The sequence below is a fragment of the Drosophila pseudoobscura genome, chromosome X, assembly GCF_009870125.1.
Source record: "Drosophila pseudoobscura strain MV-25-SWS-2005 chromosome X, UCI_Dpse_MV25, whole genome shotgun sequence".
NCBI classification, from domain to species: Eukaryota; Metazoa; Arthropoda; class Insecta; order Diptera; family Drosophilidae; genus Drosophila; species Drosophila pseudoobscura.
Genome location: NC_046683.1, coordinates 28,410,633 through 28,482,721, shown reverse-complemented (window position 1 = coordinate 28,482,721; position 72,089 = coordinate 28,410,633). Strand labels below are relative to the sequence as shown.

General features: G+C 42.9%; 2 protein-coding genes and 3 long non-coding RNA genes across 6 annotated transcripts in view; 1 reads left to right on the top strand and 4 right to left on the bottom strand.

Annotated features, from left to right (window-relative positions):
* Positions 1-32,049: 32,049 nt before the first annotated feature.
* On the bottom strand, positions 32,050-33,361 carry LOC26532888 (probable arginine--tRNA ligase, cytoplasmic). The gene has a single exon (XM_015188871.2). The coding sequence runs from the start codon at positions 33,140-33,142 to the stop codon at positions 32,180-32,182; it is 963 nt and encodes a 320-aa protein (XP_015044357.2). The 5' UTR covers positions 33,143-33,361; the 3' UTR covers positions 32,050-32,179.
* Positions 33,362-36,418: 3,057 nt separating this feature from the next.
* Positions 36,419-57,373, bottom strand: LOC6899195 (probable arginine--tRNA ligase, cytoplasmic). The gene is made up of 5 exons (XM_033381880.1): positions 57,218-57,373; positions 57,026-57,163; positions 56,632-56,966; positions 56,232-56,561; positions 36,419-37,590 (listed from the first exon to the last, which is right to left on the bottom strand). Exons 1-5 carry the CDS (start codon positions 57,257-57,259, stop codon positions 36,441-36,443), a joined length of 1,995 nt encoding a protein of 664 aa, XP_033237771.1. The 5' UTR covers positions 57,260-57,373; the 3' UTR covers positions 36,419-36,440.
* Positions 57,374-58,430: 1,057 nt separating this feature from the next.
* LOC26532781 (uncharacterized) lies at positions 58,431-59,565 on the top strand. The gene is made up of 4 exons (XR_001450610.2): positions 58,431-58,568; positions 58,631-58,961; positions 59,033-59,135; positions 59,211-59,565. It is a non-coding gene; the product is annotated as an uncharacterized lncRNA (long non-coding RNA).
* A 667-nt stretch (positions 59,566-60,232) lies between these two features.
* Positions 60,233-61,333, bottom strand: LOC26532258 (uncharacterized). The gene is made up of 2 exons (XR_001450608.2): positions 61,018-61,333; positions 60,233-60,950 (listed from the first exon to the last, which is right to left on the bottom strand). It is a non-coding gene; the product is annotated as an uncharacterized lncRNA (long non-coding RNA).
* Positions 61,334-69,017: 7,684 nt separating this feature from the next.
* The window catches only part of LOC117185019 (uncharacterized), a 7,267-nt gene continuing 4,195 nt past the window's right edge, over positions 69,018-72,089 (bottom strand). Inside the window, exons 1-2 of one of the 2 annotated variants that reach the window (XR_004470513.1) lie at positions 69,295-69,636; positions 69,018-69,229 (exon numbers count right to left, since the gene is read on the bottom strand). This is a non-coding gene — a long non-coding RNA (uncharacterized lncRNA). Of the gene's footprint in view, positions 69,230-69,294; positions 69,637-72,089 lie in introns of those variants that run through there. The other variant, XR_004470512.1, reaches the window with a different exon arrangement.

The following is a 72,089-nucleotide window of genomic DNA, read 5'->3' as shown; positions in this document are numbered from 1 at the left end:
TTTTGCTGGGCTCGAAGACACAATCCTGGCCACGTAGCGCGGGTCCCTCATCCCTTTAAGGAGAAGAAGAAAAAAAATCATATTAACTTATTTACTCCCATTATTTATTTTTGGTAAACGTCTCCATTTATATTTATCTGTTAATCCCCTAATTGAGGTCCGTCTATATCTATTTATATATGTAACTTATTTATATTTATTATATTAATTATTTCTATTTAGCTATTGTTTATTAACCGCCCGTAATGATAAGATGAAGGGGGAATGAATAGGCAGGCTAAGTTTAGCAATGATACCATGTAAAAGTATGAAATTAACGTGCAAATTATAAGAAAGAAAATGAATTGCCACAGCAACGGGGGGTAAGGCTGCTGCACATGGCAGGGAGGTCCATAACGTCGTGATTCGGATCTCAGGTAGGGTGGGTACGTCAGAGGTAAAAACATCGACACCTCGTCCTGGTTCACGTCTGTGTTGAAGGAAGTTACTGTAATATTGTTTGTCGAGTAGAGTCCGTTTGCAGTTTTTTTTTTTGTCGGTTACTTTTGTTGTTTTAATTTGTTCGATGTCCAATTAGTTGGTATATTGTGCGACCTGAGGACTTGGGAAGTACTCAGCCCTGGGATGACTGGCTAGCCGGCCTTGCCCCGAAGAAAACAATGGTTCGTAACAAAATTAAAAAAAGATGCCTTACAATTATATTAAAGTCATATAAAAAGAACAAAAGAAATGTAATGAAGTTTTTAGAGCAAGAGTGGAAACCGTTGAAAAAAGTAGTGCAATATGGCAGAATAAAAGAAAATGTTCCGCTATGTAAAATGGCAGGACATACCATAATTCACTGCTATAAGTTTAAGGGAATGAGTCCGATAGGTAGAGACCAGTTTATTAAAAAACCGCGCCTTTGCAAAAAATGCTGTAGGCATAGAGATAATGGTTTTTATCTTCGATCGGCCGACTAATTATTTCGAATTAAGTAAAACTTTATTGTGCGAGCTCCAAATTGCAAGTATAACTTGCTTGCCCTTTACATTGCCGCTCCGATCGTTTAGCGCAGTTTCGCTCGGCAGACGTCGGTAGGCAGACGCAAAGCGGGGATAGCGAAGAGCGAGCTGGCAGAGAGCGTTTAGCAGGGCAAGCGAGCGCAAAGCTTTAACAAACATACTAGTGACATAGCCATTAGTAACAGCTAATCGGCTGGGTTCTGATCCCAACATTCACCCACCGTTGGAAGGCAACGGCTTTCAACAGATCCATCCTGAAGGGGCAGAACCGATATCTTTCCACCGGCCCTCTTGAAGACGCTTGCTTGGGCGCGGCTAGCGGCTACCCTGGGGTGATCGTTGAATTCAGCAATCGGCGATTCTTTACGAAGGTGGCTTGTGATTGCATAGAATGGCAGAATTAAAATAAGCAATGTTGAAATTTGAATTTTATTCAGCGTGGATATGTCTTCCGCAATGTCTGCAATTGGTCTGACAGTCGAATCTGTTCGACGTCTGCCCTCACTGCCAAAGACCTCAGTAATGATGTTGTTTTACTTGCCACTGCCACGGTCTTAGTCAAAAATCGTTTCGAAGTTTTAGTTCCCTGCCGAGCGTTACGAAACTTCTCGTTTCGCGAATCAGCTTCAGCTTCGAAAAATGAAATCATCGACTGCAGTCTCGGGAATAGGCGACTCTAGCTTCGTCACGGATGGATTTTCGGTCAACGTTAGCCTGCACTCTCGCTCATCGCTATACTCAACTCTCATCACTGCTATTGTAGCCTCTAGCATAATCAGCCAAGCTTTGGAATTGACACTCAAAACTGAAACATTCCATCGAACAAACCACTAGCAGATCCGGAGTTTCATAAGCCGCAGCGCGCCGATTTGCTAATTGGCGCAAGTCTGTTTTTCGAACTCCTGTGTGTTGGTCAAGTCAAGCTACTGCCAGGATTTCCTTCAATTCAGAAAACGCGCTTGGAATGGGAGGTTGTCTGGAGGTTGTTCCCGTTTAAAAGGTTCCTCTTTGATGGTCAGAAGATCGGCTTGAGGTGCTTCTTCGGAGGTTTTGGGAGGTAGAAAATTGCATCGAACCAATAGTAAAGTCTACCAAAGAAGAGCTAGATTGTAAAGCACATTTTGTCCAGCATTTCCGTCGATTACATAAAAGCGATTATTGTGTTCTTCTGCCAGCTAAATATAATTTGGATCTCCTGAGAGAATCATACAATCAAGCGCTTCGTAGATTCCAAAGTTAATACCTTGATTTGGGTCATATGTCTCAGGTTCCTGCCCAGTCAATCATCAACTGCCGTTATTTTTTGCCTCACCATTGCGTCGTTTTTGATGGATCCGCTTCATCTTCATCTGGATATTCCCTGAACGACGTTATAATGGCCGGTCCTGTAATCCAACCCAAACTGTTTCATATTCTTGCTCCATTTTGGTCATACGCCGTTGCGATTACGGGAGATATAGAAACTTGCAGTGTATTCTGTGGAGAAATTCCATGGAAGAGGACTTGCGAAGCCTGCCTCCTATTTTTCTGTGCGAGCGATGCATTAGTTGGCAATGGACGAGCAGAGGGCGTTTCCAGTTGGAGCTGAAATCCTTCGCCGTGACTTCTACGTGGATGACTTGATATCTGGAGCCAGCTGTCAGGAAAAGGCTGTCCGAATTCTGGAAAAAACTGCTGGAATTTTGTCTAATCTGGTCAGTTCAGATTGAGGAAATGGTGTTCGAACGTGCCTGCTGTGCTGGATGGGGCTCCGGAAGAGGGCAAGGAAAAATTTTTGAATTTCGACGATGGCAGCCATGTGACTAAAACTTTAGGACTTGCTTGGGATCCAGTTTCTGATCAACTGTTATTTTCGTTTTCGGCCATACAATCTTCTTCGAATTCCTGCAGGCAATCTGTTTTGTCATCCATAGCGCGATTCAACGATCCTCTCGGACTAGCTGAATGAAAGCCTTCCAGCCGCACTGAACACCGATTGGCAGGAAATATGCACCAGTTTCGGCCAGATTCTTCAAATTGAATTTTCTCGGCTTGTACTCCTTCCAGACTCAACGCTGGAAATTCACGGATTTTGCGATGCCAGCATCGAGGCTTATGATGCATGCATTTACGTCGTGTCAAAGGGTCAGCATTCTAGCAGTCACTTACTTTGTGCTAAATCTCGTGTGGCTCCTTTGAACACACTCATGGTACCAAAGTTGCTGGCTAGGTTCATATCTGAGTAAGCTGGAATGAATGTCTTCAAGTGAAAGTGTTACTGTATTCGGGTCGAGCCGTCAAGATTTAATATATTTGTTGCAAATAGAGTGGCAACAATTCAGGAAATAACAAAAAAAAATGAAATGGCGCTATGTCCCCACAGATTTAAACCCGTCCGACATTCTGTCTCGACGGGCTCTTGCTTTTCTTCATGGACTAAAGAATGAGCTGATGGAGTTAAAGCGCCTGGTCCTCAGCGATGACCATCAGAAGGCGATTCTGGATTTTTGCTTGGTCGAGGCTATGGACTGGCATTTCCTTCCTCCGCGCTCCCCGCATTTTGGTGGTCTATGGGAGGCTGCAACGAAGACAGCCAAGTACCACTTCTACCGTGCGATAGGCAGCTCGGTTCTTGGATTTGACGAGCTGCGGACGCTGTTGTGCCATATCACGACAGTGATTAATTCAAGACCTTTAGTTTCAATTTCAGAGCCCTGCCAGGAGGCCCTCCTGCTTCGTTTGCTGAGCCTGACGTCACTCAGCTAAACTTCGATCGCCTGGACGGCTGGCAGCGCGTTTCGTACCTGCAGCAGCGCTTTTGGTCCCGGTGGAAGAAGGAGTACCTTACGTCACTGCAGCAGCGATCAATGTGGCGCACTGCGAAGCCAAGTTTAGCAGTCGGAGATTTGATTCTTGTCAAGGCGAGAATGGTCGAGCTTTTTCCTGGAAGAAGACGTCATCTGGAGTCACCAAGCGCGCCGTCAACAAGATGTGCCTGCTGCCCCTTTAATATGCTTTTGAAAGTCAGGCTTCCAACGGGGGGAGTATGTCGGGTCAAGCAGCTTAAATATTGTAAATTATTGCAAGTGGTGTGACCCAGAGGAAATGTATTTTTTTGTCATTTCCAACGCCCACTGTAAAGATCATTTGTTACCGCATATGCATTTGCAGCAGAATTCTTTCGTCTCCTTATATCTCGATCTCTTGTACTCGGTCTAGCAACGGCACCGAGCAGCTCTAACGCTCTCGGGCTATCCTACTCTCTTGCTCGCGTCTAAGCTTGCTGCATAAGGCCCGGCAATTTAGCCCGTCAGCCCTTGCATTTTTAGTCTTGAGCTAATCTTCGCAGCTATTAGATTAACATCCTCGCATCTTTCGTTCGCCCAATCACCCCCATATGTACATCGCAATAAGTTGGTTTACATATGCAAATAAATTGTGAATTATATATAACCTCTCCACTTTTAAATTCAAAGTTGCAACAGTTATTAAAAACGCTTAATAGCTTAACAGGTACCTTAGAGCTATCTTACGCTACTTTGCCTTCTGGACTGGTTCGACTATTGGGTTCACCTCTTCTCCGTGCTTGGATAGCGCGACCTACTTTGGACCCCCCCAAGGCGTCTCCATGCGTGGCTCCGCCGGCTCTAACGACTGGGGCTAGAGATTCTTAACGCGTAGCCCAAGTTCGCCACTCAGTCGGCGCCTGACGCGTTCGCTCTCACTCGAACTTGGCTTTTCGACCCGCTCGTAGTTCGCCCCCCGTGGGATGCACTCCAAGCGTTGCACCGTTGGTTCAAGGGATTGGGGCCTTTGGCTCTTTGCTTTGGGCTCGAGTCCGCCTCTCAATCCTCACACAACGTGTTCGCTTTCCAAAGTTCTTCCCTTCGTGCTGGGTCTCACTGCTTGTTTTTCACTTTTCACTTCACACTTGATATCTCCTCTCTTGCTGACTGTCCCTCCTCATCGTCGCGGCCTTCCTCTTATTGGCTTATATAAGTACAACGGCACTTTCCGCCATGCGCTGCCCGTATTTTTTCATCGGCGTTCCTTCATTCTTTACTCGCTTCATAACGGGACCTGGCTGGTGACCTGATCTCATGACCATATTTGGTCATGCGCTGGACCACTGCCGGCCCAATCGCGCCATTCCGAGGCCCTCTACCCGTGGGTCCTCTCCTCTTGTGTTGGTTTTTTTCCGAGAGAGCTACCCGCATAACAGCCTCTAGCCCTTAACCCTGTATCGCCCCCTGCTTGTAGGAATACATTTCCTCACAATATGCCGAGCGAAGCTGCGCTTAGCGATCGGAGCTGCAATGTAATGGGCAGGCAAGCGACACTTGCAATTTGGATGTCACGCATTAAAATACATATCGCAATTTTATTTTGCGCCAAGTTTTCTTTAATTCGAAATAATTAGTGGACCGATCGGGGATACAAATCATTAGGTTAAGTTAGGTTGACCCGAACGACCCACAGCCCCACATAGGCCAATACGGCCCTTAGTTGTCCGGATAGGGGATTTTAAAGTCCTCGAGAATCAAGGTAATTTTCGCTTAGGCCAGTTGCTGTGGCTTCCTCTTGGAGGCATCTTCCAGTGATGCCAGCACCGGTTCGCCCAGGAATTTCCTCCTTGCCCTTAAGAGAGCAGGACAGTTGCCGATAAGATGTTCCAGGGCTCATCACATTTCCTACAACTGTCTCCTACAACAGATAAAAATCATTATCTGCACATAAAATTTGGTGACACCGACGTGATCTCTAAATTTAAGTGCCAATTAAAAATCGTTTGCGATCAACATTTGATAGCCTTAGAAAATATTCGGCATTTAGGAACAATTTAATGTTAGGTTAGGTTGAGGCGGCTGCCTGACAGCAACTGAGGGTGTATAGTTGTCCTCAGTTGCAGCCCGACGAGTCTCTCAAAGGTTTTGAGGAGGAAGGACGATAGGCTGATTGGTCTAAAGTCTTTTGCAGCTGAGTGCGAGGCTTTCCCAGCTTTGGGAATGAAGACTATCTTTGCCTTAAGCCATGTTCGCGGGATTGTACCCACAGCCAGTATCTTCCTGAAGATACCTTGTAGCCAGTTTATGGCCGTATCCCCGGCCTTCTGAAGTTGGGCCGGGATTACCTGGTCTGGGCCTGGCGATTTGAACGGGTTGAAGCTGTTTATTGCCCAGCTTATGTTACGTTTTGTGAGGATGTGATCCATCGAGGTTACCGGTCCCTCTCCTGGAAGATGTGCCGTCTCGATGGTTGTGCACCCTGGGAAATGCGTGCCTAGTAGAATGTGCAGGGACTCCTCACTGGAGTTGGTCCACGTGCCGTCATTCCTTTTAAGATACCCTACCGAGGGGTTAGTTTTTGAGAGAATCTTGCGAAGCGTTGCGGCCTCTGACGTTTCCTCAATTTCCGAGCAAAATTTTTGCCAAGAGGCCCTTTTTGCTTTCCTTGTTTCCTTTTTATATAGTGAAAGACAGATTTTGTAGTCTGCCCAGTGGCTCTCCTCGTTCGCGCTTTTGGCCCTGTTGAAGAGGGTCCTGCAGCTTTTACGAAGGATGTCTATTTGTTTTGACCACCAGGGGGGTTTCTTTTTCCGCCTAGGTTTGCTAGAGGGGCATGCTGCCGCGAAGGCTTTGTTGCATGCTTCTGTGAACCTGTTCACTAGGCGATCTTGGTCGTCTTTTGTGTCCGGGCATGATGTTGCTTTGGAAGGGAGTAAGTCCTCCAGGGCTGAGCTATATTTTTCCCAGTTGGCTTTCCTGGGATTAATATAGTCCTTAGGTTTCGGAAATTCGAGGGATAGTGTGGTCTCGATGTATCTGTGGTCAGAGAAAGATTGGTCATCAAGGACTTGCCAACTCTTGACTATGTCAAACAGGTTGGGAGACACTAAGGTGAGGTCAATAACCTCCTGTCGATTTTTAATTATAAAAGTGGGGTCGTTGCCCCGATTACAAATAAATAGATTTGAGTTAAGGATGAAGCTGAAAAGTGACTCACCCCTTACATTTGTGTTCGAGCTCCCCCATTGAGTGTGGTGAGCGTTGGCATCGCAACCTATTAATAGGTCTATGTCCGACCTCTCGCTGTCGCTGGCTAGTTTGCGAACAAGGTCGTTGGGAGGATCGTTTCCCTCATGGGCCAGGTAGGACGACATCAGCCTTAGATGTGTCCCTTTCAGCTCTATGCTTGCCGCCGTGTTGTCGCTATCGCTATAATTATGGAGCAGAAAGATATTAAGGTGCTTAAGGCGAGAATGCAGGTGCGGGTTTTACCTTCATGTTGAGCTACAATTATCTTGTACTCCTTCGACCCTAGTCCACAAACCTTGTCTCCCACTATCCAAGGTTCCTGGATCAGGGCTACGTCTGCTCCGCTCTCTTCGAGGCGGAGTATAAGAGCAGCGGATGCTGCTTTACAGTGGTGGAGATTGATCTGAAGGAGCCTCAGGGACATCCTTAGTGTTCTCCACCACTGTAATGTCGGCATCCGGATCGTCCTCGACTTCCTCGTGGCAACACATCGCCTCGAAGTCGCATCTCAGCGTGCCATCGGTGGAGTAGCCCTCGGGGTCTGTCTCTGTATGATCGTCGGGTGCTTCGATCTCCGAGGCAGCGTCCTGCTCGACTGGCTTGTCGACAGGACGTGCCCCGGCCGCTGCATCCGACTTGTAGACCTTTACGGTCACAGAGCTGAACGCAAAATTGAGCTCGCCTCTGGCAGACTCAATCGGGGCCAGCGACTCTTCCACTGGTTCTTAGGTATTCGGGAGTCCGTGCTGCCTTTGTCCAGGACGCCAATCAGCGTCCTTTCTCTGTTAATCTGCGCGAACGATGTGTTAGGCAGTACTCTGGAGCGCTTCGGTGTTGGCCCAGGAGTCTCTTGCGAGCGCTGCCTTTTTGGCTGAGGGGCTTCCTTCTTCGGTGCTTCCTTGCCAAAGTTCGGCAGCACCTTCGAGGCCCACTCAACCTTCTTAATCCATTTGTCCGTCGGGCTGGACATCTGGCTTGCGTTCTGCCGACGGAGTATGTTGCCAGCACTCCTTCTATCGGCATATGTAAAGGATTTGGCTCTGACACTAGTAGATGGTGACTCATCCCCCTCCACTTTACCAGCAGGCAGAGCAGCCGCAGGATTGCATAGCCACTCTGCCAAGGTATCGGTTTTGGGAGCCAATTCACCACCCACCCCGACACCGGGATGGGACCCCTTTGGGCTCTCCCAAGCATCTTCCGCCGAGCAGGTTTTCCCTGCTGTTTTGCGGGTCGGGCCAGGCCTTTGGGCCGCTGCCTTCCCCTGTTTGGGATTGCTCCCTGTTGGCATTTGGGGAGTGCCAGACTCATTTTGTTTGTTTTTAAATTCTTCCATTCTTTTCCCACGAGCTGCAGAGAACGGGTACGGTCCGTCCGGGCAGAGATCCACGTAGCCCGGATAAGGCATACTTAGAACAGGGGGCTGCCAAGTCCCTGAGCTCACCGTTAACGACGACCTCGAAACCTTCTGAAGTCTTCCTACGGATATAGACGCAGGCTCCATAAGCTCTCATGGATGCGTCGGCAAAGGCATGTACTTGAATCGGTGACATGAGATCAGTATGCACAAATCGAGGTATGGTAATCTTCTCCAACTGACCCAAGGATTCTTTTAATAAGTTCCATGCTGTTTCCAAGTTCATTGGAATTGACTCATCCCAATCTAGCTTGCTAAGCCAAAGCTCCTGCAGGAGGATCTTTCCCTTAATTATTAAAGGACTTTACAAGCCAAGGGGGTCAAACAGCTTTGATGTGACCGATAATATGTTCCGTTTTGTCGCTCATAGACCCATAACTGACGTGTCAATTTGGAACTTAAAGACGTCTTCGTGTGGCAGCCACGATATTCCTAACGCCTTAGGTGACTCTGAGTCCGAGATCGTTATCGGTTTAACTGTGCTCTCGGATGCGGTAACCTCAGGTGAGTTCGAAAACCATTTAGTCAATTCAAACCCAGCGGTTTGAAGAACCTGAGTCACATCAGACTTAATTGTCTTTAACTCCTCTACGCAACCAGCACCAGTCAACATGTCATCGACATAGAAGTCGGATTCAATAACTTCAGCAGCTTTACGGAATGAGAGTTTTGCAGACTCACTCAACCTCTTCAAACATCGAATAGCCAAAAATGGGGCTGGTCCAGTCGCATATGTTACGGTGTTGAGCTGGTATATTCTCAAGGACTCAGACGGGTCTCTTCTATAACACTATGAGCTGGAATTGTCTATCCGAATCAGCGACCCAGACTTGGCGATACATCTTCTTGACATCGGCTGTCAAGGCGTACCTGTGGAGTCTGAATCGGAGCAATGTCGAATACAGCTCATCCTGTATCGTAGGACCGACCATCAATATGTCGTTCAAGGCCACCTGAGAGGACGTTTAACAAGACAATGTGGAGTTTTGGGGATTGTCTTGTCTGTGGTAGACATGTGACCCAAGGAGAGGTACTCTTCCATGAACTCCAAGTACATTTTCTGTAACTCGGGGTCACGAGATAATCTTTTTTCAAGCGATAAAAACCGCCGTTTAGCCACTTCAAAGGAGTTGCCTAAGATACTGGGATCTGATTTGAACGGCAGTTTTACTTCAAACCAACCTGAAGGCACGACCTGAGTAGTCCTTCTAGAGATAGAGACTTTTTAGAAGACGGCAATTCTTCCAGTGACCAAAACTTTTGTAATGTGTTGTCGATGTGTATCACTGACTCTTCTCGACAACTCAAACAATTCCTCGCTTCTTGGGTGGAAGTCACCTTTGAAGTGTATCTGCCCGACACAATCCAGCCGAGAAGCGTTTTCTGCAGTGTTGGATAGTCAGGACCTTGTCTAATTTGACCAACAGATAAAAGTTCGAAAAATGTTTCTGCACCTATCAACATATCTATCTTCTGTGGCTTGATGAAATATGGGTCTGCAAGTGGTAAGTTCTTCGGGATTTTCCAGTCACTCACGTTAATTGTTTGATCAGGGTGATACCCCGAAATGGAACTTAAAATCCAGAAATCAACCGAAAACTCAATACCAGTAATTCGCGACTTCACCACCGTGTGTATCTTTTTCTTGACTTGTGAAGTGGATTCACCAATACCAAGCAAGTTGATACAGGACTCCTCCCTACGGATCTGTAAGCTGTGCTAAGTCCTCAGTTATAAAATTGGTTTGCGACCCCGAGTCAAGCAGAGCTGGGGCCAAAACATGTTCACCACTATTTGTTCGGACGCTTACGATCGACGTAGCCAGAATAACTCTATCCATAGCTGTCGTATGGAGAGCATGCGAAGTGGAAGGTTGATTCTGATTGGGAGGAGGAGAAGAGTTCTCTGGGGGTGATGGTAACGCCAGACTTTTATTCGCCACTGTGTACCTATGCAATAAGGTATGGTGTGAGCAGCCACACACTCGACACTTCTTAGCTTTGCATCGTACTACAGAGTGGCCTTGTTGCAGGCAATTGATGCACAGGGATGCAGTTTTTGCGAATTCGAACATTTGCATTACTGCCAGCCGACCAAATGGACTGCAATTTGTCAACAAATGGTCTTCCGCATTGCCGTAGCTGCATTGTTGGTTTTTGGTATTCGCAATAGAACACGCGAATTGGTGCTCAATTATGCGGTTTGCGTGGCACAGCTTTCTTCTCCTGCTTTGATTTGTCCGAATTTTCCGCGGAAAGATGCTGATGTCTGCGATTAAGCAACTTTTCACAGTCAGCCCAAAGTGGCAGTTTCTCATAATCGAGCTGTTCTTCCCATTTCTCTTTGGTCACCGGATCGACTCTGCTCAAGACGAGATGAATAATCATCGCATTCGAGATCTTTTTATCATCGCCTATCGACAACAACGAACCATATATGGATGAGGCGGTATCGATAAGGTTCCTTAAGGACGATGCTGATTGCTGGGTCATTTTGGGAAGACTAAATAGGGCATCAATGTGATTTTTAAAGATCAGACAATCATTATCGTAGACCGTTTTAAGCTAGCCATTGATTTCTCGTAGTTGGTCTCGGTTACTTGAAAAGCCCAAACGGTTCCCAACGCTTCACCGGAGAGACACGAAAGCAAATTGTTGAACTTTTCGATAATTGGAATGCTTTCGTCATTGTGAACCAGAGTTTCAAATAAACCTATGAAGCTTTTAAAGTCCGAAAAGTTGCCACGGAACTGCGGCAGTGCTAACTTCGGAAGGCGAGCACGAGTTGGGCCACCATAAGCTGGTACTGCCTGTATTGTCTCATCAGCTGTCTTTAATGCGCAAATGAGAGACATTAGGTTTGCCTTTGTGACAATTGAGACTTCTTCCAACTCGGCTCCAAATTCATCGTCAATGTCTACATCTTCAATCTTCTCTTGAAGTTTGCGTGCCGTGTCAATGCTACTCATCAGCGTTTCGAGTCTGCACTCGTCTGCTCCGTCAATACCAGCGGAATATCCCCCCGCTTCTAAACGGTCCGCTAATAAACGAATGCCTTTGACTGCAACTGCGCTTTTTCTTCAGATCTTCAAGGACGATATTGTTGACTATGGAGGTCATATTGATTCTCAATACAAGCAACTAAAGGCGAAAAGTCGTTTCTAATAATCGTATTCAATGCCGAGGCATTCAATGAAATAATGGGTAATTGTACCCAAACTAGGTAAAAACCCAACATACCCGACAAATTTAGGGTATTGCGTCACGTAGCTCAAGTACTGGCGTATCTAGCTCGTGGTTGTACCCAAAGAGGTGAAAATCAATGTACCCGACCAATTTAGGGTAGAGCGTCGCTTGGCTGGCGCGTACACGAAAACCACACAAGAATAGCAACGAACAGCAATGGTGACAAGCGACAACGAAAAATTTCACCGCTGTAGTTCTGAAGAATGGATGTTGTGTATACGTATGCACCAATGACTATCGACGCTAAATTGATTTGCGAAGCACGACTTTGTCTTAATTGATAGTATACTGTCACCAAACGAATATACCCGACGAAAACAGGGTAGCGCGTCACTTGGTGTTTGGTTTGGATCAAGCGCGCCAAACAAAGCGATAAGCAACGGTGAGGAACGAAACGAAAAAATTCACCGCTGCAACTGCGTATTGGAGAAAGGGAGAGGGTTAGATGTTTGGATATATGTATTAATATATATGCTCAACTCTAACTACAGCATGCAAATCTAGCTCTACTATGTCATACGTATGTGCCAAGAATTGGGAGCGAGGTGCAATTGTTTCAGCGCAAGACAATTATTGCGAGTTTTTTAATCATTTCGTCTTCACTCGAGCTTTCAATTTTTTGCACAAATACCTCTTTATCTACTCTCCTCTTCTGATGCTGGACGCTCCACTTGGATCTCCTTTGGTAGATGGTTTATACATATACCTCCTTTGGTATATAGCTGCAGACAGGGTATTGCACGACCGACGCGGTGATTTTCAGTTTGTTTGCTGTATTCTTTGCACACACGTCGCGGTCAATTTGGCAATTTAGCTGTAGCACATATGCATGTACATAGGTATGATAGATCTTGGCTATTGATCTATTCTACACTCGTGTCACTGTCACTTTTGCCTTTCACTTTTTATTAATACGTTTAATTTGCAAGTCCACCCGGGGGCGCCATGAAAATTTAGAATAGTTTTTCTAAATAAAAGAGACCGAAAAACTTGGGTGACTGCAAATTATTGTATTTTACGACGACGAAAAAAAAGGAGTGCGTGCGTTCGTTTCAATAGATTTTTCTCGACTTTTTCATATATTCAAAACAATTTCTTCTTCGCCTATCTTACCTACGCAAAGCAAAGCGGGGCGAATTCGCCAAGAGCGAGAGAGCGAGCTTTTATTGCGCTCCCGCTTTGCCCTAGTCTAACTTACACTAGACTTCATAAAATTCGATCCTAATAGAAATTATTATACGCCAAATGGCGCTACACCGGTTCTCGGTCCTCGTAACTCTCGCCGGGGAAGAAAAGGGAGGGTGTAACGAACCTAAAAGGGTTCGATACAATCCTTCCCCCGACATATTATAAGCATAAAACCCTGATAAATTACAACATCCTACACAACTCCCCGCATACATTATTTACCAATACCCCCTCTCCACACATAGCCACCGATCGACACGCGCCGACTCCATAAAGCTGACCAAAGACATCAGGTCACACAGGCTAGAGTTGGGAAGGGTGTGAGATAGCGTGGATACCCTAAGGCGCAATTATGCTTATCTTCTCGACGGAATGTGAGTAATGTTCATCTCCTCTCACCATTCCGTTTTATTAAGCGCTCGGTGGTTCTGCCGGCTCTGTACTAGCGAGGCCGGTAGCTTTTTCCCTCTCGCTCCGGCACACGAAAACCCCTCCCCCTCGCTCAAGCCAACATTTACAGCAAGATCAAATTTATTAAATTCCAACATACATGCTCTTCGTGGTCTGGGTCCAACTCCGAAAGATCTTTCGCTGGGGACTCAGGCTCAACCTGCCGCTGCAAAAGAAGAAAGAAAGCACACAAAAACCGAGAGAGAACGAGCTGTTTGCCAGCTTTCGGGTCGAGCCCTCTTCTGCTTTGGACCACACTGCACTTGGTGGCTAAGAGGGAATTTGATTTCCCTAACTTTTTTTCTTTATTCTTTTCTCTTCTTTTTATTTATCACTTTTATCGTCGCACTTATTTTCCCTGTCTTCGTCTGCAGCCTTTCCAACCCTTCACAGGAATCAAGGGGGGGTCTTCTCTGTCCGACGGAAAACTTACTCACAAGCACACAAAAAAAAAAATGTTTCCTTTTAACTATTATGTTGCACTATTTTTGACGGCGCGACCCCTTTCTCACTGGGATCCAGCAGCATCCACACTCGCAGGGAGTCCACACACCGCGGTGAGAGAAGCTGCGTCCGCGGGGACGATCCGGCCTCTTTGCGGACCACCTGGACGCTGATGAGCGATGTTCGCCGTCACTTTCCCAGCGGCAATCAGCCAAAAAGTGTGGGCGGGGGAACATACCACCAATTCAAAAATTATTTCTCTGAGAATGTAGAGAGTGCCGGACCAACTTAATGCCTTGCTGGACACCAAAAGACAAGAACAACCCATAACCGGGAACACTCGGAAGCTGAGGTATCAACTGCCTCTCCTCTTTGCTTCTCGGCAACCTGTCATTCGCCCTTGATCGCTTTCCGCCCCGCTATTTAGGGCCGCTTGAGGGCACCATACGTGTTCGAGGGTTTTCCATTTCTTTTTTTTTTCCACGGATCGGACCATTTCGGCCCATTGTCGGTCATTGCTCCCGCCACCCCAGCTGGACCGATCGGCAAGACATATAACCCCTCTAAACAGCTGTATATCTATCTATCTAAGCCTGAAGGCAGGCTTTCCCCTACGACGTCCAACCGTTCTCAGGATAGTTCCCGCTCTCCCCTATACCACTAAACTACTCTACGTTTCTTTTGTACGGCCTATCTTGGAATATGGTTCCTGTATCTGGTCTCCCCATTACCAAAAATATCAAGATATGCTTGAGTCCGTTCCGTCCCCTCTCGTCATCTTCCTTCTTATGAGAGTCGGCTGCGTCTCATTAACTTGCAGTCGCTTGAAAGCCGTAGGACTTGTCATTTTTATTTATTTATTTATTAACAAATTATCTGTTAATAACGGTACTTAGTTACTAAAGGCTGAAAAAGATAAGTTAAAAGTTAGCTAAATTTAAATGATTATAAATATTGCATGCAATTAGTTTAAGAGACAGTTCAGGGGATAGGGTTTGTCAGAGGGAGCTATAATTATGGCATTAAACCCTAAAAGGTTCATGATCAGCATAATTAGACCTACATATGGGTAGACGGATAGGCCTAAAAGTACGGGTAGGTCTAAATGGAACGGCCAAGTCAATCTGACCCAAGAGAGCTTGGGAGTCAGCAGTCCCGAGAAGGAGCTTGTGCACGAACATTACGCCATTGCATATTCTGCGATGCGATACCACGATAGTTTTCAATGTTTGATCTTGAACCTTTTTTGTGAAGCGGAATGATGTAGGACTCACTCCAAATTACTGGGAGACAAGACTGTTCCAAGCAGACGTTGAAGAGAAAGGTCAAGGGTTTTAAAATGCAACTTGGTACATTATCTGGACACGCAGAAAACGATATGTCCATAGATGACAAACCTTCCAGAACAACGCTTTCCTCGAAAAAGGGCAGCAAAATGCTTCCTTTTAACTATTATGTTGCACTATTTTTGACGGCGCGACCCCTTTCTCACTGGGATCCAGCAGCATCCACACTCGCAGGGAGTCCACACACCGCGGTGAGAGAAGCTGCGTCCGCGGGGACGATCCGGCCTCTTTGCGGACCACCTGGACGCTGATGAGCGATGTTCGCCGTCACTTTCCCAGCGGCAATCAGCCAAAAAGTGTGGGCGGGGGAACATACCACCAATTCAACAATTATTTCTCTGAGAATGTAGAGAGTGCCGGACCAACTTAATGCCTTGCTGGACACCAAAAGACAAGAACAACCCATAACCGGGAACACTCGGAAGCTGAGGTATCAACTGCCTCTCCTCTTTGCTTCTCGGCAACCTGTCATTCGCCCTTGATCGCTTTCCGCCCCGCTATTTAGGGCCGCTTGAGGGCACCATACGTGTTCGAGGGTTTTCCATTTCTTTTTTTTTTCCACGGATCGGACCATTTCGGCCCATTGTCGGTCATTGCTCCCGCCACCCCAGCTGGACCGATCGGCAAGACATATAACCCCTCTAAACAGCTGTATATCTATCTATCTAAGCCTGAAGGCAGGCTTTCCCCTACGACGTCCAACCGTTCTCAGGATAGTTCCCGCTCTCCCCTATACCACTAAACTACTCTACGTTTCTTTTGTACGGCCTATCTTGGAATATGGTTCCTGTATCTGGTCTCCCCATTACCAAAAATATCAAGATATGCTTGAGTCCGTTCCGTCCCCTCTCGTCATCTTCCTTCTTATGAGAGTCGGCTGCGTCTCATTAACTTGCAGTCGCTTGAAAGCCGTAGGACTTGTCATTTTTATTTATTTATTTATTAACAAATTATCTGTTAATAACGGTACTTAGTTACTAAAGGCTGAAAAAGATAAGTTAAAAGTTAGCTAAATTTAAATGATTATAAATATTGCATGCAATTAGTTTAAGAGACAGTTCAGGGGATAGGGTTTGTCAGAGGGAGCTATAATTATGGCATTAAACCCTAAAAGGTTCATGATCAGCATAATTAGACCTACATATGGGTAGACGGATAGGCCTAAAAGTACGGGTAGGTCTAAATGGAACGGCCAAGTCAATCTGACCCAAGAGAGCTTGGGAGTCAGCAGTCCCGAGAAGGAGCTTGTGCACGAACATTACGCCATTGCATATTCTGCGATGCGATACCACGATAGTTTTCAATGTTTGATCTTGAACCTTTTTTGTGAAGCGGAATGATGTAGGACTCACTCCAAATTACTGGGAGACAAGACTGTTCCAAGCAGACGTTGAAGAGAAAGGTCAAGGGTTTTAAAATGCAACTTGGTACATTATCTGGACACGCAGAAAACGATATGTCCATAGATGACAAACCTTCCAGAACAACGCTTTCCTCGAAAAAGGGCAGCAAAATGCTGTTAGCTTGAGGCAGCTGGTACGGATACGGAGTGGATGCGTTGTAAATATGAGACGAGTACGTCATAGGATTCTCTTTCTCCATAAACTTCTCCTAGGCGAGGTTGACTTCTCGGCCCTCATTAGCCTTATCAGTATTGCTGTCCTATCCCGCCCGACTAGGCATTACTTTTCTCTCCGTCTTCCTCTCTGTCCTTCAAACTGCTCTGACCATGAATATTTCCGTAGCCTTTGCCGCGATTACAATAAATTTGTCCATCTTTTCTCCTTTGATACTTGCGCTTCCAAAGTAAAATCTTCTTTAAAGAATACTTTAAGTTAACTTTCTTCTACCTTGTATTGCGTCAGCAAACTTTCCAGTAGCAGATAATTTTATGATTTGTACATTCCTATTTTAACATAGTTTAACTGTCCATAGTTGAACTATAAACATTAAACATTAATCTATTCGATAAAAAATAAATCAATAACCTTATTCATATTTTTGAAGTCTCATTATTTGCCTCAACATATGCAAACTTTAAGCCTGCTTTATGATTTGGAATATGATTCTAAATAGTATTGTTCGGAGCAGAACCCAGCCGATTAGCTGCTTGCCAAATAGCACCTAATTCTTGGCCCTCAGCCGCTTATTTTGTTTGTTACTTATGTCTATGTCACTCATTTGTTTGTTAAAGCTTTGCGCATGCTTGCCCTGCTAAACGCTCTCTGCCAGCTCGCTCTTCGCTATCTCCGCTTTGCGTCTGCCTACCGACGTCAGCCGAGCGAAGCTGCGCTCAGCGATCGGAGCGGCAATGTAAAGGGCAGGCAAGCCACACTTGCAATTTGGATGTCACGCATTAAAGAACATATCGTAATTTTATTTCTGCGCCGAGTTTTAGTTAATTCGAAATAATTAGTCGGCCAATTGGGGATAATAAACATTATCTCCACATAAAATTTGGTGACCCCGACGTGATCTCTGAGTTGGAGTGTCAATTAATAATCATTCGCGGTCGACATTCGTTAGCCTTAACAAATTTTCGGCGGTTAAGCACAATTCGGTGCTAAAACATACTTACATACACCTACATACACGCATTGCTGGCTATTAATTTCTCTGTCGCGACAATTCGGTCAGTGCAGTGCAGCGAACTCACTAATACACACAAGCTCGCACAGCCGCACAGCTAAAGGCATTAGCTGTAATCCCTTTGCTCTCGGTTTCCACGTTTATACGTATACAGGGTGTCTTTTTCGGTCGTGCTGAGTGATTCTTTTAAAACCTCAACATGGCAGCACCTGAGCCTACCAATGTCGCGAACGCAGCAATGCCGAGTGATGTAGATTTCTACAAGCACAAGGCCGAGTCCATCGCGCGCCAACTAAAGGCCATGGATCGCTTTCTCACCAAGGAAGAGCTTGCCGAGTTAGATGAGGCAGAACTTAGAGCAAATCGAGCGAATGAATGCCGATTTCGATGCCGCTCAAACGAGCCTTGAAAGGCTGGATTTCCTGCAGTTAGCCCATGATGCCCGGCTGGACTTTTCGAATGTTTATGTCAAGGTTAGATCCAGGCTGTCGCGGGAGTTGATGGCTGCTCGCACGGTAAATGTTGCCAATTCAACAGCTCGGCATACTCTCGAGGGGAATTCGTCGTTGTTCGCCTATAATAGTATAGGCCGTTCTCGAATGCCCGAGTTGCAGCTTCCGCGATTCGGTGGGAACTACATGGATTGGCCAGAATTCCACTCGATGTTCTCGACAATGGTGCACAAAGACCATCGTATCCCAATCATCGATTCCAATTCCAATATCTGCGTGGATGTCTAGATGGTGCTGCGCTGGATACGATTCGTTCCTTGGAACTTTCTGAGGAGAATTACGACAAGGCGTTGAATTTACTAATGTTGCGATTCGATAATAAACTGTTACATTTTCAGGCACACGTCAAGGCTATTTTCGGGCTGCAAGGGGTGGAGAAGGGCTCGGCTATCGGCTTGCGCGCGCTCAGCGACAAAATCAATTCGCACTTGCGTGCACTTCAGACCTTGGCGATCCCGCAGGAGATTTCGGATGGGTTGCTGATCTTCATCATAGGCACGAAATTGGACCACAAGACCAAGGAGAAATGGGAAGAGAACTTGCCGACGTCAGGATTGCCTCGGTGGTCAAGCATGGCCTCATTCTTGGAAGCAAGATGTCGGATGCTGGAAAATTTGGGATCGGCTATGGTAACAATTCCTAGCTAGCAGGTGGGAGAAGCTAGCACCCTAATCACCTCCATTAACGATCATAATAGCTCAACATGCAAGTATTGCAAATCTTCCGATCACTACATATCCCGATGCCAGGCATTTCTAGATCTCCCTGTTTTTTCTCGATACAAGGAGGTGAAGAAGCGCCATTTGTGTCTAAACTGCCTCAACAAAGGCCATTCATTGCAACGCTGCAAGTCAGGGGCATGTAGAAATTGCCAAGCCAAGCATCACACACTGCTCCACATGCAGTCGGGCGCTGACGCTGAGTTGCCGTCGCTGAGCACGGAATCGACCCACCATGATCCTGCAAGTGCCCTAGTAGCAAGCAAATATACCAGCCCTCCCCCCTCGAGTCAGAAATCTCTGCCTAGCCAAAACGTGCTGCTAGCTACCGCAATCGTATATGTCAGGGGCCGTTTTGGATCGCTTATTCCATGTCGTGCCATTTTAGATTCCGCTTCTCAGGTTAACTTTATAACATCGAGACTCGCCAATCAGCTGCAGTTAGATCCTCACCCGTCTCACGTTCAAATCGCCGGTATTGGAGAGTCAATTCTACCATCCAGCAAGGCTGTAGACATCGTCCTGCAATCTCAAGACGAAAGCTATCACGGTTTTCTCTCTGCAATTATCACTGCCTCAATCACAGGAATGCAGCCTAACTTCGGCCAAGCCGCAAAGGATTGGCCAATGCCAAATAATCTAAAGCTGGCTGATCCTAATTTCGCCAAGCCCCAGCGTGTCGTTCTGTTTATAGGTGCTGGTTTGTTCTTCGAATTAATGTGCGTTCGACAGATTCGACTGTCAGACCAATTGCCAACATTGCAGATGACGAAACTTGGCTGGATAGTGTCAGGAAGTATTAAAAACTCTGAGAAAGCCCGTGCGGCGCTAGCAGCCGTTGAAGATCCCCCTGTCATCTCCGCTTGCAAGACTAATTTGTGCGTAATTGTAAGGCGGTTTTGGGAAGTCGATGGAGATTATTCGCCCTCATCAATTTCGGAGGAAGATGTTCATTGCGAACAGCATTTCGTCACAAACTGCATTCGCCTAGATTCCGGAGCTTACTCCGTGTGTTTGCCAACCAAATTCAGTCTAGAGGAATTAGGAGAATCATATCAGCAGGCGCTACGTAGATTTCTCAATTTGGAGAGGAAGCTAGCAAAGAATGCATAGCTTAAGGCAAAATATATGGAGTTTCTCCAGGAGTATCGTGATTTAGGACACATGTGGACACAGGCTTCGCGGCAGTCAGACCTCCCGCAGTACTTCTTGCCTCACCATTGCGTCCACAAGCAGGATAGTACAACCACCAAATTACGCGTAGTGTTCGATGGATCTGCCAAAACAGCGTCTGGAGTATCACTGAATGATACGCTAATGGCTGGACCCACCATCCAACCTAAAATTCTGATAACTCTGCTTCGTTTCCGTTTTTTTAAGGTCGCCTTGTGTGGCGATATCTGCAAAATGTACCGCTGTGTACGCGTTTCCCATCCCGATGCGCACGTGCAGTGCATCCTATGGCGCAATGACCCGAAGGAGGAGATTCAGGTGTTCAAGTTGGAGACCGTTACTTACGGAACCAAACCTGCCGCTTTCTTAGCAATTCGTGCTATGCATCAATTGGCGAATGATGAAGAGTTGCATTTTCCGCTTGGCGCTGATGTTGTTCGAAGGGATTTCTATGTCGATGATCTCATATCTGGAGGGGACAGCATTAATTCTGTCATCAAGATTCGTCAGCAGGTAAAGGAGCTACTTTCGAAAGGATGTTTTCCCATACGTAAATGGTGTTCCAATGAACCCGCTGCTTTGGAAGGCGTATCGGAGGCGGATCGCGAAAAGTTCCTTACCTTTCATGACGGGACTGAAGTAACCAAGGCGCTTGGTCTAGTTTGGGATCCCACCACGGACAATCTTCTGTTTAGCTTCGCTCACGTCGGGACCGCTGCAGGCCCAATATCGAAGCGTTCGGCCCTGTCTACACTAGCTAGGTTCTACGATCCTCTAGGGCTCATCTCTCCCATCATCACAAAAGCTAAAATATTTATGCAGTCGCTATGGAACGAAAGCCTAAAGATGAATTGGGACGAAAGCCTGCCCCAGGATCTACATACGACTTGGATTGAGCTGACTTCGCAGTTGTCGATGGTTGAAAACTTTAAGTTTCCACGTTACGTGCTTCGGCAGCAAGCCAGATTAGAAATGCACGCGTTTTGTGATGCGAGCCAAGCAGCATATGGCGCCTGTGTATACATGCGTTCGGAAGCTCTTGGCATTGTGCAAAGTCATCTCTTATGCTCTAAATTCAGAGTCGCGCCCTTGAAAAGTATGACTATCCCCAAGCTTGAGCTATCCGCTGCCCTCGTATTAGCCGAACTAGTGTCCACCACAGTTAAGGGATTATCAGCTCCATGCCAAATACATTGCTGGTCGGATTCGTCCATAGCCCTTGCCTGGATTCGAGAATCACCATTGAATTTTAATATATTTGTTTCTATTCGAGTTCAGCGGATTCAGGAGCTCACCGCTGGAATGACTTGGCATCACGTGCCCACAAAGTTGATTTCTGCCGACATCATATCACGTGGATCCCCGCCCGCTGAACTAATGGATAGCAGTCTATGGATCTCTAGACCACCATTCTTGCGTCTTGAGAGCTCAGAGTGGCCTGCAGGCTTGCAATTGCCGACCGATGTACCAGAACGTCGTCATGCAGCATTGGCTGTTTCAAACGAAAGGGATGTATCGTACGATTGCAAATTTCAAAACTCATTCGGATCCATGCAGCGCGTCTTTGCTTACATATATCGATTCTACATTCTCAAGGACAAAGGCATAGCGCGGTCGAAGGGTCAACTTACCGTAATCGACATCAAAAATGGTACGCATTTGCTCATAAGGGCAATACAGCAGCAACAATTTTCGCCAGCAAACAGGCCCTACCGCCAAAAAGCACGATGGCCTCACTGAATCCATTTCTGGATAGCTTTGGATTGCTGCGGGTTGGAGGCCGCCTCCAAAATGCCGAATTGGACTACGACGCGAAGCACCCGATCCTGCTTTCTAAGGGACATCCTGTCACTGTCTCTATTATTATCTTCTTTCACGAAAGGTTTCTCCACGCAGGAGCTCAGGGATTGCTCGGACTGCTTCGGCAAAAATTCTGGCCTATTGGTGGACGCAAATATGTTGCGGGAATCATTCGCAAATGTGTTAGATGCTTTCGTTTGAAGCCAGTGCTGAGGGAACATATCATGTGAAACTTGCCAGCGGATCGCGTAAGGACTAATCCGGCATTCCAAACATCGGTGTTGATTTTTGCGGACCGTCGTATTACAAGTCGGAGGTCAGAAGCAGGCCTCCTATCAAATGTTACATCTCTGTCTTCGTATGCTTTAGCACCAAGCAACTCATGTGGAAGTCGTTCGGGATTAGTCTACAGAATCCTTTCTGGCAGCATTAAGGCGTTTTATAAGCCTGCGTCTCAAACCTCGAATCATCTCGTCAGACAACGCCACAAATTTTGTAGGAGCAAAAAATTAGCTTTCGGAACTTCGGCAAAGGCTCCTCCTCACTGTTAAAGCAGCAAAATATCATTTTCATCGCATCGTCGTTACCTACAGTTTTACTCTTAATGAAATTCAGACCTTGGCTTTGTTAAATTGCCGACCGCTTTATGCATTTACAGAAAGTCTCGATGATCTGGATGTGCTCACGCCAAACCACTGTCTCAATGGAGCCCCGAAAGCTGCTTTCGACGATTCAGACGTGACGCATCTCCGGGTGAACCTACTTAATCGATGGCAGCGGCTGTGTCAAATGAAGCAATCGTGCTGGAGAAAATGGAGTACGGCGTACCTCTCGATTCTTCAGGAGCGGAACAAGTGGCGGTCATCATCTCCAAACAACAAACATCGGAGCAGAGCCCAGCCGATTAGCTTCTTGCCAAAAAGCACTAAGTATCGGGTATAATAATATTAATAATCTATGCCATGCGAATTAAAATAGCACGAAGACTGCAAACGATAGAACTTCCGTACCCAAATCCCTACCAATTGACTGTAAATGATTATCCGTAATTGTAATTATAGCTATAAAGAACATTTTCACAAAAAGGTTCACAAGAATCAAAATACAAAACGAGGGGGAACATTGTGATTTGCTGCGGACACCGCAACTCTACATTTATACCCGATACTTAATCAGTATGGCTCTCCTCCGGCAGACGCCGCTAATATTAAACGACACGACAAAGAGTGCGTGCGAGAGAGACAGAAAATCAGTCTGAGCGTTACGTCGGGCGCTAAAAAGCCACTGCAAATTGATTTGTTCCTTTTGGCTATAAAAATAATCTGATCTGATCCAGATTCAGCAGTCTGATAGATATGGTCATTATCTATGATTGTGCGATTTAGTTTTCTCAAATCTGCAATATTGTCGATGCAACAGATTTTCGCGCTTTGTGGAGGCGGAAGTGGGCGGTGCAAAGTTTTGAAATATACTTGTAGCAGTGACATATTACAGAAGTCCGGATATAAAACGTCGTTGCTCTAGCTCTTATAGTCTTTGAGCACTAGGCGCTGAAGGGGACGGACAGACGGACAGACAGACATGGCTCAATCGACTCGGCTATTGATGCTGATCAAGAATATATATACTTTATGGGGTCGGAAACGATTCCTTCTGGACGTTACACACATCCACTTTTACCACAAATCTAATATACCCCAATACTCATTTTGAGTATCGGGTATAACAAGTGAACATGTTCACCAAAATGAGCAATGTTTACCCAACACTAATGCTGATCAAGAATATATATACTTTATGGGGTCGGAAACGATTCCTTCTGGACGTTACACACATCCACTTTTACCACAAATCTAATATACCCCAATACTCATTTTGAGTATCGGGTATAAAAAGGAAAAATGGAAACAGATATTATAATATACAGTAGGGTCCGGTTATAACGACACTCAAGGGACCGACGATTTTACGTCGTTATACCCGGAAGACGCTGTAACCGAAAGGATAAAAAAAAATTTGTTTTTCTTTATTTTATGGTTGCCATAAGTTTTTAAATAGAACAAATTCATTTTTCAATAAAAAACGAGGGGTAACGTTGTGAGTTGCTGCGGACAGTATGGCTCTAAGACTAAGTCAGTATGGCTCTCCTCCGGCAGACGCCGCTAATATTAAACGACACGACAAAGAGTACGTGCGAGAGAGACAGAAAATCAGTCTGAGCGTGACGTCACGCGCTGCGTAGCCACTGCAAATTGATTTGTTTCCTTTGGCTATAAAAATGATCTGATCTGATCCAGATTCAGCAATCTGATAGATATGGTCGGTATCTATGATTCTGCGTTTTTAGTTTTCTCAAATCTGCAATATTGTGGATGCAACAGATTTTCGTCCTTTGTGTGGGCGGAAGGGGGTTGGGCGAAATTTTGAGATATACGTTTTATAGTAAGATCTAACAGGATTGCGGATACCAAATTTGGTTACTCTAGCTTTGATAGTCTCTGAGATTTGTGAATATCCCCAGATTTGCATCCTTTGCGGGGGCGGAAGGGGGTGTGGCGAAATTTTGAAACAAACTCGTCTCGGTCCGATATATTAGGAGTGTGGATACCAAATTTGGTTGCTCTAGCTTTTATAGTCTCTGAGATCTAGGCGCTAATGTTTTACTCTAAGCAAAGCCGCCTATGCTACGTGTGTGTTAGAGAGAGACAGGGCGAGAAAAAATGAAATTGTTTTCTTGATGCTGGCTATAATAATAATACGATCCAGTTCAGTCTAAAAGATATGGTCATTCTCTACGATTCTGCCTTTTTAGTTTTCTCGTATCTTTAAAAAAGTAGATGCCACAGATTTTCGTCCTTTGTGGGGGCGGAAGTGGGCGGGGCAAAGTTTTAAAATATTTTTGTAGCAGTGACATATCACAGAAGTCTGGATCCAAAACATCGTTGCTCTAGCTCTTATAGTCTTTGAGCACTAGGCGCTGATAGGGACGGACAGACAGGGCTCAATCGACTCGGCTATTGATGCTGATCAAGAATATATATACTTTATGGGGTCGGAAAAGATTCATTCTGGACGTTACACACATCCACTTTCACCACAGATCTAATATACCCCAATACTCTGTGAGGAACCATGGTTCCCACAGGCCGAGTGCGACCAAAAGCACAGTCGGATAAAAGCTGACGGCCGGCCGGATAAGGCGAAGGTCAGGCCAGATGCCCCCGGTTATCCGGACGCGGCGAAGAGGCCAAGGGCCTCGAGAGGGGAAGTGCCCTGCTCTCGGAGAGAGAGACACAAGAGAGGCAAAGGAAACGGCGGGATCGGGCCAGCAGTAATTTGGCGCATGACCAAATAAGGGCACGGGATCACGCCGCCGGCCAGGCCCCGTTACGAAGGCCGTGGAAACCAGGAGACGGCGATGGAAAACTACCGACGCCGAGCCGGGGCCTGGCAAGGGGTTATAAAAGGAGGCGGCGGCGTCAAAGCGGCTCTTTTTTTTCACGCAGATAAGTAAGCGCGCGCGCACGTTGAGACCCGGTCGAAACGCAAGAGTGATATTCGGTCCGAAACAAAGAAGTGTAGTGAAGTGTAGTAGCAGGCAGACAGGCCCCGCCTGCCCCCCCAGAGTAAGTCTAAGTTAAGGGAAGATCCCCGTAAGCCGGCGGAAGCTAGGAGGGGAGTGCGAGACGTGGAGTGCGGATTCGAGTGGCGGGCCAAAGCAATAGCGGAGGTCAACTTGCCCCAATCAATAGCCTCGACGCTGCCACACCCGACGAGAGCCCCCGCGTGGTGGAGATTGATAATTAAGAGAAACTGTAATACCTAGCCCTAAGTCCTAATAGAATTGCAAATAAAGCGAAAATCAAACTAAAAGGAAAGTCTTATCATTTGTCGTTGGGGGCAACAATAAAAATACGTTGCTGCGAATCTGCCGACCGCTGAGCGAGCCCAGCAAACTCAAGCGAGCCCAAAAAGCAGGTTCGTTACAACTGGCGCCCAACGTGGGGCCTACAACGACAAATAATAGGACAAAGGGAGGGAGAGTATAGACGAGAGAATGGGGAAGGGACAATGGATCCATCGGTTGAGAAAGGAGGAGCTTGTCCAATGCGGCCACGCCTTCGGCGTGCGGTTGGAGGGTACCGTGGACGACATGAGAAGAACCTTTAAGGAATGGATGAGGGAACACGAGGATGAGGCAGAGTGGGCCGATCTGATAGAGGTGTGGGAGTGTCGGATGCAACTGGATATTCACCGGCGTTCGTGGTGCAAGGAAGGGAACCCCGGCTGCCAAAGGCCCTATATGACGAGGAGACGGTAGGCACGGGGCAGGGCACAGAGACGCCGGATGAAAATGCGAAGAAGTTAAAAGAGCTATTTCAGTTGGTACGACGGAACTTGGAAAGGGCAGCCCAGGATCAGGCCAGGCACTACAACCTGAGAAGAAGACCGTGGAGACCCAAAGTGGGAGAAATCGTATGGGCCAAACAGCACCACCTGTCCAATGCGGCGGAGGGATTCGCCGCGAAGCTGGCACCAAGGTACGATGGGCCATACCAGATAGAGGACTTTATATCCCCCGTTATCTGCCACCTAAGAAAGGAGGGCGACAGGAAGAAGAGAACGGCCCACATACGGGACCTGAAACCCCAGCCCGAGGAGCGAGAGACGCAGGGGTGATGGGGGAATGGATAGAAGGGGTCACCCTAAAAGTGCCACGCAGGACACGGGGAGGAGTGCCACGCAGGACACGGGGAAGTGTGCCGCGCAGGACACGCACGAGACTCGTCAGCACGCAGGGTGACGGACTGGTGCACTTAGAGACGGGGGAAGGGTGCCGCGCAGGACACGCACAAGACTCGTCAGCACGCAGGGTGACGGAATGGCGCACTTAGATTTAATAAAAAAAAAAAAAGAGAAGGAGCAGGAAAGCTGTGGTTGGAACGATCTGGAAAATAAAGAGTGAGAATTAGTAGGAGTAAAGAAAATTAATGCGAGAAAGGAAAAACTCAGCAAACCTGAACAGGAAACGCGTCCCCAAAGCTGGGAGGCGAATCCGGGGTCGGGGAGGGTGATCACAGGCAGCGGATGACCAAGGGAAACCCAGGGGCCAGGCTCACGCCTCAACGCGGCCTCACAGGGCAACTACGAGCGTCGGGCCGGAACGACGGGTGCCGCTCATGCGTGGTCTACCGGGCGAGGAGTCGGATGACCCTCGGGTCCGAGCCACTGTGTGAGGGAGACGCCGGTCAAAAGAGTCCGGCCGGGGGCGCGTAGTAGTTGCCCTGGGATGTGAGCCAAAGATTCCAGCCCGGGCGGAGGGTCGAAGGACCCGTTGTTCACGAGCGGAATCGCGGCAAGCGACCCGCAGTGAGGGCAGAGGGCGAGCTGGAAAGGGGAGAAAGGGTTAAGTAAAAGTCATCCGGGTCGGGAGAACTCACCCAGGCCAAGGAGGGTCCAATCAGCACGGGATGAAGAACAGGTCGACGGTAGCAGGGAAGCAAAGTGTAATTAAAATAAAAAGAAAAATACACGTAAACACAAATGGGAAGGGGGTGGGTCCATCAAAGATGGAAAAATATTATCCGTCAGCCAACACAGAGCGCGGCGAGAACAAAACAGTATCCAAAAAAAAAAAAAAAAAGAGACAAGGCGAAGTCGGATAGAGAGCGGAGAGCGCGTCGGTACTCACCCAACCAGGGGAAAGATGCCGTTAGAGAGCGCGGCCTGTAGAGAGAGGCCATGAGCACACGCGTAACAACCGTTAGAACCAGGCATGAGAGACCGAACCCGACGCACCGGCACCGTTAGAGGGAACGACTGGTAATGCAACGCGGGTATATATGCGGGTGGAAGACGGAACGGCGGACACTTGAAGGTAATTATCAACAAGGAGAAAACACAGCAAAAAAAAAAAGGAGGAAAAAAAAATGGAGACGAAACGGCTCAACCACGAGGATGGAAAGAAGAAGATGGAAGACCTCAGGGCGTTCTTGGAGGAGCAGCAGGCGATAATGGGGGAGGGGGGCTACCGCGCCGAGGCTTCTCGTCAGCGACGGGCGTCCGTGCTCTCGCGTGGCGACGAGGAGGATTGGTGCGATGGCTCCCAGTTCCTCCAACTGTTGGCCTCGCCATTAGTATCTCCGGCGCCGTCGGGCCACGACTCCGTGTCGCCGACGGTATCCTCAGACGAGGGGGCCGGGGAGATCGAGGACGACGTGATTTGCGTCGACGGTCCACACGCCCCAACCGCCCAAGAGAGGGCCGGCGTGAGAAGGCCGCGGACCATGCGCGACCGGGGCGAGGCGTTGAAGCGGAGGTTCCAGGAGGCAACGGCGGAGGAGAAGCGCCGGATCCGCCGGGTGCTGGAGGCGGCGCGGACGATCCGACGGCGGAGGGACGAGCGGCTGGAGGCGCGGCGGCGACAGGAAAGAAAGGCCACCAGGAAGGAGGAGCCCGGCCACGAGAGCGACGAGGCGCCGCCACCCCCGCCATTCCGAGTGGTGCAGCCGCCGATGCAGTCCCCGGCCAGGGGCGAGCGGGCCTCGAATCCCGAGGCCGAATGGCAGCGGCGACTGCAACAGGCCGAGGAGGAGGAAGACGAATTGTGGCAGCCTACGCCACCGGCCGAGGAGGAAGAGGGCTCCGAGAAGCAGCAGCAGCAGAAGCAGCAGCAGCAGCAGCAGCAGCAGCAGCAGCAGCAGCACCAACATCAGCAGCCGCAGCAGCAGCAGCAGCAGCAGCACCAACATCAGCAGCCGCAGCAGCAACAGCAGCAGCAGCACCAACATCAGCAGCCGCAGCAGCAGCAGCAGCAGCAGCACCAACATCAGCAGCGCCAGCAGCAGCAGCAGCAGCAGCAGCAAGAGAACGGGCAGTGGCAGCAGCAGCCACAATGGAGGGGACCGGAGGCGGCCGTAATAGGGCCATACGTGTCCCAGGAGGTGAGGACAGCCGTGCGCCAGGGGATGGTGTGGCACCACCAGACCCTACACATCACGTGGGCCTCGGGGCCCGCCCCGTGCGAGACGCAGCCAGAGACCGGCGCCCGGGTGTGGGAGGAGAGCCCCCTCGGCAGCAACGACAGGGATCCGCGGAGGAGAAACCACAAATCGGATCCCGCGCCGGCGACGGCGGAGGCGGCGACGGCGGAGACGGCAACGGCGGAGACGGCAACGGCAGAGGCGGCGACGGCAGAGGCGGCAACGGCAGAGGCGGCGACGGCAGAGTCGGCGGAGACGGCAACGGCAGAGGCGGCGACGGCAGAGGCGGCGACGGCGGAGGCGGCGACGGCAGAGGCGGCGACGGCAGAGTCGGCAACGGCAGAGTCGGCGACGGCGGAGACGGCGACGGCAGAGGCGGCGACGGCAGAGGCGGCGACGGCGGAGGCGGCGACGGCGGAGGCGACGGAACGCGCGGAGGTCGAGACATGGGAACGCGGTCCGTGGGTGTGGCCCGCGCCGGAGAGGTCGGGGGCGGTCGAGCGCCCAACACTGAAGAGGCAGGCCTCCTGCCCGGAGCCCCAGGAAAGACCCAAGCGGCCGGCCCTGCATCGGCAGAGCTCAGCACCGGCAGCCACGGGCCACTGGAAGGCGATCCCGCGGGAGGAGTGGCCGGCGGCAGTGAGCCGCGCACAGGCCCAGATACGTCTCGTGGGTAGACGTGTGAAGAAGCTGGTAAGCGAGCGAGGTACGCGTTACCGCATCGCCATGTCGGCCACGCGCACCGAAGTATTCAGAGAGCAGAAATGAAGGAAGACGGAGAAGAGAAGAAAAAGGGGGGGGGCAGCAGAAACACAAAAAAAAAAGGGCAGAACACGCGGGAGAAAATGAATAAAGAAAAAAAAAAACAAAGAAAAGAAGAAAACGGAATATCGACTAAGGGGGGAAGTATCGAGTGGATCGCAGAAGCGCCCCTACACCTTATCGATAGGCGGGAGTCGGCGCCAGCCAAAAAAAGGGCAAGGGCTGACAGCGCCCCCGAGCCAAGGCGCCAGAGGGCGCCAGAACGCCGGCGATCCCAAGTACAACAAAGGGCGCGCGCAACTTCGGGCCGTTTGAATGAGGAAAGCCCACCCTATCCCGAGATCGCGGAAAACGGAAGTATTCCGCTACGGGAAGAAAGAGGGGGGTGTGAGGAACCATGGTTCCCACAGGCCGAGTGCGACCAAAAGCACAGTCGGATAAAAGCTGACGGCCGGCCGGATAAGGCGAAGGTCAGGCCAGATGCCCCCGGTTATCCGGACGCGGCGAAGAGGCCAAGGGCCTCGAGAGGGGAAGTGCCCTGCTCTCGGAGAGAGAGACACAAGAGAGGCAAAGGAAACGGCGGGATCGGGCCAGCAGTAATTTGGCGCATGACCAAATAAGGGCACGGGATCACGCCGCCGGCCAGGCCCCGTTACGAAGGCCGTGGAAACCAGGAGACGGCGATGGAAAACTACCGACGCCGAGCCGGGGCCTGGCAAGGGGTTATAAAAGGAGGCGGCGGCGTCAAAGCGGCTCTTTTTTTTCACGCAGATAAGTAAGCGCGCGCGCACGTTGAGACCCGGTCGAAACGCAAGAGTGATATTCGGTCCGAAACAAAGAAGTGTAGTGAAGTGTAGTAGCAGGCAGACAGGCCCCGCCTGCCCCCCCAGAGTAAGTCTAAGTTAAGGGAAGATCCCCGTAAGCCGGCGGAAGCTAGGAGGGGAGTGCGAGACGTGGAGTGCGGATTCGAGTGGCGGGCCAAAGCAATAGCGGAGGTCAACTTGCCCCAATCAATAGCCTCGACGCTGCCACACCCGACGAGAGCCCCCGCGTGGTGGAGATTGATAATTAAGAGAAACTGTAATACCTAGCCCTAAGTCCTAATAGAATTGCAAATAAAGCGAAAATCAAACTAAAAGGAAAGTCTTATCATTTGTCGTTGGGGGCAACAATAAAAATACGTTGCTGCGAATCTGCCGACCGCTGAGCGAGCCCAGCAAACTCAAGCGAGCCCAAAAAGCAGGTTCGTTACAACTCATTTTGAGTATCGGGTATAAAAAACATGCCACTTTCGGCCCCTTGTAGAATGTTTAAAAATAAACATATAGTACACATTCACTCATGTACCAAAAAAACCGATCTCTTAATACATCACATAAAGTAGATAAGTTATGACTGTTCGGGTGTGAACAAAGATCTGTAACCCATTAAAAGATACTACATCAAAACACAAGTGGAGGAAACATTTAACCATGCAGTCCTAAAATTACACTAAAGTAAGCATGCACTCAAATAAATAACCGCAGTAAAATGTATCCTTTGCGTTAGACTAACGATAATTATAGAATACAAAATTTTAACTTATGCCTTATTGTCAAATCACACACAAGGATCTGATTTTAAGAATAAAATTTAGTATGAATTTACAACTCAACTCGCATGTCTAGAATTTTCTTTTAAGGTCTTAACACTCGGTCTGTGGCTGGGGGTATTTAATGCACTCAAACCCCTCGTAAAAGTCTACCTGAAGTCCCTACTCGGGAGCTACTTGTAACGAACTTATTTCAGGCTGAGGTAAGCTGGGTCTGTACAAGTCACATCCGTGGTTCGAGTGAGGGGCACAGAGCGTAGTCATATCCGTGTAGGAAGTCAGATTAAAACGCTGAAACTATCTCCTGTACGCAATCAATCCTCCGCTTTGTAAGGGCTTTGTGCTGTGTTTTTCTGTTACAGTTTTTACGGGTGTCGGTGTATACGCGCCAGTTGCCATCCTTGGCAACGGTTACGAACTTGTCAGTCCGTTTTTTTTAGTAGCCACTTTTTTTGTCACAAGAGAATCCATTGTCGCCAGCAGCATTGGCAGAAATCAGCGTCAGCACCTTGCAACCAGGAGCCGACGGTCAATCGCCGCGCAATTGTACTGGTCTAGTTAAATGCGCTGGCGCACGCGGTGTATGCTCAGGTACTTTTGGATGGGGTTTTGACTCCGGCCCAGCCACGAATTTCGGACGGCTATATAACCGTCGTTGTTGACTTCGCCAGTTTGGAGCGACGTGTGTCAACTATGTTGGTGTTAAAATGTCTGCGTGCCGTGTCTAAATGAAAAAATATAGTGAAATTACTGTCATTTGGATAATTATGCTGAAGGAGACGTAGTGGAACAATGATAATACTCAGTCAGGATAGAAAAACATCATCGATCTTTATTTTAATAGTTCTTCATAGATTGTTATATTTAAAATAATTAATATTAATTATTAATATTAATATTAATGCATGTGTATATTTTTATAAAAACATTTGCCTACCAAAGTTAAAGTTTAGAAACTGGCTTTAGTCCTAGTATGTAGAAACATTGACGCAATACTGCTGCAGTTGCCTCGCACATTAAAACTCGACTACGATTTACTTCAATTATCTCTCCATCTTTGTTTTTCTTAATGCAATAGCAACTGTCATAAAATTCTGTAAATACAGTGCATACCTCATAGCAAAACTCACAAAGAAAATGAAGGAAAAGGTCTTTCGAGCACTTGATCATTATGTCGTGCATCTTTAAAAGGGTTTTTGCCAGCTTCCACTCCTTTTCGTGATTCAAAACAATCTCGACGGTATCTAAAACCTTTAGCAAGTAACAGAAGTCATCACCTAAGTTACGTGCAATAGAGCAAATACGTGTGTATGTGTATAATAAATAAACTGCAGTATTACCGCGGTCGTCTAGCATCTTGTCAAATGAAAACACGTAGTCACTGATACGGTTGTGGCATAAATCTGAATATTTTATGCAACCATAAGCCACTGCCTCTTGTGCTTCAAATAGTTCCTGAGCTGTGAGAATTTCGTCGCGGCCTCGACTGCGTAGTTGCTCTAATGAACGTTTCATTCCCTCATTAAGAAGATCTGATAGTTTAACGGTATCACCAGAACGGGTCTTAAATTTCTTTCCATCCTCACCAAGAACCACGCCAAACTGTACATGATGAACACGGTGGGCGGTCGGATTGAGAATACAACAGCGCTCCGCCGCTTTAAAAATGGTATTAAAATGTGTACTTTGTCCGGAGTCTACAACATAAATTATCCATGTGCAATGTTCCTCTTCTATGCGGTGGCGTATAGCAGCCATATCAGAAGTGTCATAGGTGAAACCACCATCCGACTTTACGATTGTTAGAGGTATGCCACTCCTGTCTTCGTTTGGCCACATGATTTGACGGCCCTCATCATGTTCAAGCATATTTTTGTTTCGTAAAAAATCAACCACAGATAACATACGTGATTGATAAAAGGATTCACCACGTTCTCTAAGTGTTACATCTAAACGGTCATATATAGCCTGAAATTCCTGTCGCGAAACATCACAAATAAGCTGCCATGCTTTTCTGGAGTTTGGTTCACCGCTTTGCAGTGAAACTACTCGATTGTAAGCGCGCTTCTTGAACTCTTCCTCCGTGTCAAAGCTGCAACAAAAAGAGAAAAGCTAAAATCAAGTTCGAAAAAGGATAATAAGTAATAAATGATTTGTAAAGCTGTAGATCTTTTTTAGAAGCCGGGAAAAGCATTGAAAAAAGTTAATTGATCAAGATCAGAATTTTGCATAGCTGCGTATTTTCATTCTAACCTCGAGAAAAACGGAGCTATTTTTTAAATTATCAAAATACATATACGGAGTTTCCAAAGATTTTTATTCCAAAAGAATTCCAACTAAGTTTGACTTATAGAGGCACACCAGGCTGTCTCTGTTGGTTCTAAAAACTCTTGTTGTAGTAAAGTGTTTTCAATGATTATTGAATTCCTGATTGAAATTCATCAGCATAATTAAGATTTTACTTTTTATACCCGATACTCAAAATGAGTATTGGGGTATATTAGATTTGTGATGAAAATCGATATGTGTAACGTCCAGAAGAAATCGTTTCCGGCCCCATAAAGTATATACATATTTTCTTGATCAGCATCAATAGCCGAGTCGACTGAGCCCGTCTGTCCATCTGTCCGTCCCTATCAGCGCCTAGTGCTCAAAGACTATAAGAGCTAGAGCAACGACGTTTTATATCCAGACTTCTGTGATATGTCACTGCTACAAGTATATTTCAAAACTTTGCCCCGCCCACTTCCACCCCCACAAAGGGCGAAAATCTGTGGCATCCACAAATTCAGAGATACGAAAAAACTGAAAGCGCAGAATCGTAGAGTATAATTATATCTTCCAGAGTGCAAAATCGGAACCAGATCGTATAATCATTATAGCCAGAATCAAGAAAACAATTTCATTCTTTCTTGCTCTGTCTCTCTCTAACACACAGGTTTCATGGTCGGCTTTGCCAATTGCAAAATATGAGTTCAAGAATCTCAGAACCTATAAGATCCAGAGCAACCAAATTGGGTATCCACACTCCTGTGATATCGGACCTTGACCGTTTTGTGTCAAAATTTCGCCACACCCCCTTCCGCCGCCGCAAAGGACGAAAATCTGAGGCATCCACAAATCTCAGAGACTATTAAGGCTAGAGTAACCAAATTTGGTACACACACTCCTTTAAGATGTCACTATAAAACGTATATCTCAAAATTTCGCCCCACCCCCTTCCTCACCCACAAAGGACGAAAATCTGTTGCATCCACAATATTGCAGATTTGAGAAAACTAAAAACGCATAGATAATTACCATATCTATCAGATTGCTGAATCTGGATAAGATCAGATCATTTTTATATCACTGGCTACGCAGCGCCCGACGTCATGCTCAGACTGATTTTCTGTCTCTCTCGCACGCACTCTGTGTCGTGTCGTTCAATATCAGCGGCGTCTGCCGGAGGAGAGCCATACTGACTAAGTATCGGGTATAAATGTAGAGTTGCGGTGTCCGCAGCAACTCACAACGTTTTAAGAAAACTCTAGTCAAAGTGTCATTCGCTGTCGGCGTAAAAATCCGTCTTGATCTACAAATTTGCCACCTAGTTTTACTAACAATTTTTTCGAAGTTCTAATGATGGTTTGCTATTAATGGTGTTAAATTAAAGATACAAAGCAATAGCTTAAGTTTTTATGTACATAAGTAATATGATATGCCATTTCGGCTATTGTAAATGGCTATAATTGTATAATAGACCAGTGCGCTCACTACACGATGACGGGTGTGTGAAAGACGGGGAATGAGTAAGCGCGTAGAAGGCGTTGCGTAACTACTGCAGTTTCATTATTTCTTCGGGCTATAATGATAATAGTCCAATTATAATATAATAAAAAAGTAATATAATGATAATGATCCACATTCGGCACTCTGGTTTAGATATGGTGTCTCTAGATTCTCTATGATTCTGCGTTTTTAGTTTTCTCGTGTCTTCAAAATTGGTTGCCACAGTTTCTCCTATAGTCCTATAGTCTCAGAAATCTAAGCGCTCACCGGAACGAACGTACAGATTAACATGGATATATTGATTGGCCATACAGATTGGCACAGATCAGCGGTTAATCCATTTTTCGAAATAAATTAGTTTAATAGCAAGCAATACAATGCCACTTTCGGACCCTTGCAGAACTTTTAAACATAAATAGATTATTGTACCCATTCACTCATGTACCAAAAAAACCGATCTCTTAATACATCACATAAAGTAGATAAGTTATGACTGTTCGGGTGTGAACAAAGATCTGTAACCCATTAAAAGATACTACATCAAAACACAAGTGGAGGAAACATTTAACCATGCAGTCCTAAAATTACACTAAAGTAAGCATGCACTCAAATAAATAACCGCAGTAAAATGTATCCTTTGCGTTAGACTAACGATAATTATAGAATACAAAATTTTAACTTATGCCTTATTGTCAAATCACACACAAGGATCTGATTTTAAGAATAAAATTTAGTATGAATTTACAACTCAACTCGCATGTCTAGAATTTTCTTTTAAGGTCTTAACACTCGGTCTGTGGCTGGGGGTATTTAATGCACTCAAACCCCTCGTAAAAGTCTACCTGAAGTCCCTACTCGGGAGCTACTTGTAACGAACTTATTTCAGGCTGAGGTAAGCTGGGTCTGTACAAGTCACATCCGTGGTTCGAGTGAGGGGCACAGAGCGTAGTCATATCCGTGTAGGAAGTCAGATTAAAACGCTGAAACTACGTCAGCACCTTGCAACCAGGAGCCGACGGTCAATCGCCGCGCAATTGTACTGGTCTAGTTAAATGCGCTGGCGCACGCGGTGTATGCTCAGGTACTTTTGGATGGGGTTTTGACTCCGGCCCAGCCACGAATTTCGGACGGCTATATAACCGTCGTTGTTGACTTCGCCAGTTTGGAGCGACGTGTGTCAACTATGTTGGTGTTAAAATGTCTGCGTGCCGTGTCTAAATGAAAAAATATAGTGAAATTACTGTCATTTGGATAATTATGCTGAAGGAGACGTAGTGGAACAATGATAATACTCAGTCAGGATAGAAAAACATCATCGATCTTTATTTTAATAGTTCTTCATAGATTGTTATATTTAAAATAATTAATATTAATTATTAATATTAATATTAATGCATGTGTATATTTTTATAAAAACATTTGCCTACCAAAGTTAAAGTTTAGAAACTGGCTTTAGTCCTAGTATGTAGAAACATTGACGCAATACTGCTGCAGTTGCCTCGCACATTAAAACTCGACTACGATTTACTTCAATTATCTCTCCATCTTTGTTTTTCTTAATGCAATAGCAACTGTCATAAAATTCTGTAAATACAGTGCATACCTCATAGCAAAACTCACAAAGAAAATGAAGGAAAAGGTCTTTCGAGCACTTGATCATTATGTCGTGCATCTTTAAAAGGGTTTTTGCCAGCTTCCACTCCTTTTCGTGATTCAAAACAATCTCGACGGTATCTAAAACCTTTAGCAAGTAACAGAAGTCATCACCTAAGTTACGTGCAATAGAGCAAATACGTGTGTATGTGTATAATAAATAAACTGCAGTATTACCGCGGTCGTCTAGCATCTTGTCAAATGAAAACACGTAGTCACTGATACGGTTGTGGCATAAATCTGAATATTTTATGCAACCATAAGCCACTGCCTCTTGTGCTTCAAATAGTTCCTGAGCTGTGAGAATTTCGTCGCGGCCTCGACTGCGTAGTTGCTCTAATGAACGTTTCATTCCCTCATTAAGAAGATCTGATAGTTTAACGGTATCACCAGAACGGGTCTTAAATTTCTTTCCATCCTCACCAAGAACCACGCCAAACTGTACATGATGAACACGGTGGGCGGTCGGATTGAGAATACAACAGCGCTCCGCCGCTTTAAAAATGGTATTAAAATGTGTACTTTGTCCGGAGTCTACAACATAAATTATCCATGTGCAATGTTCCTCTTCTATGCGGTGGCGTATAGCAGCCATATCAGAAGTGTCATAGGTGAAACCACCATCCGACTTTACGATTGTTAGAGGTATGCCACTCCTGTCTTCGTTTGGCCACATGATTTGACGGCCCTCATCATGTTCAAGCATATTTTTGTTTCGTAAAAAATCAACCACAGATAACATACGTGATTGATAAAAGGATTCACCACGTTCTCTAAGTGTTACATCTAAACGGTCATATATAGCCTGAAATTCCTGTCGCGAAACATCACAAATAAGCTGCCATGCTTTTCTGGAGTTTGGTTCACCGCTTTGCAGTGAAACTACTCGATTGTAAGCGCGCTTCTTGAACTCTTCCTCCGTGTCAAAGCTGCAACAAAAAGAGAAAAGCTAAAATCAAGTTCTAAAAAGGATAATAAGTAATAAATGATTTGTAAAGCTGTAGATTTTTTTTAGAAGCCGGGAAAAGCATTGAAAAAAGTTAATTGATCAAGATCAGAATTTTGCATAGCTCCGTATTTTCATTCTAACCTCGAGAAAAACGGAGCTATTTTTTAAATTATCAAAATACATATACGGAGTTTCCAAAGATTTTTATTCCAAAAGAATTCCAACTAAGTTTGACTTATAGAGGCACACCAGGCTGTCTCTGTTGGTTCTAAAAACTCTTGTTGTAGTAAAGTGTTTTCAATGATTATTGAATTCCTGATTGAAATTCATCAGCATAATTAAGATTTTACTTTTTATACCCGATACTCAAAATGAGTATTGGGGTATATTAGATTTGTGATGAAAATCGATATGTGTAACGTCCAGAAGAAATCGATTCCGGCCCCATAAAGTATATACATATTTTCTTGATCAGCATCAATAGCCGAGTCGACTGAGCCCTGTCTGTCTGTCCGTCCGCCCGTCTGTCCATCTGTCCGTCCCTATCAGCGCCTAGTGCTCAAAGACTATAAGAGCTAGAGCAACGACGTTTTATATCCAGACTTCTGGGATATGTCACTGCTACAAGTATATTTCAAAACTTTGCCCCGCCCACTTCCACCCCCACAAAGGGCGAAAATCTTTGGCATCCACAAATTCAGAGATACGAAAAAACTGAAAGCGCAGAATCGTAGAGTATAATTATATCTTCCAGAGTGCAAAATCGGAACCAGATCGTATAATCATTATAGCCAGAATCAAGAAAACAATTTCACTCTTTCTTGCTCTGTCTCTCTCTAACACACAGGTTTCATGGTCGGCTTTGCCAATTGCAAAATATGAGTTCAAGGATCTCAGAACCTATAAGATCCAGAGCAACCAAATTGGGTATCCACACTCCTGTGATATCGGACCTTGACCGTTTTGTGTCAAAATTTCGCCCCACCCCCTTCCTCACCCACAAAGGACGAAAATCTGTTGCATCCACAATATTGCAGATTTGAGAAAACTAAAAACGCATAGATAATTACCATATCTATCAGATTGCTGAATCTGGATCAGATCAGATCATTTTTATATCACTGGCTACGCAGCGCCCGACGTCACGCTCAGACTGATTTTCTGTCTCTCTCGCACGCACTCTGTGTCGTGTCGTTCAATATCAGCGGCGTCTGCCGGAGGAGAGCCATACTGACTAAGTATCGGGTATAAATGTAGAGTTGCGGTGTCCGCAGCAACTCACAACGTTTTAAGAAAACTCTAGCCAAAGTGTCATTCGCTGTCGGCGTAAAAATCCGTCTTGATCTACAAATTTGCCACCTAGTTTTACTAACAATTTTTTCGAAGTTCTAATGATGGTTTGCTATTAATGGTGTTAAATTAAAGATACAAAGCAATAGCTTAAGTTTTTATGTACATAAGTAATATGATATGCCATTTCGGCTATTGTAAATGGCTATAATTGTATAATAGACCAGCGCGCTCACTACACGATGACGGGTGTGTGAAAGACGGGGAATGAGTAAGCGCGTAGAAGGCGTTGCGTAACTACTGCAGTTTCATTATTTCTTCGGGCTATAATGATAATAGTCCAATTATAATATAATAAAAAAGTAATATAATGATAATGATCCACATTCGGCACTCTGGTTTAGATATGGTGTCTCTAGATTCTCTATGATTCTGCGTTTTTAGTTTTCTCGTGTCTTCAAAATTGGTTGCCACAGATTCTCCTATAGTCCTATAGTCTCAGAAATCTAAGCGCTCACCGGAACGAACGTACAGATTAACATGGATATATTGATTGGCCATACAGATTGGCACAGATCAGCGGTTAATCCATTTTTCGAAATAAATTAGTTTAATAGCAAGCAAACTATTTGTTCAAACATGAACATATTATCGTCAATACAATGCCACTTTCGGACCCTTGCAGAATTTTTAAACATTAATAGATTATTGTACCCATTCACTCATGTAACAACACCGAACTCTAAAGAAATCACATAAAGTAGACAAGTTATGACTGCACTGGTGTAAACAGAGATCTGTAACCCATTAATACGACAACAAAAAACAAGTGGAGAAAACACTTAACAAATGCGGTCCGAAAATAAAACTAATGTAAGCATGTACTCAAATAGACACCCCCAGTGAAGTGTATCCTCTGCGTAGGTCTAACGATAATTATAGACTACCAAATTGTACCTCCTACCTCATTGTCAAATCACATATGAGGCTCTGATTTTAAGAATAAAATTTAGTTTGAATTTACAACTCAACTCGCAAATGTCTAGACTTTTCTTTTAAGGTCTTAACACTAGTTTTTGAAAACACCGATTTGAGCATAAATATAGTACACAGACTTGCTTGGAACTTCGTAATTTTCATAGAAACCGTTTTGCTCAAATGCATCAATGATATTGATCGATTTTCCTCATATCATTAAATCCTTGATCATCCTCATTCAAAGAAATTGAGTTGAATACTTGCTGATGAGCTTTTGACTCCATAAAACTGCCCGATTTTGGTAGCCTTATTGGTCCCTTCAGATTTCGTCATTGAAGCAAGAAACATACTTTCATTTCACAATTTTTGTTTAGATCGGTTCTCAAAAAATAAATTTAATTTGGAGAAGGTGGATGTGTGTAACGCCCAGCAGGAAGCGTTTACTACCTCAAAGTATAAATTGTAATGTCTGTCCGTTCGTCCTTCTTGTTTGACGCCTAGTTCTCAGAGACTATAGCAACCCAATTTTGAATCCAGACTGCATTGATATCACACTTAATATAGTTAGTTTTAAGATTTTTCCACGAGTTTCTCCAATTTCAGTAGCTACGATAGCGTAGCCACGCGCTTTCTCTCTCTCTCACACACTCTTACTGCTGCAGTTTGCGCCCCCTATCGTAAGGAAGCGAAATTCTGAGATATACGTTTTATAGTGAGATCTAACAGAAGTGCGGATACCAAATTTGGTTACTCTAGACTTAATAGTCTCTGAGATTTGTGGTTGCCCCAGATTGTCGTCCTTTGCGGGGGCGGAAGGGGGTGTGGCGAAATTTGGACACAAAACGGTCAAGGTCCGATATTACAGGAGTGTGGATACCCAATTTGGTTGCTCTAGCTCTTATGGGTTCTGAGATCCTTGAACTCATATTTTGCAATTGGCAAAACCGACCGTGAAACCTGTGTGTTAGAGTGAGACAGAGCGAGAAAGAGTAAAATCGTTTTCGTGATTCTGGCTATAATAATTATACGATCTGGTTCTGATTTTGCACTCTGGAAGATATAGTCATCCTCTACGATTCTGCGTTTTTAGTGTTCTCGTATCGTTGAAATTGTGGATGCCACAGATTTTCGCCCTTTGTGGGGGCGGAAGTGGGCGGGGCAAAGTTTTGAAATATTTTTGTAGCAGTGACATATCACAGAAGTCTGGATCCAAGACATCGTTGCTCTAGCTCTTATAGTCTTTGAGCACTAGGCGCTGAAGGGGACGGACAGACATAATTGACTCGGCTATTGATGCTGATTAGTGTTGTGTTGCTCATGAGTGAGTGAAAAAGAGTTGTTCACTTAAGTGAGCAACTGAACATGTTCCTTCCAAGTTGTTCTTTTTTGTTCACTTGTTCTTTGTTGTTCACTTGTTCTTTTTTGCTCACTTGTTCTTTGTTGTTGACTTGTTCATTTTTACTCACTTGTTCATTTTTACTCACTTGTTCTCTACTCACTTTTTGCGCAATTTTGCTCCTCAAAGGGCATTTTACGATCTGGCAGCTTTGCTCATATTTGCGTTTACTTCACACTTTTTATATTACGAACAAAGCTGTTTACACTTTTGAAAAATTCACTGTCGCTTATTCGGAAGTATAGTGAGATTTGGAACCATTTCGAGGAAGTTGGACGCCTGGAAGCCAAGTGCAAGTATTGCAAATCTATTTTGAGTTGCAAATCTCAAAGCAACTTAAGCCGCCATTTAAAGAGCAAGCACCCGGCGTCTGTGGAGCCCGTTATCCGGCAAAACACCGATGGCCCGATCGTTGTGCAAAGTGCGCAACCAAAAATTACAAGCTTTGCTGAAAGGCCTGTACCAGCGAGCAAAGCGCAGCAGATTGATCTGCAACTTGTACGGATGATCGCCAAGGGTCATCACGCCTTGCGCTTGGTCGAAGAACCAGAATTTAAAAAATTGATTCACGATGTGTCGCACGCCCCAAACTATAAGCTTCCGACGAGGAAAACATTAACCAGCTCCTTGATTCCCAAAATTCGTGACGAGTACACTGGGAAGATAATAGAAGAACTTCGTGCGGCCACAGCGGTGTGCTTAACTACAGACGGTTGGACATCTATAACCAACGAAAGTTATCTGGCTGTCACAGTACATTTTATCGATGAGGAATCAACGATGCTGACCTCCTATACAATTGCTTGTCAGGCCTTTGAAGCGTCGCACACTGCTGCGAATCTGTGCAGCTTTTTGGAAAAAATTGTGAATGAATGGGATCTCAAAAACAAAGTCGCAGCAATAGCATCCGATAATGCACACAACATTGCTCTTGCTATTAGAACCGGCAATTGGAGTCATATACGGTGTTTTGCTCATACCCTAAATCTAATTGTCCAAAAGGCTCTAGATAAAATGAGCAGTGTGCGCAGAAAAGCTAAAGCTATAAGCGAATATTTTCATCGCAGCTCATCAGGCTTAAAAAAGCTTAAAGATATGCAAGCGCTGCTTAAGTTGGCTGACCTCAAACTAACACAGGATGTGCCAACACGTTGGAACTCAACGTACAAAATGTTTGAACGGCTGTCTATCCTGAAGGAGGCAGTCGTGGCAGCTCTGTCAACAAGGACAGATTTTATTTTGTCACCAGAAGACTGGGATGTCATTGATGGAGTGCTTCCCGTATTAAAGCCATTTTATGAAGTTACAGAGAAATCTCTTCAGCTGAAAAAAACGTAACATTGTCAAAAATAATTGCTTTGACTGGATTACTTCAAAGAACAATGGCTCAAATATATCCAACAGTTAAAAATAACCTAGTTGCCGAAGTAATCAATGAAATCATAAACGAGATGGACGGCTTAACGATATCGAGGCAAATATTTTGTATGCGGAGAGCACTGTTCTGGATCCCAGGTTCAAAGGACACGCATTTAAATCTGCGGAGGCCTTTAAAAAGTCAGTAGCGGATATCAACAAAAAATTGGCTCAAACAATACGGTCACTCCCTGAACCTCCACAAGAAGCTATAAGCAACAAAAAACAAGAAGAGGACACAATATGGGCTGAATTTGACACCACTTTTCAGCAAGTAAGCCAACCCACCAACAATACGGCAGCATCCAAAAGAGAAATGGATAAGTACCTGGCTGAGGAGTACATCAGCCGAAAAGATGATCCATTGGTATGGTGGAATCAGCGGAAAGCGCAATACCCGCTACTTTATAACTATATGCTGAAGCGCCTCTGCTTAGTCGCCACCTCAGTGCCATGCGAGCGCATATTTTCAAGTGCAGGCGAAACCATACGTAAAAGGCGCTCCCTTTTAAAGTCAACAACCGTTGAAAATTTAATTTTTTTGCATAACAACATGTAAATCGGAAGTGAGTACAACCAAAGACTATACAATACCAAGATGTTGCATGAGGAACAAATTCTTTTTCAATTTTCGTTTGACGCTTCATGGTACGGGCGCGCGGGGTTATTACTTCAATTCTCTTTTACGCTACCTTCGCCTCCGAAATGCTACTCGGCTTCGTCAATGCCTCGGTCAGCGTCGAGTCGGTGTGTCTCGAGAGAAAGATTTCAAAAACAAAATATGAATCGTCTGCGTGCCGAAACCGTAGGGCAGCGTGGTCGCTGATGTCTTTGGCGCGGCACAGTGGGGACTGTAGTAAAAAGTAGTAGTAAAAAAATTGTATGAGTGCTTTAGATAAATTTAATGTACGCATCTAATAGAGAATTTTCCAATCGAATTTTCAAGATAGTTTTAGTATGCAAATATTTATTGAACTCATATTCACTAACTAATTTAGCAAGCTGAGACGGCCAAAGGTCCCACTGTGCCGCTCCAAAGACATCGGCGATCCGCGACCACCGCTTCGACGGTGCTGAGGCTCAAGAGTCCAGAATTGCCGACCAGACGAAACCGATGGGCAACGGGGTCGCAGTAGAGACGAGGTACAGGCGAAAACGGAATTGAAACCCCGCGCGCTCCCTCGTGCCATTTGGGTTCTAATGTTAGGACCCGCCATAGAACAGCTTTTTGGTCGCTCATGCAACATCTTAGTATTGTATAGTCTTTGGTACAACCTAATTTGTACTTGATTGCTTGTTTGCTTGATTAACATTTTTTTCTCTTATAGCGCTAAAATGAAGAAAACGAAAAGTATAAGAATTCCTATGGAATTCTAAGGATCTCCTTTTTTTAAGTTAGTATAAGAATTCCTATGAAAGGATCTCCTTATTTTTAAGTTAGTATAAGAATTCCTATGAAAGGATCTCCCTATTTTTATGTTAGTATAAGAATTCCTATGAAAGGAAATAAAAAGTTTGTTTTTTTGTTATATATGTGCATGAATAGTGAACAACTGAGCAAGTCAGCAACTGAGCAAGTAAGCAACTGAGCAAGTGAACAACTGAGCAAGTGAACAAGTGAGTAACAGAGCAATCTAAGAGAGCAAGTGAGCAAGTGAGCAATATGAGTGAGTTGACTCACTTACTAAAAATGTACGAGGGGGAACGTTGTGAGTTGCTGCGGACACCGCAACTCTACAGTTATACCCGATACTAAGTCAGTATGGCTCTCCTCCGGCAGACGCCGCTAATATTAAACGACACGACAAAGAGTGCGTGCGAGAGAGACAGAAAATCAGTCTGAGCGTGACGTCACTGCCACTGCAAATTGATTTGTTTCCTTTGGCTATAAAAATGATCTGATCTGATTCAGATTCAGCAATCTGATAGATATGGTCGTTATCTATGATTCTGCGTTTTTAGTTTTCTCAAATCTGCAATATTGTGGATGCAACAGATTTTCGTCCTTTGTGTGGGCGGAAGGGGGTGGGGCGAAATTTTGAGATAAACGTTTTATAGTGAGATCTAACAGAAGTGCGGATACCAAATTTGGTTACTCTAGCTTTAATAGTCTCTGAGATTTGTGAATATCCCCAGATTTGCATCCTTTGCGGGGGCGGAAGGGGGTGTGTCGAAATTTTGAAACAAACTCGTCTCGGTCCGATATATTAGGAGTGTGGATACCAAATTTGGTTGCTCTAGCTTTTATAGTCTCTGAGATCTAGGCGCTAATGTTTTACTCTAAGCAAAGCCGCCTATGCTACGTGTGTGTTAGCGAGAAAAAATGAAATTGTTTTCTTGATGCTGGCTATAATAATAATACGATCCAGTTCAGTCTAAAAGATATGGTCATTCTCTACGATTCTGCCTTTTTAGTTTTCTCGTATCTTTAAAAAAGTAGATGCCACAGATTTTCGTCCTTTGTGGGGGCGGAAGTGGGCGGGGCAAAGTTTTGAAATATTTTTGTAGCAGTGACATATCACAGAAGTCTGGATCCAAAACATCGTTGCTCTAGCTCTTATAGTCTTTGAGCATTAGGCGCTGAAGGGGACGGACAGACAGACATGGCTCAATCGACTCGGCTATTGATGCTGATCAAGAATATATATACTTTATGGGGTCGGAAACGATTCCTTCTGGACGTTACACACATCCACTTTTGCCACAAATCTAATATACCCCAATACTCATTTTGAGTATCAGGTATAAAAATGTACCAAGTTTAATTCAATAACATGTTTTTTTTTCCATAAAAACTCGTATGCATTTACAATAATTCATAATATAAAAAGATTAATTTCTATGTGTTGTTTTTCTTTTAATTCTTATTTTAAATAATCAGTAATCCATGATTGTTTAGCAGTACTTTTTGACATATAAAAACAATCGCGCTCAGCATTATTTAAACGTGATATGCTGTGCGTTAAGCTCTCGTCATTAAAATTTGAATGGAATCTATTCAAAATTTCTGCAGCCTTAAATCGCAAAATCATTGTCAATAAGAGCATATTCATCCAGTTCTTCCTTTGAAATCGGTGCCGATAATAGATAAATACATACATTTCTAACAGCGTCGCTTAATTTTTAATTTTTTTTTGGCATTTTTTCGCAGTATTTTTTTTCGGCACGTCGCAATACCCGGTTGAATAGTGAAAAATATCGTCGATATAAGCGGTTTTTCGATAAAAGCGGAGACGTACTAAGGCCCTTTCATATAAATTTGTATTGGGACCAACCAAGTCATCGAATTTTCGTCGCTATGACCGGACGGACGCTATAAGTAGAGTCGTTATAACCGGACTCTACTGTATATTCAGCCAGGCTCCGGTTTTCACTTTCACAAAACTTTTCCGATTGACTTCTTAATTCACATCAATTACACATTTCGGAACATTTCTTCGTTTTCAAACCGAAAACATTTTCCTCGACGAATTGAAAAGTAAACGGCTTTTTATACAGCAAAAAAAATGTTAATTGTGAAGGGAAAAATATAGATGACTTATTGATACATAAATATAAATTTGCCCATATATATACATATATGGTATATCCATTAAAAAAAGAGCAGCTCGACATAAAAAAAATCGTTCCGCAAGATGTCATTGAGCTTTTAGAAACACCGCATTATCATTTTCCAAAAAATATTCAGCGTTTAACTAATGATTTCAGTTTTGATTATGACTCGGATGAGTCGGAAATAGACGATATAAATCCATATTCGCTTGAATTAGCTGTACAAAACAACTAAATGCTAAATTTAACATAAATTGTTATAAATAGTTAAATAGTAGAATAAATTAACATAGAAACTGGCATTAAGTAAGAATTTGATCAAAATAAGAATTGTTTATCAAAAAATTTGTTTTATATTTTTATATTTACCACTATTACATCAAAATTCCCTTAAAATTGTAGTATGTACTTTATTTATAGCTCTTATGACTTTCATTTGTTATCACGTATACGCCTTGTTAGCATATATGGGCTACTGGGGTAGGCGTTGTCAAATGAACTTAAAATTTTGTTTAAATATTTAGAGTGCTATATTTATTAAATATACCAAGTTTCAGCTCGATATCTGCTTTATTCGACTTTATGCGACTAATTTGGGAATTCCGCCCAGTGTGCAGTAGCAATAAATACATTTTTGCGCATAACAGCACAAATGTGCGCGTAACAGCAAAGACGGTTCGCGTAACATGCACTTAACAGATCAGCGGGGTAATAACAGCTGTTTCCCGCCTTATCTAATTCAAAATGTAAGTGCAGCCAATTTATATTTTGGCCAAGATGTTCTATGTAGAAAATAGATATACATATGTGCAATCATGTTTATTCATGTTTTGAGAGTCGCAGTGTTAGCATCTTTTCAGTAAAAGTGACAAGCTGATTGATTCTGTACGTAAGCACTCATTATTGCTTCAAAGCAATAACAATTTAAAAAAAAATGCATTTTAGTTAAAAATGCCACATGATAAATCATTTTCTGAGGAAGAAAATGGGAGGGACAAAAGAATGAAATTAGCCGGCATAAAAACTGGTCGAATAGCTTCGCTAATGTATCGACATCGAAAATTTTCATAGGTCCTGACGGTTACCGCATAAATCGTCGACTTGGCCCAGTATCCACCATAATAGAATGGACAAAACGGCACTTGGGGCAGTTTGCAACTGAAGACTTAATGAGCTGCAACAAAATCAAAGCCAAATTTTGACGAAAATTTTAACCTGACATATCAATAGAAAGTGGGCAAACTCCTCTAAACTAAACGTCATCCAATATTGTTTTTTTTTGGAATAGCAGCCACATTGTTAGAAGGATACCGTACAGCTCATTCAGCATTCAAATTACCGTTAAATCTATATGTATATGTAATACTGCAAAAAACACCGCAGTGGTCAAAGTTTTGCCAGCACCAAAAATCTTCATCTGGGACTAATTCACAATGGCACATAAGCGTGCATTAGAAGCACTTAACCGAACATTGGCGATTTCCGCAGTGTTTGGCTAATAATTCCAAGGTCATCGCCTGCCAACGAAATAAACGCGAATCTATGACGCTATGTGAAGAAACTTCAGCTGACAACGAACATGAGAGTTGCATTGGAAAGTGATACATCTGCTGAAGATTTCTCAGAGCAATTGCTGACTATCGGTAATGGTCGAATATCTGTCGACTAAATATAATTTCCAACTACAAATATAATAAATTGCTGAGTGAGATGACCCTAACTAAGTAAGGAATGTGCCGAAAAGAAACTGCACACTTACAGTCAATTTCTCGCAGTGCGAGCTTTCGATCATGCCGTTCGATGCACCGTTAGAAAGCTTGAGAAATTCTGCCTTGTTTGCATGTTCATTTTTCACTATTCGCTTATCAGTTTCAACGATGCCTCGAATTAAAGAGCAAGGTCGCAAAAAAAAATTATGCACAATTATTGCACAGAAAAAGATGTGTCTTACAGACAATTGGCTAAACGCTACAAAGTTAGTGTTAATAGTGTTAAAAATATAATTAAGTTTGGAGAGACATGTTCTTTAAAAGATTACCAAAAACTGGGAGAAAAAAGGGTCCAAGGGATCAAAATATTGATGAAAAAGTATTAGCCTTAATCCACAAACATAACACGATGTCCGTTCGAGAATTCGCAAAAAAAGCGCGAACAAGTATGAGTATGGTTAAAAAAAAAAAAAGCAACGCCATAATTTAAAGACATACAAAAAACAAAAAGTTCCGAAAAAAAGTCTGCGACAAGTAGAAGTCGGCAAAACGAGAGTGCGAAAGCTTTATGATCGCTTGCTCAATGATGCAGTTCAATGCGTTATTATGGACGACGAAACTTATGTCAAATTGGACTCGAAAACTTTACCCGGCCCTCAGTTTTATACAAAAGTTAAAGGTGGAACTGTTGACGAGTCGGTGTCAACAATTCAAGTCGATAAATTTGGGGAGAAAGTGCTAATATGGCAGACCATTTGCACCTGTGGCCTAAGAAGCAGTGCTTTTTTTTACAAAGGAGACAATCAACGCCGATGTGTACATGAAGGAGTGTTTGAAAAAGCGTCTTATACATTTTTATGAAAAACACAATGTGTCAGCTGCTTGACTCAAAAGGCATCTATTTCGTGTCAAAAGAGGAGAACCCACCAAATTGCCCAGAGCTCCGGCCAATAGAGCGATATTGGGCATTAGTTAAAAGAAATTTAAAGAAGGATGGTAGTCTCTCCGAAAACATGGAAGATATGAAAAAAACTGGATGCGTGCGACCCGTAGAATTACCAAAGAGTGTGTGCAGAACTTAATGAGCGGTGTTAAGCAAAAAATTCGATCAAAAATAAGAGGCTAGACATTTTTTTAAATTTATTAACAAAATTGAAAGTTAATGTTTTTCTCTAAAATTAAAAAAAAAAATAAAAATTGAAATCGAAACGAAAACATCGAAGTTCTTCGTCTTCGAAAGTCTTCGAAGTCGAAGTCTTTGAAAAAACATGTTTTATTATTTTAGCACTAGCTTAAAGTACAGTTTTAGATTTTTAAATCGAGTTTTAGTCGTGTTTTTTAGATGCGGCTCGCAGATGAGATCTCATAGAGGTCTCCGAAGTAGCAATTTTGGTTCGGATTTTTATGTTTTTGCCATAATTTGACCCGTTCTTTATGAAATTACTCAGAACACACCTAGTTTTACCAATTTCATCACTTATTTTCATTATTGATGGACCTACTTCCTTCGAGGCTTTTATTGTGGAGTTTTCGTCCTTTGAAAAGGACTTACCATAACCCAAATTTTTTTTCTCGTAATAAGGACACCCTAATTGATTATTGAGAATTTATTCAATGTCCGGTCGCGACCACATCCAAAATAAAAAATTTTTCAATGTGAATGTCGTATTCAAGTGTCGCATTTTTTGGGAGCGGAAATTTGAGTTATGTCAATTAAATTTTTTTCCTCAATCTACTTTGATGAATATTGCTTTTATTTTTTTTTAATTTATGCTAAATTGAATAGAGATTTGAGGAAAATTCAAATTCACCGTTTTCTTTGGCTTGTGCCCGAAAATATTGGTGCCTAAAATGTACATTTTAGTATGTCGTATTCAAGTGTCGGGGAGTGTATGGGTAAACGCATTGGCCTAAAAGTGCGGGTAGGTCTAGATGGGACGGCCAAGTCAATCTGACCCAACAGAGTTTGGGAGTCAACAATCCCGAGAAGGAGCTTGTGCACGAACATAACGCGATGGTGTTCTGCGATATTCTGCGATGGTGCAACGACGGCAGGACAATAAGATTTAGCATAGACCGGTAGGGTGGCAATATTCTACCGGAGTCCCAGGTAATGTTACAAAGGTGTAACAACGGCAGGTCAATAAGATTTAGCCTTGACCGCTAGGGTGGCAAGATTCTACCCGAATCCCAGTTAAAGTTACGAGGGGCAAAAATTAAAAATTGCTTTTGCACGGATTCAATAAAAACCTGCTGCTCTTTATACTGCGGGCTCCACACACAAGAACAATACTCCAAAATAGGACGTACTAACGAGATATACAGTTGTTTCGTAACGTACGGGTCGTCAAACTCCTTGGACCAACGCTTGATTAACGCTACAACACCCTTAGCTTTATTTACAGTTGCAGCTACATGGCTATATTTGAACTCCAAATTCGCTCGAGGACATGAATTCCTAGAACATGAAATGTGGAGCGCGACGGTAAAATGCCAAAAGTTTGCATTTAGAAAGGTTCAGAAAAAGAAGATTAGTTGAGCACCACAATAGTAGTTCACTTAGATCCAGTTGAAGGCGTGTGTGCAAATACCAATCAGAGTAAGATAGACACCTTCTGAGAGGTGGCATACGAACACGAACTTTGACTGCAACAAATTCAATTCCATGGATGTTACTCAATGGGAATAACTCAGATGAGAAAACAGATTTGACTGCAATCAGAACCCCACCTGCAAAAGATGGGCGGTCCATTCTATAAATAGTGTAACTATCAATGAAAATTTCATGACCATTGATAGTGAAATTAAGCCAGGTTTCGGAAAAGCGATGGCATCGAAATCAAACGCACTATTTGTATGAATTTGACGCAACTTGCCCAACAAACTGCGAACGTTCTGATAGTGAATAGAAAAATGGTACATCAGGTTTCTGGAGCAGCAGGTTCGGTAATTATGTGACTCGAGTTCGAATCTTTGAGAAGGAACTCATGCATAATTGTATGCTCAGGCCATATTGACGGTTCTAGAGAACTGGATAATAAAGAATAAAGGAATTTTAAAGGATAATATGTTGCGCTTATGTTTAAATGTAAATTTAGTCACAACTATATCATCAGGCGAAGTGTTAAGTTTAGAGGAAAGATGTTGTTTAACATCCTCCGTTGTAGCCTCAGGAATAAGACGAGGAACAAATATTGCTTTCCGAGGGACCACTGCTCTAAGTTGAAGTCCCGAGCGAGATCGAGATGGTGGAGCTACTTCTAAAAAAGATCTCGGTCCTGGGGCACAAGAATTGGCAGCAATGGCTGGAGCCGAAATTGGGAAGACATCACCAGCAACCAGCACACCCGCACGGAGCACTCACCACGTCAGAAGTGATGGAAACAGAAACTGCAGGGATGGGATTGATGCTGTTGGGAACTTGAATGCTCGAAGGAAGCACATTGCTCGGTGTAAACAACACCGGAGCCAGCGTTGGCGGATTTACAGATAACGGCGAGGCATGACTACACGGAGTAGCAAATGCTTCCGATGGATGAAGGTGGGAGGCAGGCGTACCAATCCGATTAGGTTGCAAGAGATTGGTATCATTATGCGGAATTTTCCGTCTAGGCGATTCGCTCATGAGTTTGAGCCCAAGAAAGGGCAAGAAATTTCTCGTTGAGAGCCACAAATTGTTTCCGGATATCCAGAAACCCAGTTCGAGTCTGTCTCATAAATGTGCGTATTTCGGCCTTAATCGACAAACCAGACATGACCAAGACAGGCCCATGCGTTTCGAGATCATATCATTTAGCCGGCCAAAATTTCCGCCACCAGCACATTTTATGTGGGCAAAATTGTCGCACAGCCAGTAGCTAAGGAATGAATCACCAATGATTACACCACCGAATTCACATTTCTTTGCTCTGCAAACAATTGCCATTATTGACAGCAGTAGAATCACTGTGCACGAATAATAAAAGAACGTAGTGAGATCGCAGGTAAAGTAGCAGATAGCAGAGCGAGCCAGACAATCAGCTGCAGCGGCAATAATTCAAAGCAGATGATCCAACGCAGTGCAGAAAACGAGCAGTAAACTCACCAAAGCAGAGACACAAAAGAAAAGTCCACAAAGAGGGAGAGTATAGGCAATCCAGAGAGAGTGAGAGCAACAATGCGAGCAGCCCGCTTATGCTCACGAGATAGTGTGGGCGATGCAAACGCTGATGCGCGAGAACAGTGCACACCGAAGAAGCGATAACGAAAAGCAGACTGGCCAAAAAATAATAACAAATGGCCAGCACGAGTCCGATGCGTTACGTTGCGAATATTAAATTTATATTAACTACTTGTTTACAAACGAAACACTGGTGATTAACACAAAGTATAATCAAATTAAAGAGTTTCGATGATATATCAAAACAAAGTGATGGCAATGTTATATGGTTTTTAAGCAAAGGGCGGAGAATGCAGGAGCAAGAAAAAAAAAAACAAAACCGGCTTAAGGAAGAGCTAGAAGCAAATTATGTATTAACAGAAATTTGACACCATTACCTCCTTTATAAATAGTTTTTTTTTAACCCAATCTCAAGTTTGTCTCTGAAATAATTTGTCAATTGCTAACAACTGACGCAGCGCAATTCGGTTATCGGAACAGCTCATATTGTGCTCGTAACATGCGCGTAACAGAACATCTGGGGAAAGAAAACTGTTTCCTCTGACATTTAATTCAAATTGTAAGTGCAAAGAATTGACCATTAGCAATTAAATTTTCAACATGTATTTTCACAGTTGTTGCATCTAAGATGTGTTAATCTCTTTAAATCGTGCTTTTTCTGCCGTCGTTTTGTTTTAGAACAAGAAATTGCAAAAAAATTCATTTTTACCACGCTGTATATTTACGAAGAAACCAGGTCAGCTGCTTTCGGCTATCACAGTCAATGAGAAAAATAAACATATCGATGAAAAACGAGGGGGAACGTTGTGAGTTGCTGCGGACACCACAACTCTACATTTATACCCGATACTTAGTCAGTATGGCTCTCCTCCGGCAGACGCCGCTAAATTAAACGACACGACAAAGAGTGCGTGCGAGAGAGACAGAAAATCAGTCTGAGCGTGACGTCGGGCGCTGCGTAGCCACTGCAAATTGATTTGTTCCTTTTGGCTATAAAAATTATGATCTGATCCAGATTCAGAAGTCTGATAGATATGGTCATTATCTATGATTCCGCGTTTTTAGTTTTCTCGTATCCCCAATATTGTGGATGCAACAGATTTTCGTTCTTTGTGGGTGCGGAAGGGGGTGGGGCGAAATTTTGAGATATACGTTTTATAGTGAGATCTAACAGGAGTGCGGATACCAAATTTGGTTACTCTAGCGTTAATAGTCTCTGAGATTTGTGGATGCCCCAGATTTTCGTCCTTTGCGGGGGCGGAAGGGGGTGGGGCGAAATTTCAATACAAAACGGCCAATGTACGATGTCACAGGAGTGTGGATCCCAAATTTGGTTGCTCTGGCTCTTATAGGTTCTGAGATCTTTGAACTCATATTTTGCAATTGTCAAAACCGACCATGATACCTGTGTGTTAGAGAGAGACAGAGGGAGAAAGAATGAAATTGTTTTCTTGATTCTGGCTAGAATAATTATACAATCTGGTTCAGATTTTACACTCTAGAATATATAGTATTCCTCTACGATTCTGTGTTTTCAGTTTTCTTGTATCTTTGAATCTGTGGATGCCACAGATTTTCGCCCTTTGTGGGGGCGGAAGTGGGCGGGGCAAAGTTTTGAAATATACTTGTAGCAGTGACATATCACAGAAGTCTGGATCCAAAACATCGTTGCTCTAGCTCTTATAGTCTTTGAGCACTAATAGGGACAGACAGACAGACAGGGCTCAATCGACTCGGCTAATTGATGGTGATCAAGAATATATATATAGAATATACTTTATGGGGTCGGAAACGATTCCTTCTGGACGTTACACACAGCCGCTTTTACCACAAATCTAATATACCCCAATACTCATTTTGAGTATCGGGTATAATAATTGTGAAAACGGCAGCCCCTAAAAACGAAACGTTTTGGCTGAAAATGAGGAACCGCAAATAATAGTTATGAGTTTAAAAAAATTTAGGCACAAAAAAACCACCAAGAAGAGTGGGGAAAATAGACATGTATGTTTTTTTTTACTGCAAATTTTAAAACAGAATAAACTTTTATTATACATATTATTATCATTTGAAAGGTATTAATGCGTATGTCATATACATACACAGTTGATCATAATAATAGGTACACCTTGAAGCTTTTCATTAATAATTAGTTTTATCGTACTTTAAGTGTTGAAAACAAAATTTTGTTTGGTATGTTTTATTTGTCAATGTATTGCAGTTCCGTGACAAAAAAATGAAACAGGGAAACCGCCGAATAACAGAGCTTTAAGCGAAATTGCGAGTTGACATCACATTATGGCTGATCAAAATAATAGGTACAGTGTCAGTAAATTTTGATATCAAGTGAATAATTTGGAAATTCTTGACCTTTTGGCAATTAAACATCCATTTAATTTAACAACAGTCTAAATATAAACAAATAATTATTTTTTTCTTACAAGAATAGGCCGAAAGTATTATTGTACAGCCCAATTGGCTCTTAGTCTGAAAAAAGAAGGCCAATCTCTTCGGGCCATTGCCAAATTAATGAAAAGATCTCATAATTTTGTTACAATGCTTTAAAAATTAAAACCTAGTCAGGAAACTCGCGGAAAGCCACAGACAACAACCATAACACTTGACCACTACATACTTTTCTTTGAGGAATAAGGACCCATTTAAGTCGTCAAAGGCTATTGCATCAGAAAGTGCACTAGAAGTTAGTGCTCCAACGATCCGTAGACGGCTACAACAAGCCAGCGTTCCAAGGAGAATAGAAAGAAAGGTCCCACTTACGCGTCAAAAAAATCTAGCCATGGGACAAACTTTTGCTAAAGATCATAAAGACTGCGCAGGATGCGCCGGAGAGAAAAAGTGGAGAAGCCTTTTTTGGAGCGACGAAACTAAAATAAATTTATTAGGGAATGAATGTGAAAACAATGTAGGAAGCCCTAAACAAAAGAATTTTGATCCATGTTTCAAAAAAAAAAATTTCTCAAACATGGAGGTGCCAGTTAAAGATATGGGGCTGCTCATCCTGGTACGGCGTAGGTCCATTTTTCCTGACAACGAACAGAATGGACGCTGAGCAATACAAACCCAGATTGCAGACAGTTATGCTGCCTTATGCTGAAGAAAACATGAGTTTCCATTGGGTATTTAAGTAATATAACGACCCAAGGCACACATCTAAGCTTTTGACCAACTTTTTTGAGGACCAAACAATAGACGTTTTAAAGTGGCTTCCTAAATTTTCCGACTTAAATCCAATCGAAAACTTGTGGGGAGATTTACGAAACAAAATTAGCTAAGTTTTCATTTTCAAATAATTAAAAATTATGCGAGGGCGTCCAAAAATTGTGGTATGAGACATCTGCCAGACGCTTATTACAAGTACGCCAAAAATAATTATAAAGGTGACAAAAAATAAAGGTGGACACATCGGATATTGACTATAAATCCCATTTAGGCAACAAAAAAAAAATAATAATCAGTTAACAAACTTTTTTCATAACAAAACTTGAAGTGTACCTATTATTTTGAGCAGCCTGACATTGACTCTGAAGTACAAATTGCTCTCTTTTCTTTTATAACATTATCCTATAATATAATAAAGTTTATTTTATTGAAAACAAATACTGTTGGTATAATTGAGAACTAATTTTAAGTTTCAAATATTGAATACAACTGCTTTTTGTTATTTTAAAGTTTACGTAGATGTGTGTACCTATTATTATGATCAAGTGTGTATATAGGACTATATGTAATCTGGCTCTTTTGTTTCAAAAGATATTTGAATTCAATTTTTATAACTTTTATTTTAAATTTTTATAATAAAAATTGAAAATAATTTTTGTGTTAAATTTTATATAAAAATTATTTTTTAATTATTATTATTAATTAAATTTTAATTTTTATCATTTAAATTAATTTTAATAATTAAAAAAATTTAAAACAAAATTTAATTTTTTTTTATAAAAATTAGAATCGTTACGATCTCTGCTGAAAATGAAAAATTAAGTGAAAACCGGAGCCTGTCTATAAGTATAATTTTTTTATTATAACTACACGCTATTGTTTGGAAAAATGTATATTCCTTTTAAGGGTGTAGCAATAAAAGTTTTCAATTTATCTCTTACCGTTTCTTTGACTCCTTATAAAAGGATTGTAAATCTCCAATTGGTGGGCTTTTGTTGAGAAAGTCGGGAAAGCGATCTTCTAAATGTGCAATTAACATACCGAATTGTGTTCCCCAATCACCAAGATGATTTATACGAATTACGTCGTGTTGCAAAAATTCCAGTAAGCGGCAAACTGATTCGCCAATAATTGTAGAGCGTAAGTGACCAACATGCATCTGCTTGGCTATATTAGGTGAAGAAAAATCCACCAAAACTCGCCTCTTAAGAACCCTTGGAGGTTTGATACCATGACGTAATATGTTCTTTAAAGATTGAGCTGCATAATCTCTTTTGGAAGAAAAATAAAAAAAGTAATGAAATATCACATGCATGATACGTATGTACATATATCACGTACTTGCTAAGATACACGTTCACAAACCCAGCACCGCCAACTTCCAGCTTATTTATGATCGGCGATAGTGGACAACATTTTTGTAACTCGTTAGCGATGTCACGTGGTGTTCTGTTAACACCCATTTCTTTCATTTTTTTGGCCAAACCCATCGCATTGTTACACTGATAGTCACCATACTTTGCAGAGGCACTATTCACTGGTGCAATTATGACTGGTATGTTTCCATATTCCGGAAACGCCAATGAAATAGCTCTTGCAAAAACGTTTTCCAAATGCTCCGTGATCGAAAAACTTTCGGTAACCTCCATTGCTGACTTGGCTTCATAAGCTATGGACTTTAAAAACAACAGTTATTTTGATGCCTAAATAGTAATTGTTAATTTAAGTTACTTACCTGCCTAATTATGGATAAACGATGTTTGAGCTTGGTATTTTTAAGTTGGAGTTTGATCAGATCATCGGCAGTTTCAGCATAGTGATCTTTTCCTGTTACAGACTTTACTTGGGTGGAAAGCTCTTCTGTCGTGCGCTCCTTAAAATGCATTTCATTGAATGCCATAAAATAAAGACATTATTGTTTATTTACCAAATCACTTAGTTTTGATAGTTCCAAAATGAGTTCTGACATTTCTAAATAATTATATTTTCATGTAAGCCCCAACCCTGCTGCCACATGCACGCCAACAATGTGCCCACAGCTACTTTAACCAATACTTATATATCGATATATGTATATAACTATATCGATCGATTTTAGGAACGAATAGGCACTGCACACTGAGCACATCACGGAGAAACAGTGGAATTTTTTCATAAGTGAACCCTGATTCAGGGCATGATATAAGAAAGTTTTGGTCTGAATTGAAAAATTTCAACAATTTATTTTTTGTGATTTGGCTGTATTATTTGACTGGACTCAAGCATTTCATCTTATTTTCTATGATTTCAAGAGTTTTTTTTGTTTTTTATCTCTTCTAATTTGTATCTTGAACGATTCGAAAATTCAAACAAACTATTTCATATTGACATTTGTTTCGTCATTGATCATAGTAGAGCATTTATAATTGTATGGCTTATCGCTTTTGATATTTTTAATCATATAATAAAAGTTCGCACTCTGCAAATTCGCTCTGCCTTACTACCGTAGGTCAGCTAGACTAATCATTTTGAAATACATATGTAACAGATTTGTGGATGCCAAACATTTTCGTCCTTTGCTATAATAATTATACGATCTGGTTCAGTTTCTGCAGTCTAGAAGATATAGTAGTTTTCTACGATTCTGCGTGTTTTGTTTTCTCGTATCTTTAAAATTATGGATGCCACAGAATTTCGTTCTTTCGGGGGGCGGAAAGGGCGGGCGAAGTTTTGAAACACATTTGTAGCAGTGACATATCACAGCAGTCTGGAAACAAAATGTCGTTGCTCTAGCTGTTTTGATCTTTGAGCACTAGGCGATAATAGGTACGGACAGACGGACGGAAAGACAGACGAACAGACGGACGGACGGACGTACAGACAGGTCTCAATCGATTCGGCTATGGGGTCGGAAACGATTTCTTCTGGACGTTACACACATCCACTTTCACCACAAATTCACATCAGCTGTTATTGACGGATGCTGGATGGTGCCAGTGTGAATTGGATTTTTTGACAGATGTGAAACTCCGATTCACACTGTCACCATCCGTCAAAAATAGGTGGTGCCAATAACAAGTATATTACATTTGCGCGGCTGTTAAATTTATTTTCTTATAATGGATGATGAAGATATAGTAATTATTTCGGCTGTGGTTAAACAGCAAAATATTGTCTTGCACCGTCTAATAATCTTGCTGTTAATGAATAATGATTTTGACATTAACTTTGACGAGGATAAGATGCTTTACTGGGTATCTGCCATAAAAACACAAAAGCCACGAAGGTTATGGTCTTTTGTGAGTACTTTTACTAACTTCAGTCAAGGTTTTAGGTACAATGACATATTGTATGTTTTTAGAATCGGTTCGGGACATTTTGGGAGATGTAGCTGAAAACGATGCGTTTGTCAAAGAGAGTTTCCGAATGGAGAGGAATGCTGTGGAAGATGGACACGAACTGACGACCTGCAATTCCTTTGGAAAAGCGCATTGCCATTGCGTTATATACTTTGGGCTCGTCCTCTGAGTACTGAACAGTTGGCAGGCTTTTCGGTGTGGCTTCAAACAGTGGGCTCCTGCACGAGTTTGGCAGAGCACTTATCGACGAGTTTTTTAAGGGGTACACGTCACCCATCTTCCGACAAAATTGAAGAGTGCGTAAAGGGTTTCCTCAGTGCCTAGGTGCAATTGGTAAGAAATCAATAGGAACTTCTTAATATTTTTATGTATAAATTGATTTTTAAACTTACTTTTTATTCTAGATTGATGCCACATCGAAATAAAACCACCACCAGCTGAGGCAGTAGACCACCTTAGCTAAAAGGACTGGTATTCCACAAACTGGTTTGCCCTAGTGGATTATAGGTATGAAAATATCTTGTACGAAATTATGTTTTTATCTAGTGGTTTACTGTCTTAAATTATTTTAATTCTTCTTAGATACATATTTACATATGTAAATATCGGCTCTGCAGCAAGTTGAAATGACTCGATGATATACCAGGAGTCAACTCTTGCAAAATGGATCGAAGCATTGGAATTACGCCAAAAGAAAGCTAATAAAGTATGCGGAGTAATAGGCTCTGCACACTGAGCCCATCCTGAGGGAATGGTGGCATTTTTTGACAGATGTGAAACTCCGATTCACACTGGCACCATCCACCATCCGTCAAAAACAGCTGATGCCAATTACGATGTACTTGTTATTGGCATTGACATTTGGACGTTGACATGCAATGACTGCATCTATCAAGAGGCGATGCAATTACTGCACCGTCAAGTGGCCCGTGTGACACCAGCAGAAGGCTGTTACGCGCGGATCCCAGGCAAAACGCAGCCCTCCTCCCGCCCAACCGACCGAGGGGCGCTGCCGCATGACGCGCGGTGCGTAGCCGAACCAAACGCGAGCAGGCAAGAAAGATAGATATTAGACTAGCATTCGAGGAAAATTAGCACTAAACTTATTAAGAAATTAAGCATGCAATAAAATACAAAATACAAATACCACTACAATTACTAATTACTAGAAAGGTGTGTAAGGATTAGTAATTTAATAAGAGGAAGAGAATTAGTGGAGGATATAATATGGTAGAGGGAATTATAATCCGAGCATAAGACCCTAAACGGTTCATGCAAGGAATAATTCGATCTACAAAGTGGAAGGAACAACGGTATAAAGTTTCTAGTCAGTCTAATAGGAATCGTGAAGTTTATGCGGCTCAACAGATCAGCGCTGTCTATGTCACCCCTGATCAAGTTGTGCATAAATATCACACCGGAATCGCGCGGAAGATATATACATTTTTTTTCTTATAATGGATGATGAAGATGTGTCTATTATTTCGGCCGTGTTTTAACAGCAAAATATGCGAACAGCCCGATAGCAGCAACAGTTCTGGTGATTTTAATCATTCAGCAGAGCAGATACGTTCTGCAATCGCAAAATATTGTTTAGACCATAATGCAAATTATAAACTTATTTATTTTTATTTCTCTGCACTTCCAATAAATCTTTGCTGTGAAGGTCCTTCTGCTCTTCGAATCGCTTTCTGCCGATCTCTGCCATCCAAGAAGTGTTGAATTTTTTGGTTCGCTTTGGCGGGGGCCTTTGTTGCCAGAAAAGGTGATCCGTCCAGATCCAATTCGATAATGTTTAAAAAAAACTCATTATTAAAGAATACATTATGCATAACATAAAGCATTTATAGAGCATATAAATATTTGTTCCATGTTGTCAGTCGTCTGCCATTTATTCGCCACACACTTGCAACTTCAGCCTGGCAGACTCGGCCATGCCGAGTCAATCTCAATCTCATCGCCAGCCTTGAATGTATTCGAGCCATTGGGCCTGATTGTTGTTGTTTTTTGCTTATTTTGTCGCAATCATTGTTCGCGTTTTTGTAGTGAATTTCTTTTTTTCGTTGTGAATGACAATTATTCAGAGTTGCATTTGAAAACCATCGGCTAACTATCGCGTAGAAACGTGCGGCTTAGGAACATCCAAAATGGATGGTGGACTAACTGGGAAATTTTCGGAACGGCAAACCTTACGAATCATCCCCGAAATGGATGGTGGATGGTCGTCAGTGTGAATAGCCTATTAGGAACGTGCCCAATAGATGATGGAATAGCTGGGAGATTCCCTGAAAACGTTAGTGGATGGTCGTCAGTGTGATATGCCTATAAGAGATAAGATTGATAAAAGATAAAAATCATTCGTTGAAAATTAATACGATTGAGCACACACATATGTATTACTTTCGTCCTGCAAAATAAATAGTTAATAACAGATTCTGCTGTTAGAAAAAACCGTCTTATATTTCAATGCGCTCCCGGGTGGACTATTAATTTGTATGGACTATATCATAGAATAACCTATTGTTGCACGCGTCGTGGTGGAAGGAAGCTTTTCCGACAAAATACAATATATATATTTTTGATCAGCTTTTTGTCCGTCCCTATGAGCGCCTATTGCGTGGAGACTATAACAGCTAGAGCAACGACATTTTGTATCCAGATTTCCGTGATATGTCAAAGTTACATGTGTGTTTCAAAACTTCGCCATGCCTACTTCCGTCTCCACAAAGGGCAAAAATCTGTGGCATCCGCAGATTTCAGAGCCTATTTTGGCCAGAGCAACAAAATTTGGTATCCACACTAATGTTAGATCTCACTATAAAACATGTTTTTAAAAAACATGTGTGGTCGCAGCAGCAACTAACAACGTTCCCCCTTGTCTTTTTTTTCTGATACTGTCGAGCTTAATCCAATCTATTGGGAGAATGCAGCGCCAGAAGAGGAAAGTGCAATTCCTGGACTACCGATTATATGCAGAGGCATTTTTAAAAAATGTAAAGCTCGATTGAAGATGTAAAGATTAAAAAACTCGTAATGAATAAACACGGGCTACAGTGCAGCTGCTGGGAACGGCTAAAGCCCAGCCACAGAGTTCGAAAGTGTCAATATATTCCAGATCAACGGGAATTGATATCTGATTTAGCGGATAAACAGTTGGCGGTCGTGCAGAGGAGGAATCCGACACCACATATGCGCGGGAGTTACCGATAACGGTTCCGCAGCACCGCCACCTAAACCCCTTCGGACACTTGCAATATCCCTCTAAATGACTATGTTGTTCAATCCGGACAATGAAATGTCCATCGCAACACTTTGACTGTTTCAAAACTTTACCTACCGCAGCATAAACAACCGACTACACATTCAATACAAACAGCATCGAAATTTGAACTCGACATCCGGCGTAATGCCGACTCGGCGGTTTCACAATACACTAGCCCTCTGCAACAACTTGTATATAGTAAAATATGCGACACTCGAGTTTAAGTTTTACAATTAGATTTATTTTTTCACTTAGCGTACAATGGTTAGATAGTGTCTTAAACGGAATTAACTTGGGTGAATTCTCCGACGGTGTCGCGATTGACGTTTGTCTTGAACAGAACTGACTGCTTACTTAGATGTAGACTATTTATATTACGATGCTCGGACTGGGATTCGGAGGCGTTGGCTTCGGCTTTGGTGATGGAGTACGTGACTCGATCGATATGGGGGAAAGGCGGCTTTTGATGAAAGGCTTCCGCTGCGTATGATCGGTGTTGCATTACTTGGGGGTGGCTGAAATATGATTGGTGAGCAAGGATGGCGTGGTTCTTGAGAATCAATTAGTAATTGATCTCTGGAGGGTGGCGTGATTCTAGTGCGGATGGATACGCGGCATCTATTGTTTTATGTTCGACTCCTAGCTTAGGGTGTTTGTTTACATTGCCGGCTATCGGCTACAAGTGGTCCACTTCGAGCGTGGGATTGTTTATGAGATTCGATGCTGAGGGTGTTGGATTGTTTATAGTATGTGGGTGCAGGGTAACAGACATAGATAAGGGTATGCGGAGCATGGACTATAGATATGTCACTTCCCCATCGTTACATTTAAGCCTGTCCTCAGGCGATTATCCTTGGATATAGCTCAGGTGCATCTAAAACTGTGCACGCTGGGGATTCCCCGTCTTCGTCTAAAGATTTTTCTATGTGGGAGTCGGGTTTAGGCTTATTGATTTTACTTAGATTAAACAATTTGTAACTTAATGCTATTATGATTATGACAAGTAACAGTATTGAGCTTACATGTAATACATTATTCAATCGCGTATTTTCTATTACGATTTCTTTGGTTTGCAATTAAGACAATTGTTTAATTCTTGTTACGTTATTTTTGATGTATATGCTTTGTGCAAATTCTGGTTTTGAGTTAGATATTAAGAATTCATTTAATTGTACACTGCAATTATTTATTTTTATTATTGCGTTGCCTTCTACTTTTATTTCTTAGTTTAGGCAATCTTGGTATAATATGGTTTGTGGTAATTTCCAAGCTAACAATATATTGGGTTCTATGAAACTTATTTAAAAGTTTTGGTGTGCTGCATGCCTAATTAAATATCCTCTATGTACTCAGTAAAATGTTGAAGGTTAAATATTAGTATTTCTAATTGCTTCCTTCCTTCCTATCATTATCCTTGTTTAATTTATTGACAACTTCTATGCCAGAATTTACTGCTTGAATTATTAAGTTTAATTCGTTAGCTTGAACAGGCTAGCCAGATTGTCTAATTTCCCTTCTAATTCGACCTTATCATCTTGATTTAACGTTCCAAATAGATATTAATATATTTTGCCTACTGCATTTATAAGGCCTCTTCTGTTTCTTTTGGCTATTTTTATGCCGTTGAATTCACGTTGCAATTTCTCGACTAAATATTGAACTTGGATTTCGTTATCAAATTGGGTTGCCTGTTCTAGTAAACTCTGATATGTTTCATCTGTTTTTGTTATATTAATTGTTAGATAGTGGTATTCATAATTAATGGGTATGTTAATGGTATTTGTTTTGAATATGAGATATCCATTCCTTGAGTTGATGGGATCTATCTCCATATTCTGTCCGGTAGCTTGTAGGACGGTGAACATTAGTAAGATTAAAATCTTAATCATGTTGTAGCTCCGGATTCCCAGTACTCTGGGGTACTCTGCAATTATCGTATATACTTGTATTAGATTTTTTCTTTCTTTTGAATTTCGTTTTATAGTGGGTGATTTTTCTCCCTCTATTTTTCTCTTCAAAGTGCTTTATGTTCCTAGTCGTTGAACGAACATCTTATAACAGTAGGTAGAGTTTTAAGGATTCTCGCAGAATATCGACTAGAAATTAAGGTTAGTAAATGTCAATATGGTTATGAAAGTATTGAGTTCTTGGGAAGTACCCTTTCTGGTAAAAGAATAAGCCCAAACTGTGCACACAGCAACCATTAAGCATCTGCCATTGCCAAAAGATCGCCATGAAATGCAAAATGTTTTAGGATTATTCTCTTATTTTAGGCGTTTCATTCCTGCTTACTCGAGCTTCAAGACAAATGCACACAAATTTTTGAAAATCTTCGAGAAAAACTGATTACGCCCCCAGTATTAGCTCTGTATAATCCAAATCGAGAAACAGAATTGCATTGTGATGCCAGTAGTAAAGGCATTGGTGGAATTTTGTTGCAGAAACAAGATGACAATAAGTTTCACCCAACAGCATATTTTTCACAGAGAGCGACAAAACTATATGCAAGATACGAAAGTTTCAAACTGGAAAGGTTGGCTGTGATCTATTCATTGAGGAAATTTCGAATTTATTTAGAAGGGATCCCGTTTCGAACTATAACAGATTGTAACTCAGTAGTTTTATGTTTAGGAAAGGGACGTCTTCATTCAAATATCGCCAGATGGGCCATAGAGCTAGCAAATTATTATTATACTTTAAAACATCGTAGTGGAATATATATGCCCCATGTTGTCACCTTAAGTAGATATCCTTCAGCGCTTAATCAAGATTTTGAATATGAACCAATAGTGACAATTCAGGAAAGTGATAACAAAGACCGAATAGTTTCCGTGATTGAGTGTGACGACATTAATCTTCAGCTTCAGATAACACAAAACAGGGACAACCATATAGGAAAATTAAAAGAACAATTGGAGCATGGACCTGTTAAGAAATTTTCATTGTGCGATGGAATTATTTATAAAATAGGTGAGAGCGACGTTGAGTTGTTTTATGTCCCAGCTGAAATGGAAACGCTAATAATCAGAAGAGTTCACGAAAACTTATGTCACTTAGGAACTGAGAAATATATGAAAGAAATCTTAAGACATTATTGGTTCCCGAATATGAGATCTAAAATTGATTCGTTTATAGGAAATTGTTTAAGTTGTATCATGTTTTCAGTCCCCACACATGCGAATAATCGAACACTTCACAATATTCCTAAGCGACCAATCCCATTCGATACCTTACACGTAGACCATTTTGGACCACTTCCCGCTGTTATATCAAAGAAGAAGCATGTATTAGTTATCATTGACGCCTTTACGAAATTTGTAAAATTGTTTTCTGTAAATACGACAAGCACTAAAGAAGTCAACACATGTTTTTCAAAGTATTTTCAATTTTATAGTCGCTCACGTAGAATTATTAGCGATAGAGGAACGTGTTTTACATCATTAGAATTCAGTAAATTTTTGTTAGAAAATAATATAGAAATGTGAAAGTGGCAACTGCTTCACCCCAAGCGAATGATCAGGTAGATCGGGTAAACAGAACTATGAAAGCTATGCTCGCCAAAATAACTGAGCCAATAAATCACGAAGATTGGAGCAAACTTTTGATAAAGGCTGAATATTCAATTAATAACTCAGTCCATTCGACCACGAAAGAATTGCCTTCAGTGTTGTTATTCGGAGTCCAACAGAGGGGCTGTAATATTGACGCGTTAACAGAATACTTAGATGACAAACAAGAGCGAACTCAAAGCGAATTATAATAAGTACGTAAAATATCTTTGGATAAAATCGAGCATTGTCAGCAGAAGAGTGAAAAGTATTTTGAAAGGAATCAAAAAAAAAACATATTGAGTTCTTGGAAGGCGATTTCGTTGTAATGCGAAACATTGACACCACAATAGGTACAAATAAAAAATTTGTTCCGAAGTACAGGGGTCCGTACATCATCAAAAAGGTATTGCCGAACGACAGATATGTGTTAAATGACATTGAAAATTGCCAAATAAGTCAAATACCGTATGAGGGTATTATAGAGGCATGCCGATTAAGGAAATGGGCAGATTGGCGTAATCAGTGTGAAAGTGACTCCTACTTAAATAGTTCAATTTATTGAAGAATATCGCCAGTTAGGGCATTTAGAGGCAATAGAGCCCGCCGGACAAGGAAAGGTCGAATACTTCATGCCACATCAGATAAGATTAATCTCCCAGATCATCCACCAGGGTAATTCTCTCAAGAGAACCACCAAATAGGGTATAGGGAGCCAACAAGGGGCTAGAACGATGAAGTGTCATAACTTTGCATTTCGAGGCATTAAGGTGTAACAAGTTTGCATAACACCATGACTGAAAGTTATTGAGATGGGATTGCAAGCGAGAATGAAATGAAATTTCTTTATACTGGACACAGATTTTAACATCATCCGCATACATAAGTACTCGCAAGTATGTTAAGTAAGTCATTAATAAAGAGTGAGAAGAGTAAGGATCTTAGATGGCTGCCCTGTGGTACTCCCGAAAAAACCTTTACTGGTAAAGAGAGGACTTTTTGAGACCTGGAACAAAGATAGCTAGAAATCCATCTCAGGAGGTTGGGCGGAAACCCTAAAAGGTCAAGTTTATGCGCTAAAAGGGAATGGTTTACAGAGTCGAATGCTTTGCTAAAGTCGGTGTAAATAACATCCGCCTGTAAGTTACCTTGAAAGCCTTTAATAATGAAAGAGGTAAACTCTACCAAGTTCGTGGTGGTTGATCGCCGCCTTATAAATCCATGCTGAGTTGGAGATATAAGTGACTTGCAGAAATGCTGCAAGTGCGCAGTTAAAACCTTCTCAAACAGCGGATAACTTTGCTATACCTCTATAATTTTTTGCGTCAGACTTGCTACCTTTTTTATGGAGAGGACTTATAAACGATTCCTTCCAGATCGGGGGGAAGCAAGAGGAATCAATGGACAGGGTGAATAGTTAAAGCAAGGGTCCACACAGTGCCTTTGCGCAGTACCTGAGTACACAACCTGGAACCCCGTCTGGACCCGGTGAAAACACAGGCTTAACTAATCGAAGATCATGAAGTAAAGAACATTCATTTAACAAGATACTGAAAATGCCGTTCGACCTCGGTAAACCGTATGGGTACGGATGACCAAAGTAGCTTTCCTCAGAATTGGAGCTGTGGAGATAATGTTTTTTATCCCCAATCGGCCGACTAATTATTTTTATTTAAATAAAACTCGGCGCAGAAATAAAATTACGACATGTACTTTAATGCGTGACATCCAAATTGCAAGTGTGGCTTGCCTGCCCTTTACATTGCTAAGCGCAGCTTCGCTCGGCAGATGTCGGTAGGCAGACGCAAAGCAGAGATAGCGAAGAGCGAGCAAGCGCAAAAGCTTTAACCAACAAATGAGTGACATAGACATAAGTAACAAACAAGAGGGGCGGCTGAGGGCCAAGAATTAGGTGATACTTGGCCAGCAGCTAATCGGCTGGGTTCTACTCCGAGCATTCACCCCCCGTTGGAAGGCAAAGGCTTTCAACAGATCCATCCTGAAGGGGCAGAACCGCTTTTTTTTCCAACGGCCCTCTTGAAGATGCTTGCTTGGGCGCAGCTGGCGGCTACGCTGGGATGATCGTCGAATGCAGCAATCGGCGCTTCTTTACGAAGGCGGCCTGTCGTGATTACATCTTGATCATCGGGAACCTCTGTAATTGCATAGAATAGCAGGGAATTCGGCAATGTAGAAATTGTTGAAAGTTGAATTTCATTTAGCGTGGATATGTAGGTTTTTAATATATCGAAAAGTTCGCGCTGCAGTTCCTGATTCTCCGATCGCAGTTTTGCCACTTGCACCTGGCACTCGAGCAGCTGCTTCCTGCATTGCTGCTCTAAGTTTTGGTACTCCAGCGTTGTGGGTCGAAAATCGTCAATAGAGATGCAAGAGGAATTTTCAAAAGCGGCTAAAGCTGCACGCTTATTCTCCGAGCTATCAATGCTTCCTGACACTATCCAACCAAGTTTTGCCTCCTGCAATGTTGACAATTGGTCTGATAGTCGAATCTGTCCGACGCACATTAAATCGAAGAACAAACCAGAACCTATCAGCAGATCGATATGATGGGGCTTGGAGAAATTAGGATCAGCCAGTTTTAGATTATTCGGCATGGGCCAATCCTTTGCGTCTAATTGAGTTGGTGACAATTGCAGCGAAGGAAGCTCGATAGCTTGAGTCCTGGGATTGTACAACTATATGTACAGACTTGCTCGAAGGTAGAATGGAATCTCCGATTCCAGAGATGTGAACATAAGACGAGCGATGATCCAACTGCAACTGATCAGCAAGTCTAGATGTTACAAAGTTTGCCTGTGATGCAGAATTCAAAATGGCACGACATGGGATAAGTGCTCCATAACGATCTGTTACATGGACGAGGGCAGTAGGTAGCAACACTTTCTGGCTAGACTGAGATTTCTGACTCGAGGGGGGAGGGCTAGTATATTTCCTTGCTACTAGGGCACTCGCAGGATCATGCTGGGTCGATTCCGTGCTCGGCGACGGCAACTCAGCGTCAGCGCCCGACTGCATGTGGAGCAGTGTGTGATGCTTGGCTTGGCTGATACCACATCTTTTTCACCGTAGGCATGTTGGTCTCATGCACCATGCATGAGAACAGATCGAAGAACTGGGTCCATTTTAATAGATAACCATCAAACTTCGGGATGCTGATGCGTGGAAGATGCACGTTATCCGTGTTTGGTGTGGCTGATTTTGCCAATGCTCTTTGGACCTTACTTTCCAGTGTTAGGTAGGATTCCATGTCATATCCTCCTTCCACTGGGACCTCGTATTCCTCATGAATTGTGAAGTGGACTTCCTGTGCTTGAGTCCATAGTGATTTTATCAAATCACTTGATGTGCGTCCTTCCGCCTCTGAAAGTTGTTTCAAATTGCGTTTAACGGACTCTACTATGGTCTTTTGTCGTGAAAGCATAGTGAAAGCAGTTTGCTGTAATCCTTCGAGGACTGCTGGATCAGACCGCTTTCATTGGGACCTACTGGAGGTTTCTCATGCTTTTCTTTAGGGACGATTTGACGTTCCCCACGAGCACTAGATGTCTGTGATAGCTTATCAATTCTTGTTATATTAATTGTTAAATAATGATATTCATAATTAATGGGTATGTTAATGGTATCTGTTTTGAATATGAGATATCCATTCCTTGAGTTGATGGGATCTATCTCTATATTCTGTCCGGTAGACTGTAGGACGGTGAACATTAGTAAGATTATAATCTTAATCATGTTGTAGCTCCAGATTCCCAGTACTCTCTTCGGGTACTCTGAAATTATCATATTTACTTTTATTAGACTTTTTCTTTCTTTTGAATTTCGTTTTATACTCTACCTGCCGAATTTCCCCTGTTATTTTGAACGGATTGGTTGTTTTTCTTTTAACAAGGGGGTGTATTCTTGTAGCGTGTGTCTACTTCAAAGTCGATTCTATCGTTATTTAAATGATTGATCTTCCTAACCTTATTCAGTTGGGTGTTTGAATCTGGTAGTCCGGCGTACAGGAAGATATCAGCTGGGGATCTTTTTGTAGTATTATGAACCGATTTATGATTATAAGTGTATATAATTAACTCGAATTTTGTGAGCTTGTTCTCTATGTTATCCTCGCTTGAAATAATTCTTAATTTTTCATTGATCGTTTTATGTAGCCGTTCTACATCAAAAACTCCGTTTCTACCGGTAGTGATTTCGATTTTCACATTTTCCGCATTCAACCATGCTTGCAGTGCTGCGCACATAAAGGCTGAATCTTTGTCGGCTTTAATTCCCGGTGGGTTGCCCTTTTCGTTAAAGACTTTTATGATGGCTCTCTTTGTTTCTAACCAGTCACGACTCTTAACTTCTACAAGGCTTGATTTCGAAGGTTAGTTTGGTGTTACGATGCTCTGTTCTAGCAACGTTGCACGTAGGACATTCATTGCTGATATTTTGGATTAACTTTTGATAATCGGGGTAGTAGAATTTCCCTTTAAACCAATTAGTGGTCTTTTCGATACCTGGGTGAAGTAGCTCTTTATGATTCTTCAATATTTGTTCCTTGAATTCGGAGTAGTTCGGAATATCTATGAGTTCGGTACTGGATTTAATCAGTTTAGTCAAGTGATTGGGACTGATTATTTTTAAGAATGCCCTTTGGAACAGTGGGAAGTCTATTTCACTATGGAAATATAATGCACTCTTTTTGTACACACATATTCCTTTATTATATCTTTTGCTAATGACTTTGTCATTTCAGTATATGTGATTTTTATCAGTATCTTGTGGAAATACCTTATCCTCATTACCTTTAATCAGTTATATTTGCCTATTATAGTAATTGATTGGTCGCTCTGTAAGTGGAATATAATTTGTATTATCTTCTTGCGTGCTATGGACCGTTGCACAATCACTATTAATGGTTTCGCCAAGTAGGTTTTCGTTAATCTTTACTCTTGATAGCGCATCGGCTACATTTATTTATTTTTTAAATTAACAAATTATCTGTTAATAATGGTACTTAGTTACTAAAGGCGGAAAAAGAGAAGTTAAAAGTTAGCTAAATTTAAGTGATTATAAATATTTCATGCAATTAGTTTAAGAGACAGTTCAGGGGATAGGGTTTGGCAGAGGGAGTTATAATTATGGCATAAAACCCTAAAAGGTTCATGATAAGCATAATTAGACCTACATATGGGTAGACGGATAGGCCTGAAAGTACGGGTAGGTCTAAATGGAACGGCCAAGTCAATCTGACCCAAGAGAGCTTTGGAGTCAGCAGTCCCGAGAAGGAGCTTGTGCACGAACATTACGCCATTGCATATTCTGCGATGGTGCAACGACGGCAGGTCAATAAGATTTAGCCTAGACCGGTAGGGTGGCAAGATTCTACCGGAGTCCCAGTTAAAGTTCCGAAGGGCAAAAATTAAAAATTGCTTTTGCACGGATTCAATAACAGCCTGCTGCTTGTTATACTGCGGGCTCCACACACAAGAACAATACTCCAATTAATACGTACTAACGAGATATACAGTTGTTTCGTAACGTACGGGTCGTCAAACTCCTTGGACCAACGCTTTATGAACGCTAAAACACCCTTAGCTTTATTTACAGTGGCAGCTATATGGCTGTTAAAACACATCTTATGATCAAAAAAGACTCCGAGGTCATTTGAACTCGAAATTCACTCAAGGACATGATTTCCTAGAACATATGAGACAAAATGTGGAGCACGACGGTAAAATGTCATAAGTTTGCATTTGGAAAGGTTCAGAAAAAGAAGATTAGTTGAACACCACAATAGTAGTTCACTTAGATCAAGTTGAAGGCGTGTGTGCAAATACCAATCAGAGTAAGAAAGACAGATTTTAACATCATCAGCATACATTAGTGTAGTAGAGTATGTTATAACTTAAGGAAGGTCATTCCCAAATAAAATAAACAAAAGCGGGCCCAGATGACTTCCCTGTGGCACACCTGAAGTAACATTAACAGTATTTGACAACACGTTAGAAAACAAAACACGTTGAGTACGGTTAGTGAGATAGGACAAAATCCAATCTAGAAGATTCGTTGGGAACCCTAATAAAGAGAGCTTGTGAATAAGCAGAGCATGGTTCACAGAATCGAATGCCTTGCTGAAGTCCGTAAAAATTACATCCAATTTGAAAATACGGTGGATTAGGTTAGAAAACTCAAGAAGGTTAGTCGATGTTGAACGATGTCTGAAAAAACCGTGTTGCGACGGAGACATTAAGCTGCAACAAAGATGGTGCAGTTGCCGGGTGACCAGGAACTCAAGAAGCTTCGGGATGGCGGAAAGCTTTGCGATACCACGATAGTTTTCAATGTTTGATCTTGAACCTTTTTTGTGAAGCGGAATGATGTAGGACTCACTCCAAATTACTGGGAGATAAGACTGTTCCAAGCAGACGTTGAAGAGAAAGGTCAAGGGTTTTAAAATGCAACTTGGTACATTATCTGGACCCGCAGAAAACGATATGTCCATAGATGACAAACCTTCCAGAACAACGCTTTCCTCGAAAAAGGGCAGAAAAATGCTGTTAGCTTGAGGTAGCTGGTACGGATACAGAGTGGATGCGTTGTAAATTTGACGCGAGTACGTTGTTTGGAAAAAGGTAGCGAATAAAT

Excerpts from the sequence above, each read along its gene's own strand:
- LOC26532888 (XM_015188871.2), bottom strand. The coding sequence starts at position 33,142 with ATGTTATCTGTGGTTGATTTTTTACGAAACAAAAATATGCTTGAACAT.
- LOC6899195 (XM_033381880.1), bottom strand. The coding sequence starts at position 57,259 with ATGTCAGAACTCATTTTGGAACTATCAAAACTAAGTGATTTG. Across the intron at positions 56,967-57,025 it reads GTTTATCCATAATTAGGCAG|TCCATAGCTTATGAAGCCAA; the intron begins GTAAGTAACTTA and ends TTGTTTTTAAAG. Across the intron at positions 56,562-56,631 it reads GTGAACGTGTATCTTAGCAA|AGATTATGCAGCTCAATCTT; the intron begins GTACGTGATATA and ends TTCTTCCAAAAG.